We start from the raw sequence: 72,089 nt of genomic DNA on the forward strand, positions 1-72,089 counted from the left end.
TGAACTCTGGGCCTGGGCACTGTCCCTCAGCTCTTCAGCTCAAGGCTAGTGCTCTACCGCTTGAGCCACAGCGTCACTTCCGGCTTTTTGCTTATGTGGTGCTGAGGAATCAAACCCAGAGCCTCATGCATGCAAGGCAAGCACTCTACCACTGAGCCACCTTCCCAGCCCTTGTGATAGTTATCTCTTAACCATAGCTCCCAAACCACCTTGAGGATCATCTGATGATCTCCTGATCTTTGTCATGATTCCACTTCCATCTTGGGCCACACACATTTGCAAAGTCAGGTCCCTCTGAAAGAAATCAGCAAAGTGTACGGAACCTTCTCAGTCCTTTGCCCCTGAACCTTGACTTCCTTTTGAAAACCCCTCTGTGTTTTGTATTTTCTAGTTTCTTCTGCTGTCTTTCATGGATGTGTTGTTTTCTGATATATTATGTAACACCAAGTGCCTCCCAAGCCCCTTTCAGGATGTATCATCAGCCAGAATCCCTGTCAATAGCTCCTCTACTCATTGTGGTACACCATCATCTGCTCCTCCTGTCCCTCTAACCTCTCCGGAGTGCTTTTGATCCTGTCATTTCTTCAACACGCCTGAGTAACCAGATCCTGTATTTCCATTTCCAACATATCCTGCCTTGTCCCTGTTACTCCTGTCTTGCCATTCAGGAGATGGTGCACCAATTATCCTATCACCAGAGTAAAGACAAACATCTCCTACCTCAGGTTATTGTGTCCATCAACCTATTTTCTTCCATATCCTTCCATCTGTATGAACTGTTGGAGCTAGAAGCTGCCTTTAAACTTGCCCAGTGTGGTTTAACTCCAGTGAATAGTGGTAGGAGAGACGATTAACTTGCTCCTAGCTCTTCAGAACTCGAGACCCAGGTCCTGTCTCAGGCTTCCTGCCTCAGTTTAAGTGATCTTTCTCTGCTCTTCCATCATTGTCTTCTTCTGGTGTGTGATCTGTAGGAAGCACCACATATCAATTTTTAATTTGGTGTCCTTGACATAGAAAGTAGCAACTTATTAATGTAGCAAGTGAAACTGTGCAGGTAGAGGAAGGGTCCACAATAAAGAATCCTCCAAAATCATCCTCTTTTCTCATATTGGCGTGTTCATCCTTTTCTATTGCTTCACTAGCCTAGGCTGGGTTTGAATTCTCCTCCTGCCTCAGCCTCTTGAGTGCTGGGTTGACAGACATATGCTACCATACCCGGCTCAAGCATCAGTTTCTAATCAGATCATATACAAGGTTATTGAAGTGTTCAGTACAATAGCTACCTCTCATTTTTATAGTATTTGGATATCAACCTCAGGTCCTCAATACAATCCCCTTTGCTGTTTGAAAATGGCTATTATTGGACAGGTCATTTTTGTGCACTAATAAATGCCAGGTAGAGTTCTAGGGCACAGTAGAAAGTAAAAGAGATGACACTCCTCTTTAGCATTGATCATACATTCCAGAAATGGGTGATAGGAAATGAGTAAGCAATTAAGACAATTCCAGATGACTCAACATAAAAGGCACATGAAACATTTAGAAAAAAATTCTGAGATAAATGAATGGCCAAACATGTAATATTTCTGACATGGTGATAAACTGAGACCTAAGTAACTTTAGCAAACAAAACCAGGAAGAGCAAAAAACACCCCCCAAGCCCCCAAATCAACATGTGTTTATAGAATCATCTCAATCTTTGTGGGTTTTCCAGTTTTCTTTCTCCTAGCCTCATTTTGCTACAAATGGGAAAGAGATTCAGTAAGATCTCAGTCTTTTTAAGATTGGTTTTGTGATCTAATACATGGTCCATCTTAGAGAATGTTTTATGTGTACTGTGACTAATGTACATGAAATTATTGTGGTGTGGGATGACTTTGTGTGCTTGCTGGAGAGAATCAGTTTATTGTTTTCTTGTTTATCTTGTTTGTTTGTCATTGAAAGTGAAGACTCTTGCTGTTACTGTGTGACTATTTCTTCAATTGTGGTAATGTTTGCTTCATCAGTACAGGACTTTTAAGGTTTGGTACATGCATGTTTTTAGTTGTTCTGTGATCTTAGTAAGCTAACACTTCCACCTGTATACAATACCTTTCTTTTTCTCTTATGCTAGTTTGCATTTAAATCTATTTTATCTATTTTAAACGAAAACCTATTTGTACTTGTCTATTATAGTATATCCACTCATGAGTTTTCAGTTATTGCTTGAATAGATAACTGTTTTTCTGTCTTTTCTCTATCAGCTTATGTATGTCCTTAGTTCCAAGGTGTGTTTCTTGTATACAGCATCTACAGCAAATCCTACTTTTGATCCATTTAGTCATTGTTTGCCTTTGGATTGAGAAGTGTAATATAAGAAGGACTTAATTACTTACTGTTTTTTGCCAACCTTTACATCTTTTAGCATTCCTTTTCATTTTCACTGATATTTTTTGTTGCTGTGACAAAATTTTGTTCTCACTTTCTTGTGTATTCTTAAGTATTTTCAATGTAGATACTATGGCATAAAAATATATTAAAGTTACAGAATTTTATATTTTAAACTTAGCTCTTGCAGTAATTTATATTATATTAAAGCTATAGCATTTTTTATTTTAAATTGATAGTGATGTACAAACAGCTCTATTCCTCTCCTCAGTGTGTATGACTAAAACCACAAATTCATATCATGTGTAACTTTTTAAAAATCCTGAGGCTTAAACTTGGTGCTGTCCCTGAACTTTTTTTTTTCTGACAGATAGCACTCAACCACTTGAGCCATGGCTATACTTTTGGCTTTTTTAGTGGTTAATTGGAGATAAGAGTCTCATGGATTTTCCTGCCTGGGCTGGCTTCAAACTACAGTTTTGGGATCTCAGCTTAGAATTACAGACATGAGTCACTGGAGCCTGGATTATCTTAAGTTTCTTAAAAGTCTTACTATTTCCAGAGGACAGATCTACTGGATGTGATATTCTTGGTTCATGGGGCTCCTGTTGTTGCTGTCTTGTCATTGACATGTTTCTGTTTTTGAATGCCTTGCAATCTTTTTGCTAGGATGTAAGCATTTGCAAAATCAACCTCTTCTGGTGTGTGTGTGTGTGTGTGTGTGTGTGTGTGTGTGTGTGTGTGTGTGTGTGTGTGTGTGTGTGTGTGTGTGTGTGTGTGTGTGTGTGTGTGTGTGTGTGTGTGTGTGTGTGTGTGTTTAAATAGCTTCTATCTACCTCCCTATAAGACAAGACCTTTACCAATCAGAGGATTCTATTTCTCAAATCTTTTCTGATCTCTTGGTCCCCCTGGTGTCTAGCTATAGAATAGCAGCTGTAATGTGCTATGTGCAGTGTTCAGTTCCTTCATGTGCTGATGTAGGTCAGTCTATGTACCAAGTCAGGTAGGGCAGAAACCTGTTCCTTGAGCAGCTGCTAGAAAAGTTCTATAGTGTCCCACTCTCAATTCTATCACAAAGGAGGAGCCCAGTAGTGGGAGATTTCCTCTTATTTTTTTTTATGTACTATCTTGGGTCCTGGGTGGGGAATGATCATAGAGGGCACAATGCTATAATGTATTTTTTTATTTTCTTGTTAGAATGCCTTTATGGTTTATAATGGCGTGGGTTATGCAGCTTCTCAGCTGGTTTCTAGAGGTCTCTTAGAGAAGTTTACCCCTGTGTATTGAGTTAAATAGTATCTATATGGAAAAAGGAAGTTTGAGTTCCCTAGTTTGCCTTCTTACTGACATCACTATCTTTCTCTCTCATGGCTTTTTAATTTTTTTATTAGCAGTCCAAAATATCTGTATCTGCCAATATTCCTGGCACAGTGTCCCTAGTAATTGATAGATTCAATGCGATCCCCATCAAAATTCCAATGACATTAGAGAACTAGAAAAACATATCAAAATGTATATTAAAAGACAGAAGACCCTAGGTAGCCAAAGCAATGCTGAGCAAAATTGGATGCATCACAGTATCATAATATGTGGGTTCTAACTGTACTATAGGGACATAATAACAAAATCAATATGGTAGTCATACAGATGCAAATATAGAAACATAGGCCATGTAAGTAGAAGATCCAGAAATAGATCCACATAATTACTACCATCCAGTTATTGACAAAGTTGCAAAAACTTTCTCTGGAAAAATTGTAGCCTCTTTAGTAAGTGCTGTTCAGAAATATTCCCATATAAATAGATTAAAATTATATTCCTGTCTATCATCTTGTGTAAAACTCAACCCAAAATGGACCCAAGACCCTCTTAAAGGACCTGAAACTATGAAACTATTACAAAAAGGTAGGGGCATCAAGGTGTAGACAGAGGCAATGACTTTCTGAAAAGTACTTCAGTATCTCAGGAAGCAATAGCAAGAATTGACAAATGGAATTACCTCAAATTCATAGGCTTCTGCCCTACAAACACCTAACAGAGTAAAGAGATGGCCTAAGAATGTGAGAACATCTTTGCCAGCTATTCATCTGATGTGGGTTAGGTAGAGCTCAAAATTTAAACACTAGAGAGCAAATCATCTAATCAATAAATGGAAATAATGAACAGAAGAGACATTTTCAAATGCACAAGTAGAAATTGCCAATAAATATATGAAAAAATAGTCAAGGTCTTTAGCTATCAGGGAAATGGTAAACAAGACTACACTAAAGTTGCATCTCATCCTAGTCAGAATGACTACAACAAAACAACCAAAACCCAACAAATAACTATGAGAGCCTCCAGATCCCAGCCTTCCACACAGCTGATCTCACAGGCATGCACCTCTCATGCCCAGCCATCATTTGGTTTTTGAGAAGATGAAAAGGGAAGTGTGGTCTTGGGGCATAGCTCAAGTGCTAGGGTGACTGCTTTATAATCCTAAGGTCCCAAGTTCAAACCCTAATACCATCAAGTTGAAACAAAAGCCAAAGCAAAAACCAAACAACCCCCACAAAACAATCAAAGGAAAAGTGTAGAGAAAGTACATGTTTTTCAAAAATTCTTCTGGGACAATTATATAGGAAAAATTAACCTATATCTCACTTTGTAAGACAGTTGACTAAAAAGGATCATAGATCTAAATAAAAAGCCAAACATTATGAAATATCTAGAAGAAATAGTTTGTTGTGCAAATACTCTTGAAAAGCAGAATCATAAAAGTAAAAAGTGAAATGAATTGGATTGCATTAAAAAAATGTTTTCAGCTACCAGGGACAGGCTTTTGCCTATAACCATAGCTCTTTGGCAAGCTAAGAAAAGGAGGATCATGGCTCACAAGACCCTTTCTCAGTACACCTACAGTGGGGTGCATCAACCTAGACTATGACGAAGAGCGAGATTGGGAAGATTACAGACACAGGCCAGCCTGTGTAGAGGTCTGGAAGATTCTATTGCCACAGAAGGCTAGCTAGTTGAGCTGGAGAGCTCTTGTCATTCCAGTAACAATGGGAAGCTAAAAGTAGGTGGGTCAAGGCTCAGGTTCATGCCCAGGTGGGAAATGAGACTCTTTCTTAAAATTAACCAAAAACAGAGTTGGAGGCATGATTTAAGTGGAAGAGTATCAGCCTAGCAAATACAAGACCTGGTTCCCCAAAGGAAGTGACAACAATGCATGACAAGAAATGTACTCATTACCTTACTCATGTAACTTTACATGAGTAAAATAAATACAAATAAAATAAAATACAATTTAAAAAAAAAGATCTGGTTCGTAACCTCAGTACTGAGAAAAAAAAAACAACAAAAATTTCACCAAAGAATATTTAAATATGTCAATCAAACACATGAACAATAGGTTCAGTGTTCTTAGTCATTAAAGAAACAAAAATTAAAACCATGATAAGATATCACTACTTAAATACTGGCATGACAAAAATGCTGCTGTTGCCAGCACCAGAGGCTCACATTTGTAATCCTAGCTACTCAGCAGGCTGAGATCTCAAGATTTGTTCAAAGCCAGCCTGGGCAGGAAAATCCATGAGACTCGTGTCCAATTAATCATCAAAAGTCTGGAAGTGCCGCTGTGGCTTTCATATGGTAGAGGGCTAGCCTTGAGCACAAAACTCAGGGACAGTGCTCAGGACTTCAGTTCAAGCTCCAGGGCCAGTACACACATACAAAAAGAAAAAGCTATGTTGGAAATGAACTTTACAACTTTGGGGGATGGGGAGGAGTGAGGGAGGTGGGGAAGGAAGGGATAGTAGGAGAAAAACAAAGGAGCGGGTAACAATGCTCTACAAGAAATGTACTCATCAGCTTACTGATATAACTGTAACCCCTCTGTACAACATCCTTTTCTTTTTTTTTTTTTTTTGGTCCGGTTGTGGGGCCTGAACTCTGGGCCTGGGCGCTGTCCCTCAGCTCTTCAGCTCAAGGCTAGCGCTCTACCACTTGAGCCACAGTGCCACTTCCGGCTTTTTTCTTTTTGCTTATGTGGTGCTGAGGAATCGAACCCAGGGCCTCACGCATGCAAGGCAAGCGCTCTACCACTGAGCCACCTTGCCAGCCCCACAACATCCTTATAAGAAAATAAAATTAAAAAGACACGCAAAAGAAAAAGCAACTGATATGGATGCAAAATGACTAAAACACTCTTAAGTCAGGCTCAGAGAGACAAAGGGTACATATTTTCTCCCATATGGAAATTTTATCTAAATTATAAACATATGAAAACATATATAGAGTCATATGCATATTTACACAAACAAATTGACTAAAGTATTGGTATATGCAGGGGAGGAGTCTGATGGCATAACCCCTTTGAAAAACTAACTCAGAGTTAAACAAATTAAATACCAGGTAGCTGAAACATATTTCATCTGAGGTTGGTGGGACTTAACAAGAGTGGGAAGATGAACCGAGAGAGGAAGGGTAGGCAAATGCAGTCATAATATCCAATGTACCTATGTGAAAACAGAATCAGAAATAGGTAGGGTTGGAGAGATGGGGGAGAATGATGGAAGGGATGACATTGATCAAGATGCATTCTATTCATAAATTGACAAATGGAATGTAGACTTCCCTTTGTGCTACTATTTAAGGATAATAAAACAAAGTTTAAAAATATTTAGTAGTTTTCACCTTAAAAATCACCTTGCTTCACCTTGAAATGTATCTTTCAAGAGTTATCCATCTTTTATCCTGTTCCTCTTCTTTCCATTTTACTCACTTTCTTTCTTGGTTTCCTGCTTTGTTTTTTCCACTCTGTCTATCCTGTCATTGCTATGTATACTAAATAATTCATGACCATGATCACACAATATCTCTTGTCCTGCACTATGAATTCTAGCACCTTATCTTCGGCAATTATAATAATCCATTTTAAAAAATTGCTCAGTAATGGTTAAGAGTGTGTGAATAAGAAAAAAATACTTTTGGAAGAAAAATATACACTTTCTCCTGAAACTTATGTAGCTATCATGAAAATTGCTTAAGGAGTGACAAGATATATTATGTAGGCCTAGAAATTATTTGCCAATGTATTTTTAATTTGTCATTACTGTGATTTTTCACAAGGACTTCATAAAAATTAATTTATGTGATAACAAAGTTGTTCTACGACATGCAATAAGAAACATACTTAATTCAAATTTGGTTAGTGCCAAATGTTATTGCAACAATATTTTCTACAGAAAGTTATGAGAATAATAAGAGAATCACCCACTTCTCTCAGGGGATTTTCTTAAAAGAAAAATATAAATAAGCAAAACAACTTATTTTTAATGTGAATAAAAAGAATGTTGTTGAAGCTTATGTAAGAAGAACTGAGGGAATCATGTAACACTGCTAGAAAGAAACAAGATTAATATTTGAGAGGTACATTTGTCAGGGTTTGTTTTTTCCTAATTTTTTTTTTTTTGGTCAGTCGTGGGGCCTGAACTCTGGGCCTGCGCACTGTTCCTCAGGTCTTCAGCTCAAGGCAAATGCTCCACCACTTGAGCCATAGCGCCACTTCTGGCCTTTCCTGCTTATATGGCACAGAGACATCGAATCCAGGGCCTCATGCATGCAAGGCAAGCACTCTACCACTGAGCCACCTTCCCAGCCCCTCTTTTTTCCTATTTTATACAAATAGATTTTACTATCAACAGTGGATTCTACTATTACATGAATTGTTCAAAAAAAATAACCAGCAATGTATATAGGAAAAGGAAGAATGTAATTTATTGTAGTTTTTATTTTCTGTGCCTGCTAGGAATGTGATACCCTACCTGTGTCACACCGCAGACTTTTTGCACTTTAGTTTTTTTTTTTTTTTGGATACCTCTTGCATTTTTGCCTAACTGGCCTGCCTCACATTGTAACCCTTCTACCTGTTTCTTCAATGTAGTTTGGATGACAAGCACATACCTCTATGCCAGGCTTTTATTTTGAGATGGGGATTCAGTAACTTTTTGCTTGACCTTACCTTGAACTGTGGTGCTTCAGACCTCTGCCTCCTGTGTAGATGGGGTTACAGGTGTTAGTCATTGTGCTTGGCCCATGTAGTTGCCTTTTAAGGTGATAAACATGTTGGTTTGGGAGAGATCCTTGTTATATAGTGATAAGATGGGTGGCCTGGAAGAAAATTATCAATGTTGACCTTCAAGATAAAGATTAGTAACATACTGTGTGTGTGTATGTGTGTGTGTGTGTGTGTGTGTGTGTGTAAGAGGGAAACATGAGAAAAGCAAGAACTCATATAGGAAATTAACTAAAAATATTGAGTAAAGTTACTGTCAAATTTAAAAAGTAACTATACTCTGGACAGGATAGCAGGAAAGAGTGAATATAAATATTATATATATATATATATATATATATATATATATATATATATATATTTGTCATTCATGGGGCCTGAACTCTGGACCTGGATGCTGTCCCTCAGCTCTTCAGCTCAAAGCTAACACTCTACCACTTGAGCCACAGTGCTATTTCCAGCTTTTTCTGTTTATGTGGTGCTGAGGGCCTCATGCATGTAAGGCAAACACTCTACCACTGAGCCACTTTTCCAGCCAATATAGACATATTTTAATAAGCATCTTGAGGGAATTGAGAGAGATCAGGTCAAATCATCACAAAATGCTTTGAAAGAGAAGGAAAAGATTGCTTTTTTCCCCTATAGAAAGTGTTAGAAGGATTCCATTAAGGGATTCAGGAATGTGGGGAACTTTTGCCATCGCTTTAGATAAGAAGAAGTTCTCTGGGGGTGTTTTTCCTGCTTTCTGTGTGAGAAACAGGAAGCATTTCTCCTTTTTTCCCCTCTTCTCTCTTGTTATACTTCACATTATTTTATTATACCAAATGGTTTTTTGTTTTTTTCCTTTCATGCAATTGTTTCTAACATATTTATAAGATGATTTCTTGTTGCTTTATATGTCCCTCCCCCACGGTATAACCCATGCTTTCACTGTATTTGATGTTGGTATAATTTGTAGAGGGGAAGGGAAAAAACAACTCATTTAACTAGGGATACAGGTGGACCCATTGCAACAATGAGATGTATAAGTCATGATGTCGAAAAACAAACTTTACAACTTTGGTGGGGGGTGGGGGGAGGACCAGGTGGAGGAAGGGGTGGAGTATGGGAAGGGATGGGAAGGGGAAACAAAGAGGAGGCAACAATGCTTGATAAGAAATGTACTCATTATCTTGCCCATGTAATTGTAACTCCTTTGTACGGTATTCTCACACACAGCAAAAAAAAAAACTATTGAAGGAATGATTCTGAGATACAAACAAATTTTGACCTAATAAACCTAATAGGTGAAAAGACTACATTATTATTATTGTTATTATTATTATTATTATTACTATTGTCTACCAGGTAGACAGTCGACAGATGAACAAGTGAACTTAGCATATCATCCTCATTTTGTATGAGCATTTCTTCTTTACCTAGTCATGGTGCTCTTCAGGGTCCAGAAGTGTGGAACAAAGTTAGGGGAGTGAGGATTCCCTGGTCTGTCTTTTTTGAATTTTATATGATTCTTTCCTGTAATTCTTACAAAGACACTATACCAACAGTCTGTGCCAGTTCAAAAAATGTGATCCTCTCTGCCTTCTAATCAATAATGATGATAATGCTCACTTCACGGGAAAATTACATTTATGCTATATAAGTATTATAATGACAATCATATAATAGTTACAGTAAATAATATTACTGATAAAGCTCAGAATTCATGTCAGATATTAATTATTCTTGCTGCTGATGTATTATTCATAAAGCAGGCAGAGAGAGTAGCTTTTGAGTTAGATATTCTGGAATAGTCACTGCTCCTTGATTGATCAAGGCATTGATTAATGACTTCCAAAGGGCTACTTGCTTTCTTTTAACCCCAGGAGTGGCTTAATACCATACTTTGGTTGAAATTGAAGACTGAAAAACACAAATGGAACATGAAAAGAAATCACTCACTAGAAAGTTATTTCAACTTTGAGATCTCATTTGAATGGGAAAAATGAGAGACATTTTTCCTTGAGTTTCTCTTCCCCCTATTAGTTGTGCTGTACTAGAGAAAAATAAAGGCGACTATCATTTGTTTGGGTCATTAAAATGGTGAAATGGATAAGATGGTCATCCAAAAAAGTGAATGAGCTGTAACTAGCCTCTGGAATTTCCCTCCCTCTCAAACATGCATGTGTGTGTGAGAGTGCATGTGCATGCGTGCACACACACACACACACACACACACACACACACACACACACACACACACACACTTTATCCCTCAATATTATCTCATTTTCCTGACCTGAGGAGTTGGGATAATTTAACAACCCTGGAGAGATCTCTCCAGTCCTGTAAGCCCCAGGGAATAACTGCAATTAATCTGAGTGGTTCAGTACAGGGGAGAATATTGGAGGGGGTTCCGTATATAAAAATCATCATGGTGTAGTGCCAGTGGTTTTGCCAGGTGAACCCTAGATTGCTTCAGAATCATCTTCTAGCTAGGGCTCCTTTCAGAAGCCAGGTATGTTTTACACCAAAATAAGAAGATAAAGTTGGCCAGAGACAGAATAATTTAAGGGAATTTAAGAAAACTTCCTTTCTCTGTGCCCCTTTATCTTTTCTTATCTTCTGTTCCCCAACCCAAGTACGCCATGTTTTATGTCTGGTTTTCTTTCTCACTCACCTATACTTTAAGTCACCTAGCTTCATTAATTTATCTGCACAAAGGTTTAAGAGTGGGAAAGATATCTGATTATCTATGTTGAAGGTATTGGTTTCTGAAGGTAGGGAATTCCTAGTTATTGAAATTAATACAGGTAGATGGCAAGTGTCACCTATGAAATATTGTGTGTATATTTCTATGTGTCTCTCTTGATCAGACATTTAAAATAAAAACATCTTTCATCTACAACATCAAATGATTTGAGTCTGGGGATTCCCATTCCAGAGAGAGATATTCATAACTTTGTTATCAAGTGAGGAGTGGTTGGTCAAATCTCTATTAGGAGGAGGGCTTTGACTTCTATTTTATGTCTTTCCTGACCATCATTTGTCCTGAAATGGTGGAGAATAAAATTCTTATTTTAGCACCTGTCCCAATTTTATTCCATTTTTCCTAATGTTCTAGAATGCCTAGAGGTTTCCTATGACTTCCATCAAGTAAAAGTTGATTTTAAGTTTCTGTGTTTGCTGTTGCTCACAAGAGGTTGTATCATTAAAAAATGACATCTACTTCTTCAATCTAGGATATATAATGAGATCATGGATTTGCAGGAGCCTAGGGGCTAGATGCAGAACACATCCGTGACTTTCCTGGCTATAAGCAAGACAGTTGAGGTTTAGGGCAAGCTAAAATAGCCAAAGCCAGAGCTTGAGAATCTAAGAAACTTCCAGAGGATAGACTAGTTCTTGTAACAAGGTAAATAGCAAAATGTGAGGACTCCTGTCAAGAAGGGTTTTGTCTAAGAAGCTGCAATCTGACTGCTTTCTCTAATTGAGTCTACAGCAATCATTGTTCTCACCAAGGTTATGCAGGGTTTTTTTTCTCCTCATTTATTTTACTCCTATCAACGTTTTTTTTTTTTTTTGTCTCATGGAGAATTGTTTTCATTGTATAGGCTTTAGGAATTTGTGAGTATAGTGTGAAGCATATCATTTTTTTAACCTCTGCTTTTGTTTGAATTTGTTTTCATTTTAAAATTTATTTTCTTATCTCTCCTCTTCTCCTTGTTTCATCCCCATCACCTCTTAAATATTTTTCACCGTTTCTGTAATATAATTATCTGAAAAATTTAATAAGCATTTTCTTCCTCAAAATTCACTGAAATACAGAAAACTAAAACATTTGATTGGAAATAAAAATGGTCAATTGACATTCAGAAGAGCAATGGAAAAAAAAGGTTATTGCTATAGAAATAGATAAAATGTCTCTGTTAGAGAATCTTAATGAAATATTTTTCAAAAACAGTATTTTAGTAGATTTAAGAAAAAGCAGAACTCTTTCAAAGGCAGTCTTTTAGGGGATTTAAAAAACAGTTTTTTGATTCATTATGGGATCATGTTGGATAGGGAGAGATGTATTGGCCAGAAGTGGGATGCTTAAAAGCTAAAGAGCAGGTTATGAAGTATTTTTCTTTTTGAAAATGACAAAGGAGAGAAATTAAATGTGATTCTTCATGATAGTGGACAATATTTCAGTTTCTACTTTTACTTATTGAAAAGCACTCTGGCACAAAATTTCAAACTCACAAATCAAGAGACAAATAAACAAAGCAAAACAAAAAAAATCAATTATCAATATTGAAAATCTATGAAGAACAAATTTTTTTTATTCCAAATGATTATATTAAGCTCCCATTTCTTTTTTTTTAAATTTATTTTATTTGTGAACATACTGTACAGAGGGGTTACAATTACATGGGCAGGATAATGCGTACATTTCTTACCAAGCATTGCAGCCTCCTCCTTTGTTTACCCTTCACATCCCTTCCCAGTCTCCCCCCTCCCCCCATCCCAATCCTTCTCCTTCCCCCCCCCCCCCCCGTTCTCCCCCCTTCCCCCCCCCCCCGCACCGACGTTGTAAAGCTCGTTTTGGACATGACAACTTGTACTTCTCATTGTTGCAACAGGTCCACCTGTATCCTTAAACAACTGGTTTTTCCCCATCTCCTCCAGAAGTTATACTGACATCAAATATAGTGAAATCAGGGGTTATACTGTGGGGGAGGGACATACAAAGCAACAAAGAGATAATCTTATAAATGCATTAGAAACACATGCATGAAAGAGAAAAATATTAAAATACATATCTAAGGGTTCATTTTCCTGACATCACATTATCTGACCTTTTCTGCTTGACTCATACATCTACTAGATATTGCAAATAAGGGAAACCATGGGACTTATGTTTCTTTGGGCCTGGCTTACTTCACTTAATATAATTTTTTCCAAGTTTTTCCATTTCCTAACAAATTGGGCAATGTCATTCTTTCTGATGGAGGCATAGAATTCCATTGTGTATATATACCACATTTTTTGATCTATTCATCTACTGAGGGGCATCTGGGTTGGTTCCATATCTTAGGTATGGTAAATAATGCTGCAATAAACATAGTTGTGCTGGTAGCTTTAGTGTGGTCTTGTTTGTAAACATTTGGGTAAATGCCCAAAAGTGGGATTGCTGGGTCATAGGGGAGTTCTATGTGAAGTCTTTTGAGGAACCTCCATACTGCTTTCCAAAGTGGTTGAACAAGTTTACATTCCCACCAACAATGAAGTAAGGTTCCTTTCTGTCCACATCCCCTCCAGCATCTGTTGTTGTTAGAGTTCTTGATTTTTGCCATTCTAACTGGAGTGAGGTGATATCTCAATGTTGTTTTGATTTGCATTTCTTTTATGGCTAGGGATGTTGAACATTTCTTCATGTGTCTATTGGCCATCCTTCTTTCTTCTTCAGAGAAGTTTCTCTTTAAGTCTTTCGCCCACTTATTTATTGGGCAGTTGTTTCTTTGAGGATTTGTTGTTGGGGGGTTTAATTTTTTGAGTTCCAAGTATATTTTAGATATGTAAGCTCCCATTTCTTGTCTGGTCTCTTATGCTTGTATCCTTACAGTTACCTAGGGATAGCTGCTATGATCAACTGTGTATTATTCATATAGATACTGAACATGGGAACTGGTGCTTGAGTATATTGTACACATAAATGGACATGTTAAGTTGAAATTGTTTTTTCCAACTATTTGAAGCTTAAAAAATAAATAAGATGTGTGGACTTAGAGCCTATGCTCTTAACATTTCATTGCTTCTTAGTCAATTTGATTCTTTTTTTTGTGAAAATACAGTTCAGAGGGTTTACAATTACATGGGCAAGGTAATGAGTGCATTTCTCATCAAGCATTGTTGCCTCCTCCTTTGTTTCCCCTTCCCATTTCTTCACCCCTCCCACCCCCCCTCGTCAAAGTTGTAAAGTTCATTTTCGACTGATAAAGGGATAAGGATAAGGTAACTCAAATGTCTTAAGATGAGAGCTTTTAAAATCACATATCTCTGTCTGGCAGTCTTACCAGGACTCTGTTAAAGGCTCTTTGGAGAGAACAGAGTTGATATCTCTGGCAATAGAAACATGTCTTTCAGATATTTATGAAGGACTGGAGACATCCCTCAACCAAAGTATAGCATGATTAATGTTAATAGGAGATTGCAAGATAATCTTGAAAATACCTTTAGGTGAAACCTGGTATCTTAGCTCAAAGAATGAGTTACTGTAGTGAAATTTTTCATTGCTTTCCTACATATGATTTACTCCTCAAGGATAAATGGCTCCCAAGTTCAATATACTAGTATCCCACTAATTTAGAAATGACAAATTCCTTTTATTTCATAGCTATTTGTATTCTCTTTAAGTCAAGTACAAAAGAGTTGTTATTCACTCTTGGGCATTTATCCAAAAGATTACAGTAGAGCTACCATTGTCTTTGCAGCATATTCACTATATTCATCATAGCCAAAGTATGGAATTAGCCAGGATGCCTCTCAATGGATGCATGGATCAAGAAAAATGTGGTATATATTCACAATGGAATTTTACTCATCCATTAGAAAGGATCATACTGTATCATTTGAAAAGAAATGGAATGACCTGGAAAAAATTATGTGAACTGATGTAAGTCAGGTCCAAAGAGACAAAGATTGAATGATTTTTTCTCATATGTGGAAGATAGAATTCATAGACATATAAGGGAATATATCAGGTGGTATGCAAGCATACACAAATGTATTACCTGAAATACAGATCCAGGGGAGAAGTCAAATGGTGTAATTCATTAGAAAGGCTGAATCAAAATCCAACCAAGTAAACACCAGAAAACCAGTGCTTGGAATGGATTAAAGTGGGGTCCAGGGGAGAAGAATGGTGGGAGAATTAAATAAAAAATTCCATGCTTATTCTACAAAATAAGAAAAGTGAGGGAAGGGATGGGTTAGGAGAGATGGATGAGAATGTTGAAAGTTATGACATAGATCAAGACACATTGTATTCGTAAGCTGCACTGTTGAATCACAAAACTTTCTTTATTTTAAATGATCACTGTGGCCGTCTTTGATGGCTGCGTTGAGAATGCTTCTGAGGCCACATCCGAGGCTCAGCACAATAAAGGAGGGCTGAGCTCAGAGGGAAAGCACAGACATGTGAACTGAGCATTTTCATCTGCTCTTTTAACAAGTCTGAGCAGAAGTGGGACTGGCGGCAGTGACATCTGATGTTGCTGCTATTTGAATTTTACTGACTTGCTTATCTGCCCTCAGCCTCTAATTCAACATCTCATAGGATACTAACTAGGAAGTGGGAAGAAAGGAAAGGGGAGAATGAAGACTTCACCTTATAGGTGGACACTGCCATGTGGGCTTTAGACAGAATGTGACTGGTTTGTACTTGAATGGGTCATTCCTCCCCACCTCCCTCCCTCCAGCTATTAGAAACTTCCTTAACAGAGTATACTTGGACTGCTCATTTCAGGGACTCAATCTTCTCTTACATTCTCCTATCTCCCTTCCCCCTGCACACACACATGCACACACACATACTCACATGCACACACATATGCATATACACATACTCACATACACACACACATGCATATACACACATATGGGAAATAAAATGAGTCTATTCCCAGAGAGGTCAGGTTGTAATACACCACTAAAGTCTGTCATTGTGATTTTAGGAAGTCACTCCTCTGGACCCCACAAGCTCTCTCCTCATGCCCATATCCCATCGGCTCCATGGCAAGTAACCACACACATTTTCAACACCTTTACTTTGTCTTAACTGGAATTCCAGGGCTCGAGGAAAAGTATTACTGGATGGCATTTCCTCTGGGCGCTATTTACGTCATTGCTCTTTTTGGCAATGGCATCATTATTTCGACCATCAAGTCTGAATCGTCCTTGCACATCCCCATGTACTACTTTCTGTGCATGCTGGCATTTGCAGACATGGGACTTACGCTTTGCACACTGCCCTCTATGTTAGGCATATTCTGGTTTAACTACAAGTTCATTGCCTTTGATGCCTGCCTTGTTCAGATGTACTTCATCCACACCTTCTCGGCCATTGAGTCAGGTGTGCTGGTGGCCATGGCCATCGACCGGGTAGTGGCAATCTGGAATCCCCTAAGGTACAACACCATCTTAACCAACCAGGTGGTCTGCAAAGCAGGGATAGTTATCTTGTCCAGGGCGGTCTGTGTGGTCTTCCCTGTGCCTTTCCTGATCAAAAGGCTCCCCTTTTACCGCTCCAACATCCTCTCCCACTCCTTCTGCCTCCACCAAGACGTCATGCACCTTGCTTGTGCCAGCACCCGCGTCAACAGCCTGTACGGTCTCATCGCTGTCATCTTCACCAAAGGCTCTGACTCCCTCTCCATCCTCTTGTCCTACGTGTTCATACTGAGGACGGTGATGGCTATTGCTTCTGGGGAGGGCCGGCTGAAGGCGCTCAACACCTGTGTTTGCCACATCTGTGCTGTACTCATCTTCTACGTGCCACTGATCGGAGTGTCTGTCATCCATCGCTTTGGAAAGCACCTGTCACCACTGACTCATGCCCTTATGGCGAATGCCTACCTTCTTGTCCCCCCAGTGCTAAACCCCATTGTTTATACTGTGAAGACTAAGGAGATACGGAAGAAGCTTGTCCAGATGTTTGTTCAAACCAAAGTTTCTGCAGAAGGGTAGACTCTTCCATTTTTGAGGCAGGATGAGTCTCTTCAGTGATGGCAAATTAAAATGGGAAATAAAGTTTATTTTTTAAAAGTGCTGTGTGCAATTTAAAATAAGAAAAGACAAATTTCTCTGCTCACAAAAGACACTTCCCCGTGTGCCAAATTGTCTTTTGTTTGGTATAGTAATGGTGGGATCTATAAGAAGTATTTTTCCCTTGTCAACCTAAATTGAAGATTGCATAGAACAGTTGAGCAAGGAAATGTTACTAATGACATTAAAATAACTCCTTTGTCAGAAATAAGACAGGGGTTTTTACTTCTTTCAACTACAGTTAATTAATTAGTTGACTATTAATGGATTAATTTAACAGTTAGGTTCCAAGGCTATTTCTTGAGACTGACTTGGCCAAAGATTTTTATTCTATTATGCAGGTTTCATTTCTATGTCGGAAGTTAACTTCCTTTTTTTTTTTTCAAAAGCATTCTAGGCAATGCTCTCTCACCAAGGTAGGCTTTTAGCTCCATGTATTCCTCAGGAGCAGTTGAACAATCTTCATTAGCCAAAAGTTTTAGATGCGAATATTTTTTTGTGATAAATCCCTATTTGCGCAGAGCTTTTGGAGACATGTAGGACATTTTCTCGCAGCCTTAATACATTTTCCTAAAAATTCTCAGAAGCATGTACAAATTCTCACAAAACCTCTTGCCAGAAGAGGAGAATTATAAGGCATGGTCTTAAGATCAACATAGGTCTTTTTTTTCTCTATCTTAAAATTATAGTAGGCACTCTCTTTTTCTCTCTGATGTTGGACTAAAAAATCTCACGATCCCAAGAATTAATCTTTGCTGAGAAGTTCTTATTAATTAAAAAAATTAAGATATACCAACTGGAAGGTTGGAAATGAAACCATTTCTTCTCACATTTAGTATTCTTCCTCAATTACATGACCTCCTCTCAATGGTCATAAGATGAAACGTTGGCAGGAGGATTTACAGAGGTCACAGAGGGACCAGGGGAGAGGAGAATGTGTTGAATGTGTGAGGGGAAGTGCTGGAGGCAGGTGATAAAACTAGAGGAACGTTCAAGAAAAAATATTTTATTTGTTAATAGGAGAAAAAGCCTTTGTTTTGAAGGCATCAATTTCATGTAACAGTGGAACCAAAGTCAAACTGCAGGAGATAAAGAAGGGATTGTGCATCCAGATGGAACTCATGTGCCATGTGCTGATAGAAAAATTCAGGATTCTGATATTATCAGCTGATAGCTCATTAGAGAATGAGGGCATTTGGAAAGGTATCTGCAGGAATTTCCCCCTGTCATCATAGCTCATGTGAAACTTTAATACTCTCTATGATTGAGTGGCTTTTAATCTTACTATAGAATGAATGATGGTTATGATCTATAGCTATTAATCTATACAAGCAAAATAAAAAAGGGCCTGCTGTAAATTATTTCCATTTTATATTTATTCAAATATTAGATCTAGACACTATTGTACTAATATAGTTTACATATGAGAGCCCATGAAATAGTATTTTTTGAAGGATCAGATAAACTTAAATACAAACAAAGGTCTTTTGTGTTCTCCCTCCTGGGCAAGTGGATTACAGTGAGTTCTTTTGAGTGTGTGTTTTTCAGACAGCATCAACAATGAGGCCTTGAGCTCCTAGCATATGCATTTCCATTCTGAGCAAGCCAAAAGTGTCAATCTTTCCAGCTCCTCTTCCTCTTTCTCCTTTTCTTCCTGCTGCTGCTGCTGCTGCTGCTGCTTCTCCTCCTCCCCTTCTCTTTTTCTCCCTTTCTCCCTCCTCTTCTTCTTTCTTTTCCTCCTTTTGCTTCTTCTCCACTATCCTGCTCTTTGATCCCTTCCTTCTCCTATTGGTACTAAGGTTTGAACCCAATGCTCACACAGACATTCTTTCACTTGAGCTACATCTCTAGCTTTTTTCTTTTTCTTTTTTAACTTTAGCTATTTTTTTCATGTAAAATCTTGTGTTTTTGCCTGGGCTGGCCTCATATTGCAGTTTTCCTACATATGTGTTCTGTGTTGCTGAGACCACAGGCTCATGTGATGAGTTGATAACCAGCTTGTGGGTTGAGAATGGATCTTCTTTTCCTTCCTTCCTTCCTTCCTTCCTTCCTCCCTCCCTTCCTTCCTTCCTTCCTCCCTCCCTCCCTTCCTTCCTTCCTTCCTTCCTTCCTTCCTTCCTTCCTTCCTTCCTTCCTTCCTTCCTTCTTTCCTTTCTTCTTTCTGTCCTTCCTTCCTTCCTTCCTTTCTTTATTCCTTCCTTCCTTCCTTCCCTCCTTCCTTCCTTCCTTCTTTCCTCCTTCTCTCCCTCCCTGCCTGCCTGCCTTCCTACTTGCTTGCTTGTTGCTTCCTTCCTTCCTTCCTTACTCCCTTCCTTCCTTCCTTCCTTCCTTCCTTCCTTCCTTCCTTCTTTCCTTTCTTCTTTCTGTCCTTCCTTCCTTCCTTCCTTTCTTTATTCCTTCCTTCCTTCCTTCCCTCCTTCCTTCCTTCCTTCTTTCCTCCTTCCCTCCCTCCCTGCCTGCCTGCCTTCCTACTTGCTTGCTTGTTGCTTCCTTCCTTCCTTCCTTCCTTCCTTCCTTCCTTCCTTCCTTCCTTCCTTCCTTCCTTCCTTCCTTTCTCTTTCTTTCTTCCTTCCTTCCTTCCTTCCTTCCTTCCTTCCTTCCTTCCTTCCTTCCTTCCTTTCTTTCTTTCTTTCTTTCTTTCTTTCTTTCTTTCTTTCTTTCTTTCTTTCTTTCTTTCTTTCTTTCTTTCCTTCTTTCTTTTGTTCTTTTTGCTTCATACCTGGTGTTTAAACTCAGGGCCTGTGCACTGTCCCTAAGCTTTTTTTTCCCCTCAAGGCTAGTGCTCTATCACTTGAGTCACAACTCTACTCCCCACTTTTTGCTGGTTAATTGGAGATAAGAGTTTCATGGACTTTGATTCTTTGTGGCTTCAAACTGCAATATTCAAATACCAACCTCCAGAGCATCTAGGATTGCAGGCATGAGCCACCAGTGCCAGGATGGGATCACCTTAACTTTTTAGCCAAATAGGCCTCTAAGTGAGATCTTCATGATCTCTGCTCACAAGTAGTTGGGATTATAGACATGTACCACCAAGTTCACTCTTTTTTAAAAAGAGAGATGGAAATGTTTACTTCAGTGTTCAGTATTATGAAAATGAAAAATTGGAAAGACCTATTGATTCTTAATCTTACATTATCATTTGATATTTTTCATCTTAGCAAATTGAACCTTGCTCAAGGTTTCAACAACAGTAATTTCAATCTTACTCTTCATGCATCTGGATCTCAGAATGCCTTGGATCTGTCTTCTCACTGAATTTGTTGGGAAGTCTAGGAAATGCTAAACTGTGTCTTAATTTACATCTTTCAGCATCAGTAGCTCTAAATTAGAATATAGCAATGCCATTTAGACATTGTGTGACTTGGAGCAGTGTAGTTCATGCTCTGAATTTCATTTCATATCAGTATAAATGTCAGTATGACGTATTTTTTAAGGTGGTTGGGGTAATTCAATGAGACAATGTATAGAAAACACTAACATTATTACTTAGCACCAAGTTCAATGATATACTTCAGTGAAATATTACTTGCCTTGTGATCATCTATATGTATGTTTCTTTATAGAGAAATTTTGTAGGAATTGAGTAGAAAATGGTTTAATTTTCTCTATATTCCCAGATGTAGTATAGTAAATGACATTTCTTACTGTTATGTACATATTCATTCAATGAATGAATAATCCTCCAGTAAATTGTTTCTCTGACATTTAACACAATGATTAAAGTAGACATTGGCATCAATACAAAAAAACATATGGCATGCATCCTGGTCATCTTCACATGTGTGTACCCCACATTCACAAATCTTCCTTTTGTTGAGAATCTTTGCTTGCTTTCCATGAAGCCTAGAAGTAATATTAGTCTGTAAAATTTTTACCATATCCTCTAACATGCAACAAAATTGGCATCACTCAATATGGATTAAAGAGTTAGGAATTCTGAACTAAACACAGGGCAGGTAAAACAAAGTAGAACAATTGTGAATTAGTCACTGAAATGAATATGTATGTATTAGGAACCACATATGTATCTGGTTTCATTTCATCATAGGGATCTTTTACCCCGATAAATATCTAGATATAAAGGTAAATATTTTTTGAGTCTATAAGTTTTCTTTTCTGTCTTTAAAAATAAAATATTGTCATGTATATCTAGGCCTTCAGTAGTGTTATAACACTCACTGTTTCTATCCTGCTGTAATTTTTGTTTAATTTATTACTAAGAAAATATTATGCAAGTCTTTCTATTTCTTAACAAATGGGATGGTGTCATTTTTTCTGATGGAAGCATATAGTTGTGCTGGTAGCTTTAGTATGGCCTTGTTGTGTTCATAGGGTAAATGCCCAGAAGTGGGATTGCTAGGTTATAGGGAAACTCTATGTGTAGTCTTTTAAAGAACCTCCATAGTGCTTTCCAGATTGGTTGAACAAGTTTACACTCCCAACAGTGCAGTAGGGTTCCCTTTTGGCCACATCTCCTCCACCATCTGTTGTTATTAGATTTCTTGATTATAGCCATTCTAACTGGGGTAAGGGGCAATCTCAATGTTGTTTTGATTTGCATTTCTTTTATGGCCAGAGAAGTTGAGCATTTCTTCATATGTCTATTGGCCATTCTTATTTCCTCTTCAGAGAAATTTCTTTTTAAGTAGTTAGCTCACTTACTTGTTTGTAAACTTCTCTTTAAGTAGTTATTCAACTTGGTTGTTTCATTTAAGATTTAAGTGAAGTAAGCCAGACTCAAAGAAATATAGGTCCCATGGTTTCCCTTATTTGCAATAATTACTATATGTCTAGGATAATCTTATCAGATGAGCAGAAAAGCTCAAAAGCTATGTACATATGACAATAGAAGATGATGCTAAGTAAAATGAACTCCAAGATATGAACACAAGAGGTTTTTCTTTGTTGTGGTTGTTTTTAATGTACTATATGATTTTTTAAAAATTTCATTTGCATGTTATTTCCTTCTATGGTATATTCCCTGTTGTCACTATATTTGATTTTGGTACCCTGCATCTTGTATATACATTTATCTAATTTGGAGTGGGGAAGGGGAATAACAAAATGCTGAAACAAGGACACAGGATGACCCATTGCAACAATGATACCCATAAGACACTATGTTGGAAATGAACTTTACAACTTCCAGGGAGTGGGGAGTGGGGGAGATGGGAAAGGGAAGGGATAGTAGAGAAAAACAAAGGAGGGAGTAGCAATATTTGATAAGACATGTACTCATTATTTTACTCATGTAACTGTAATCCCTCTGTACAGCATCCTTACAATAAAATAAAATTAAAAAAGAAAATATTATGCAATATTATCTATCTAAACAATCTATTATTACATAATCTCATCTCCATCTTCCAAGAAAAAATATGTTAGTCAAATGAGATTTCTGTGACACCCTATCTCAAAATGCATAAGTTCCAAAATGAGTAAGTACAGAGCAAGAATGTCCTGAGTTGTATCTATGCAAGCCTGGCCCGCTCCTACATATTTCTAGATGTGCAAAATCTGATTGCACTACAGTAATTGATGAAAGTAGATATGTGAATCATATATATAATTCCACTTCACTAGGCCCTGTTCTTCCTCCCCTGGAACACTTGGAAGATCCGTCTTCGTATCTGCTTATTTTTCATGCTATAGACAATCGGGTTTAGCACAGGGGGAAGGAGCAGGTAGATATTGGCCATGAGCATGTGTATTACTGGTGATAGATGTTTACCAAACCTGTGGATCATGGTGGCACCAATGAAAGGAATGTAGAAGAGGAGCACAGCACAGATGTGAGAGAGGCAAGTGTTGAGGGCTTTGAGCCTCTGTGCTCTGGAGGCAATACTCAGCACTGTCTTCAAGATGAGCATGTAAGAAAAGAGAATGAGGAGGGCATCTAGCCCCAAAGTCAGGATGACACGGGTGCTGGCACAGACTAGCCGCATCATATCTTGGTGAAGACAATACGAATGCGATAAGACATTGGCATGACAGAAGGGCAGCCGCTTTATAAGGAAGGGCACAGGGAAAACCACACAGACAGCTCGGGTGAGGACAGCGATTCCAATCCTTCCAATAATGTGGTGGATAAGGATGGAAGTATAATGCAGTGGGTCTCAGATAGCCACAAATCTGTCAAAGGCCATGGACACCAGGACTCCAGAATCTACTAAGCCAAATACATGGATGAAGAACATCTGTGTAACACATGCATCAAAAGCAATGTTAGGAACATTGAACCAGAAGACACTGAGCATGGAGGGCAAGGTGGACATGGAGAGACTAACATCTGTCAGAGCCAAGATACAGAGGAAGTAGTACATAGGCTCATGGAGACACTGATTCACCTTGACAACTGCTAGGATGATACCATTTCCCAGGAGAGTCAGTGAGTAGAGAAATCCCAGGGGAAAGGCCAACCACCTGTTCTTGTCAGGCATTCCTAGAATACCCGTCAGAATGAAACCATGGTGATAGGCGTGTGATATATTCAGGCTCAGCATGGTATTCTCCCCAAGGTGTTAGGCTGGACTCTCACATTTAATTTGAAGCTCCCGAATAAAAAATATAGTCTTACATGAGAAAAGTGAAATGACTGGATAGAACAGCAGAGGGAAATTAGGTTAAAAGTTTATGTCTAGATGATATACATCACTTTGTCGACTGATCTACGTCACTTTGTCCTTATGGTTCCTATACTGATTACATGTTCTAACTTCTCTTAGTTTTCATTAGTTCATCTAAAAAGAAAATGGAAACAAGATTATACATTCAATGTTCACACAACAGAGAAATTGATTTCCTTCTCCTTTGATGATTCACAAGGTTTGGCAGAAAAGAAGCTATAGCAAGGATTCAATAATCTAGAATTTTAGCTAAAGGAATAATACTTTTTAAAGTCATTAAAATCACACTGCCATCACCACACACATACCTACATACAATTATACTAACATTATAAGTTCACATGCATACAGATCTGCATGCATGTGTAAAAATAAAACCTATGTGTAAAAATAAAACAAATGTATTTGTTCCATGCTATTTATAGTAAGTGAATATAAATGCGTATATGAATGTAAGTGGTAAAAGTTTTCAAATTAACATTAAATCTTCACACATGTCAAAAATATAAAATTTTCCTTAATTTTTATGTTTTTCAATCATGGGGCTTGAACTCTGGGCCTGGGCACTGTCCCAGAGCACTTCAGCTCAAGGCAAGGATTCTACCATTTGAGTCCTAACAGCACTTCTGGTTTTCTGGTGGTTAATTGGAGATAAAGAGTCTCATGGAGGCTGGGCGCTGGTGGCTCACGCCTGTAATCCTAGCTACTCAGGAGGCTGAGATCTGAGGATCGCAGTTCAAAGCCAGCCTGGGCAGGAAAGACCGTGAGACTCCTATCTCCAATAAACCACCAGAAAACTGGAAGTGGCGCTGTAGCTCAAGTGGGAGAGCGCTGGCCTTGAGCTGAAGAGCTGAGGGACAGCGCCCAGGCCCAGAGTTCAAGCCCCACGACCGACAAAAAAAAAAAAAAAAAAAAAGAGTCTCATGGACTTTCCTGCCCAGGCTGGCTGTGAACCACAATCCTCAGATCTCAGCCTCCTGAGTAGCTAGGATTACAAGCATGAGCCACTGGTGCCTGGCTCCCTTAACTTAATTTTAAGATTTCAAACAGCCAAGAGTAAAATTTCCTAGACCACATACATAAAACCAGGTATAACACATGCAGGAATAGACTACTGACACATATTTAATTTTGAGAGTCTTCTATGACACCAGAAATTTGACACTCATTCTTGAAAACTCTTTATTCCTCAAATCAACACTTAAGAAATAATGGTAAGAAGCATTGTACTTATAATCTGACATATGGAATTGTAGCCCCTTTGTACAACTACTTAATAATAACAATAAAAAAGAAATTACCAAACTAACCTTTCTTTCTATTCTCATAGCTTTCAGTTGGTAAACACATAAATTCAAAGCATTATCAATGCTATTTTTAACATTCTACTTATTTCTAATATTTTTTAACATTTTAATATATTTTAAGATTTTTAACATTTGACTTACAAATTTATTAACAAGTAATGTAGCATGTATCTTTTAGGATACGTAACTAATGTTTCAAAACAGTGGTGCTCTAATATGGTGTTCTAATATGGTGTTTATAACTAAGTTAAAATCAATTTTTAATTGAAAACACTACTTTATTTATTTTATTATCTTTACGTAGTTGTGCAAAGCACTTGCCATTTAACAAAGCAGTTTATGAGTATAGTGCATCTTGCTCAATGTCACCTCTTTCAACATATTTGCCCATCCTTCCCTATCACCCCTTCCCTCACCTTCTTCATTTTGTAGGATATACGGTGAATCCTTAACTGCCTTCTTCCCTTCTTCTCCTCTTCTGTCTCCCCCTTTCCCTGTAACCTCACCCTTTTCCAACTGTTTCTGATATTTATAAAATCAATTTTTGTTTTTACTGAAAATCTTAGGCAGTCATCCCAAGGCAAAGTTCTTTAAGGCCTTACAAGTCCTTATCTTAGCTTTAATCTTTACATCTATGCCAAGGATTTATTTTCTATTTTGGCCTCTTAGATTCAGACATATTTGTAGTCTTTTTAACAAAATACTTATGAAGACATATACATGCACTATAATTACTATATTGGCAAGTCTCCTATAAAATGATTACAGAATATTTCTTTTTATATTATAGGATTGCCAAATGAATTAAAAATTACACCTCTTAAGAAATACACTATGGGGGCTGGGAAGTTGGCTCACTGGTAGAGTGCTTGCCTTGCATGCAGGAGGTCTTGGGTTGGATTTATCAACACCACTTAAGCAGAAAAAAGCCAGAAGTGGTGTTGTGGCTCAAGTGGTAGGGCACTAGCCTTGAGCTGAAGAGCTGAGGGACAAGGCCCAGGCCCAGAGTTCAGGCCCCACGCCTGATAAGAAAAAAAAAAGAAAAGAAAAGAAAAAGAAAAGAAAAAAAAAAAGAAAGAAAAGAAATACATCATGGAATGGAATGGATGCACAAATAAATTTTAAAAAGCAGTGTTTTTTTAAGAGATGCAAAAAGTCCAGTGGTATTGAAGATAAAAATATCTGATGTTTAACAAGAGAAAGGAACTTCTATGATGAAAACTGCTCCCCAGGACCCCGAAGAATGTATGTTTACCAGTGACCCATAGAAAGCATTTTCATGAACATGAGAGGGACCATGCATCTCTACTATCACACAGTAAGGTTAGGAAAAGACAAGAAAATAGAAGCAGTTTTTGTACTTCTCAAAAGAAACAAAAATGTCTTTATTTGGATCTAACTGTACAAATTTACTAAGTAGCATTAAAAGAACATTTGATCTTAGTAACTAATTACATTAAAATGACTCCTACGTCAGAAATAAGACAGAGGTTTTTACTTCTTTCAACTACAGTTAATCAATTAGTTAACTATTAATGAATTAATTTAACAGTTAGGTTCCAGGACTATTTCTTGAGACTGACTTGGCCAAAGATTTTTATTCTCTTCTGCAGGTTTCATTTCTATGTCGGAAGTTAACTTCCTTTTTTTTTTTTTTTCAAAAGCATTCTAGGCAATGCTCTCTCACCAAGGTTGGCTTTTAGCCCCATGTGAGACTATATTTTTTATTCGGGAGCTTCAAACTAAATGTGAGAGTCCAGCCTAACACCTTGGGGAGAATACCATGCTGAGCCTGAATATATCACACACCTATCACCATGGTTTCATTCTGACGGGTATTCCAGGAATGCCTGACAAGAACAGGTGGTTGGCCTTTCCCCTGGGATTTCTCTACTCACTGACTCTCCTGGGAAATGGTATCATCCTAGCAGTTGTCAAGGTGGGTCAGAGTCTCCATGAGCCTATGCACTACTTCCTCTGTATCTTGGCTTTCAGAAACAAATTAGTGAATCAGGAGTCTTTCACTTGGTAAACACATAAATCCAAAGCATTATCAATAGCACAAAGCATATTTTAACATTCTACTTATAAATGTATTAATTTATTAACAACCATTTAAGACTTAGGTAGTGCCAGCACTGTTCTGATACAAAGAAGAGCATCATTGAATCTCTTTATAAGGTTGAATATGGTAGAGTTTTCTATGAAGAATTTAGATACACACACAGAGCTCGAAGGATTTGATTCTGTGAAACTATGAAATTCAGGTACTGTGACAATACTACAAAGTCAAAACATGAATAACAAATCTGAACTAAGTAACTTGCAGTGTGATAGACAAATGTCTCATAATCTTAACTGATAAAGGGCATGTAAAATGTGAAAGAAAGAAATCATTCTAAATCCAATAGAAAAATACATTAAGAAGATAAACACCAATAAGCACCTGAAAAGATGTTCACCATCTCTTGCAGCATAAAAATGCAAGGCAAAACAGAATGATACCATTTTATAACCTCTTCATTTCCTGAAATTGTGGTATGTGGTAGATTTCCAGCCTGAGGAGCAGAGGTGAGGGGAAAAAAATCCTTTTATGAAATGTGGCACGAGCTACTGCTTCTACAGAATATCAATTTAGCAATGTTTCCACTTATTTACTTGTTCATTCATTCATTTTCTTGTTATTCATTTATTTACCTTTTAATTTTTAATCAGTTTTAATTGCTTGTACAAAGGAGTTTTATGGTGATATGTCTAATGCATATAATGTAATTTTATCAAATTTATCCCATCTATATTATTCTTTCTTAACTACCCTCCCTTCTCCTTCTTTTTTCTTTTTAACAGTCTTTGGTCAGCTTCAAGTGCTGATATCACACATGTATACCTAATATACTTCTGTAATATTCATTCTTGTCATCCACTCCTTTCTACCTCCTCCTACCCATCCAAGAACTTTTGCTGGATAATGACAGAAGGATCCTAACATACCATCATTGTACAAATGTATTCAGTAAAACAAAATAAATAATAAATCAATAAAAATAATTAAATTAAATATTAAATATGAATAAATAATAAATTAATAAAACAAGACTAAGTTATTGCTCACCAATCACACATGCACATCAGAATCATTTGGGAAGTTATAAAATACAAAGCTAGATCTGAGCTTACCTGAAGTGAATGCAGACATTTGGAGATGAAAGCCACTTATCTGCATGAAGTTAGATCATGTGTCTGCTGTTTAGGTTGTGTTCTATGGTTTGTTGGATGGTGAAGGAATTAGAAACAGGAAGAAACTGCAGGAAATACACATTTCCCTGTTTGAAAGTTTTAGGCTTGGAGGAAATGGTAAACATTGCCCTTCCAGCCAATGGAAGATCTTGGGAAGCTATTTGCATCTATGATCCTATCACATGTAAACCCTGGCTTTAGAAGTATTTTTGATCTAGCTGGGTGCAGGTGGCTCAGGCCTGTAATCCTAGTTACTCAGGAGGCTGAGATCTGAGGATTGCGGTTCAAAGCCAGCACTGGCAGGAAATTCCATGAAACTCTTATCTCCAATTAACCACCAGAAACAGGAAGTGATGCTGTGGCTCAAGTGGTAGAATCCTCGCCTTAAGCTGAAGAGCTCAAGGATAGCGCCCAGCTCCAAAGTTCAAGCCCCATGACTGAAAAAAAAAATTGTGTGTGTGTGTGTGTGTGTTCTTGATCTGACAATTTCCAATTGTTTTTATGATGATAAATGTGTCAAAATAAATTTGATGTATGTCTGCCGGGCGCCGGTGGCTCACACCTATAATCCTAGCTACTAAGGAGGCTGAGATCTGAGGATCATGGTTCAAAGCCAGCCCGGGCAGAAAAGTCTGTGAGACTCTTATCTCCAATTAACCACTAGAAAACCGGAAGTGGTGCTGTGACTCAAGCGGTAAAGCACTTGCCTTGAGCTGAAGAGCTCAGGGATAGCGCCCAGGCCCAGAGTTCAAGACCCACAACCAACCCTTCCCCCCCAAAACAACACAAAACTTGATGTATGCCTTTCTAAACATGAGTGGTTTCTATTAAGAGAGCCAAAAGGGAAATCAGAACATGGATATTCTGTAAAATGGTATAGCTATAAAAATAAAAAGACTAAAATAAGACTAAAGAAGTGTACATGAAGCAAATACAGATACAGAAATCAGCCTGTTTCAAAGCTGAGTGAAGCAGAAATAAAATATAGAATAAGAATCACAATTTAAGGCCTCAGAGAACTGCAGTAATTCTTTGCCTATCTTGCGTAAAACTGGCTTTGATAGGCATCTTTTGGCAGTGACTATCTGCTTTCCAATTTCTTACATATATATGTCACAAACTTACCACAGTCTTCAGTTTGTGCCTTTTACTCTGAATCCTTCTTCCAAATATCTCTCTGCTTCTTCCTCTGATGAACAGTCCTTTGCTTCTAAAACACCTGTCTCTCAGTTCCCATTCTCTGCTCTGGTTTGCCTGTATGTTTTGATAGTCTGTCTTGTGTGTTTTGTCTAGCCAGTCCAGTATCTTACCTGACTCTCAACAGAAATAGAAGTGCTTTTCTACCTGCTATTCAGTCAAATATGTATGTGTCTGGCTCATGGACCTGACTTTCAAATAGCAGCTCAAAATGAAGCTAGCCCTGCTGGAAGGAGACTCTTGGGGTTAATACAAGTTGTAATGATTAGAACTCCCAGAATGCTTCCCAATGAGACTGAAGTACATGTACACCATTTCTTTGTCCCTGCCTTTTAATTATTTTGTCTTTATAATACTTAAAGTTCTTGATTAGCAGAGATTAACAATATATAGTAATATGGTTTGTTTAGTATAGTACTTCAATCTATGTACATGGCATGCACTAATCAAATAAGAGTAATGCACACTCTTATAATTGGAGACTTTAGGAACCTCTCTTTCAGATTTTCATGAATCATTAGCTGTGACCATCCCATTGTGATGTGGTATACAAGTTAACCCTCTATATGTTTTGTTGCCTCTTATCTAACCTATACCCTTTCTCCTTCCCATGTTTTCTTACCACTGTTGCATTCAGTTAACATGATTTTACTTTCTTATATGAGAATATATGAAAAAAATAGTGTAATATTTGTTTCAATTTTATGTTTTGTATTTCTGCCCATTATGCTGCAAATCAAAGAGTTTAATTCTTTTTTTTAAATTTAATTTTATTTTATTTGTGAACATACTGTACAGAGGAGTTACAATTACGTGGGCAGGATAATGCGTATATTTCTTACCAAGCATTGCAGCCTCCTCCTTTGTTTACCCTTCACATCCCTTCCCAGTCTCCCCCCTCCCCCCCATCCTAATCCTTCTCCTTCCCCCCCCTTCTCCCCCCTCCCCCCCCCCCACACCGACGTTGTAAAGCTCGTTTTGGACATGACAACTTGTACTTCTCATTGTTGCAACAGGTCCACCTGTATCCTTAAACAACTGGTTTTTCCCCATCTCCTCCACAAGTTATACTGACATCAAATATAGTGAAAGCAGGGGTTATACTGTGGGGGAGGGATATACAAAGCAACAAAGAGATAATCTTATAAATGCGTTAGAAACACATGCATGAAAGAAAAAAACATTAAAATACACATCTAAGGGTTCATTTTCCTGACATCACATTATCTGACCTTTTCCGCTTGACTCATACATATACTAGATATTACAAATAAGGGAAACCTTGGGACCTATGTTTCTTTCTTTTTTTTTTTTTTTTGTCGGTCGTGGGGCTTGAACTCTGGGCTTGGGCGCTGTCCCTCAGCTCTTCAGCTCAAGGCGAGCGCTCTACCACTTGAGCTACAGCGCCACTTCCAGGGACCTATGTTTCTTTGGGCCTGGCTTACTTCACTTAATATAATTTTTTCCAAGTTTTTCCATTTCCTAACAAATGGGGCAATGTCATTCTTTCTGATGGAGGCATAGAATTCCATTGTGTATATATACCACATTTTCTTGATCCATTCATCTACTGAGGGGCATCTGGGTTGCTTCCATATCTTAGCTATGGTAAATAATGCTGCAATAAACATAGTTGTGCTGGTAGCTTTAGTGTGGTCTTGTTTGTATACATTTGGGTAAATGCCCAAAAGTGGGATTACTGGGTCATAGGGGAGTTCTATGTGAAGTCTTTTGAGGAACCTCCATACTGCTTTCCAAAGTGGTTGAACAAGTTTACATTCCCACCAACAATGAAGTAAGGTTCCTTTCTGTCCACATCCCCTCCAGCATCTGTTGTTGTTAGAGTTCTTGATTTTTGCCATTCTAACTGGAGTGAGGTGATATCTCAATGTTGTTTTGATTTGCATTTCTTTTATGGCTAGGGATGTTGAACATTTCTTCATGTGTCTATTGGCCATCCTTCTTTCTTCTTCAGAGAAGCTTCTCTTTAAGTCTTTCGCCCACTTATTTATTGGGCAGTTGTTTCTTTGAGGATTTGTTGTTGGGGGGTTTAATTTTTTGAGTTCCAAGTATATTTTAGATATGAGACCCTTGTCCGTTGTATGGCTAGTAAAGATCTTCTCCCAATCCATGGGCTTTCTATTGATCTTGCTAGCTATGTCATTTGCCCTGCAGAAGCTCTGCAACTTTATGCAACCCCATTTGTCAAAGAGTTTAATTCTTATTTAGGATTGAATAACTTCCTTGTGTGTATAGACCATATTTCCATTATGCAATCTGTGTTAGACAATAGAGTTATTCAATATTTTAACATAACAATGATGCTTTTGTTTCTTTTGGCTCTATACCCAGGAGTGACATAGCTGGATCATATGGAAATTCCTTTTTTACTTTTTTTGAGAACTATCCATACTAATTTCCATAGTGAATACACCATTTTACATCCCAACCAATAGTGGATCAGTTCTTTTTCTTTTATCTTTTTAAATATTATTTTATTGTAAAGATGATGTACATATGGGTTACAGTTACGTGAGTAAGGCAATGAGTCCATTTCTTGTCACACATCATTACCCCCTCCTTTACTTTTTTCTTACTATCCCTTTCCTCGCCCACTTTTTCTCCCCCTCTTAGTTCTTTTTCTGAATATTGTTTTGTTCCTTTTCCTTTGCTGATAATAGCTTATATCTTCAATATATATAGTCTCATTAGTGTGGCTGATTGAATCCTGGGAAAAGCATTTGTCATGAGTAAAACATAGAAGGTAAATACCAGGATTATTATTATTCTTTTTAGTTTTTGGAGGTAGTGATGTCTGATGTCTAGCCCTCTTTAGGCAAGTGTTCTACCACCGGAGGCATGCCTCAAATTCTTTTTATCTTTTGTTATTTTTTTCAAATAAAGTTCTTTTTCCCCCCATGGCTGGCTTGGGCTAATATCTTCCCATTTATTCTTTCACTGGAGGTGGGGCAACAAACACATGGCCAGCATTTCATTGGGTGAAACTTGACTTTCACAAAACTTTTTTCTTTTTATAAATTTTTATTTATTTTTTATTGTGAAAATACTGTACAGAGGGGTTACAATTACATGGGCAAGATAATGAGTACATTTCTTATCAAACATTGTAGCCTCCTCCTTTGTTTCCCCTTCCCATCCCTTCCCATCCTCCCTCCATCCCCCACCCAATCTTCCCTGCCTCCCCACCCCCACCAAAGATGTAAAGTTCGTTTTCGACATAACAACTTGTACTTCTCATTGTTGCAACAGGTCCACCTGTATCCTTATTTAAACAACTTGTTTTTCCCTTCCCCTCCACAAATTATACCAACATCAAATACAGTGAAAGCAGGGGTTATACTGTGGGGGAGGGACATACAAAGCAACAAAGAAATAATCTTATAAATGCGTTAGAAATAATCGTATGAAAGAAAAAAAACATTTGAATACATATCTTATATGGAGGTTCCACAAAAGACTCCACAGAGAGCTCCCCCTGACCCAGCAATCCCACTTTTGGGCATTTACCCAAATGTTTACAAACAAGACCACACTAAAGCTACCAGCACAACTATGTTTATTGCAGCATTATTTACCATAGCTAAGATATGGAAGCAACCCAGATGCCCCTCAGTAGATGAATGGATCAAGAAAATGTGGTATATATACATAATGGAATTCTATGCCTCCATCAGAAAGAATGACATTGCCCCATTTGTTAGGAAATGGAAAGACTTGGAAACAATTATATTAAGTGAAGTAAGCCAAGCCCAAAGAAACATAGGTCCCATGGTTTCCCTTATTTGCAATATCTAGTATATGTCTGAGTTAAGCAGAAAAGGTCAGATAAGGTGATGTTAGGGAAATGAACCCTAAGATATGTAATCACAAAACTTTTTTCCTGGCTGATCTTGAACCACAATCCTCCTTATCTCAATTTCCTGAGTAGTTATAATCACACACAAGCCTCCACTTTCCTGCTAACACTAGGAGTATTAATTAAATGTCAGCTGTGATGGATTTTGATCAAAATAAGGCTCAGATCTGATATGATCATGCAATTAAGAATCAAGCAACCTATAAAATAGAATGAGAATAGTACATTGAAGATGTATTTCTTTAAGATGATAAAGCATTTTGTAATAAACTACTATTACTGTGTAGAGTAGTGTATTTATTAACAGTAAGGGCTTTGGAATACAATTGAGGTAAGCTTAAAAGGTTCAGGCCCTGAGTTCAAGCCTCAGGACTGGCAAAGGAAAAGAATAGATCATGGCTTCTTAGGAAGGGAGCCTATGTAAGAAGAGGGACATGGGATACATATTAGAAGCAGAAGGACAGAGGGATTCATCTTTCTGTCCTGTCCTAATTCATCTCTGACACTGAGGGAACTTCTTGGCTGGCAATCTGTAGTCCAAGGCAGGGCAAAGAGGAATGGATTTAGTTATCCAACACAGGCTGTTTCTTGCAGAGAGCTATTACTGACAGCCTCCAGGGCCAGGGCTCTGCCCCAGGCCCTGATGGATGGCATTTGTTTCAGCCCAGAAGCAGTATGTGAAACTGTGTCTCAGCTGCTGAAGAGGAACACACGCATATGGGTCCCATCACTCTTGTTCCAACTAGTACATTTAAATAATCAAGATTACTTACTGTTGTCTGGTGACTCTAGGAGGCTACTTATAAAGCCCCCACCTTCGAGTGGTTTAGTCCCTTCTGTACGATGAGGCTGAAGAGAAATTTGTGGTGATTCCTGCTGATGTGACTAGGTAAGAAGAATGCCTACTTGGGAAGGGAATGGAAGGGGAAGAAAGAAGGAATGGTAGGAGATGATAGGAAGGAGAATAAGCAAGGAACTAATGTGAGAGATGAGTAAGATGCCTGAAGAAATGGAGGCATACGTAATATATTCTGGAAGTATTGAGCTAGGACAATAGAAGACTGGAGGGGAAAGAATGGAGAAAGAAAGGAGGGAATAGAGTTCAGAATTCTCTTACTATGGCCATAAATTTCCTGTGTGCAGTTGATATTATTGGTTTTTCTCTTGATACTTATCTTGTTGTGCTAGCTAGCATTGGTATATGAAAAGTGTGATGTGCATGCTTTAAATTTCATGGAACTATTCTAAGCAGAAGAATAAATGATGGATATCATCTCCACTTTATTATGAAGAATCAAAGAAAATGTTCAAGAGCTAAATGGTACAAAGGCTTAGGATCAGAGGAATTTTTCAGTTTAACTTTTCTTAGAGTTGTCAGGGTAAGTTCTGGATTGTGGAAGCAGTAGCATTCAGTGTTGACAAATGAACACAAGGTAGTTGTTGGTAAGAGGGTGAGTTTCTATCATTATTGATGTCAGAGGTAGTGATGTTGATTCTCAAATCACTTGGGTAAAATTAGGTGGCTCTTACCCAAGTCATTTTATCTAGTCTATATGTGTATGAGCAGAAGTTAACTTCTGCCTGGCCATTCAAATGGAAACTTGTACTTGTAGAAGGAAAACACTAGTCCATAATTTTTTTCTGGAAGGTGGGCAATATAGGGAAAACTTCAATAAACACGGGCAATGAAGTTTGTCCTCTACATTGCTTCAAAATGTATGGGAAGCCTCTACACTTCCTTCTGTCTATGTATGTCCATCTCGGATGACAAAGTTCTCAACATCAAAATAAGCCATTTGTTTCTCTCCTATCTATGTCACAATATCTAGTGTCATAGTTTGTCTTTTATAAATGCTATTTAAAGAACAGAACATGACTGATGCCTGCTTCATAGATATCTTATCTCTTGACTATACTTGCACTCTATAACTTCCTTCTAAATACACCACTTGTGATGTAAAAATACGTGTACTTCATGCATATCTTCAACCACCTTTGGATCCAACACATTTTCTTTAGAAAGCTGTGAGTACACCTTATTTCTCATTAATATAACTTCTCTGAATCATATTTATTTAAAATAGAATATATTTTATTTTTAAAGAAGGAAATCACAACATCCAATGGTATATATAGATTGTCCCCCTAAACTTGGCTTCTTTGATGTTTTGAATTTTGGTAAAATATAGTAGACTTTCAGAGTTTGGATTTGAATTTTTAATCTGGATCTACTATTTTTAGATATGATACTTAACCTTGCTCATGTCCTATCTTTAAAACAGGAAAAAATATCCACCTCAAAATTTTCTTGGGATTATATAAAGTAGATATAAGGAATATTTATGACTGAATTGACAAGCTTGATTATTATCTCTTTTCTCTCATTGCATTCTGTTTATTCCCCTGGTTGACAAGTGATTCTCTTTGTATAATCTCTTGGAGAGCATTTTTCCCTATGGTTCACCCTTCCTCAAAACTTCCAGGCTCAATCTCTGTGTTTTTCATCTATTCTTTATTATTTCTCTACTCCCTATAAGTTACACATTTCATATAAGTTTAATTGTGGTTTTTAATTAAGTGCCAAACAGTGTGCTTCATCTGGAGAAAAACTAAAGACCAATAGCGTATTTCCTTTATTTTTTGTGGTGGGGGGGGTCCAGTCGTGGGGCCTGAACTCTGGCCTTGGGTGCTGTCCCTCAGCTCTTCAGCTCAAGGCAAGCGCTCTACCACTGAGCCACCTTCCCAACCCCAATAGCATGTTTCTTATTCCCAAAGTGCTGGCCTTCTAGTGGGAGAAAATAACATCCAGGGAGAATAGGTATTACCAAAAGCACATGTACATTATCATTGGATGAATAGGGCAATTTCTGAGCATTTGTGTTTAGCAGCCCAGAAGAATGACCCAGAGTTCTCAGTAGTCCTGCTTTGTCTTGTCTTCTCTCATTTTGTCATGTAGTGATCATCTCCAATTAAAGTCCCTCCCTGCCTTGGCTCCTTTAGTCTTCCAGTCTCACTATGTTGACAGAATTTGGAAGCAAAAGTGTCCTTTACTCCCTTCTGTTTCCATGGTCTTGACCATGTAACTAGAATCAGAGCTGCCATTAAAAGCCCAAGTATTTTGTTTAATTCACATGTTTGAAATCATTATCTCATTTGCACCTGTTTTCTTGATTGTGTAAATTCCCAATTAAATCCTGGACATATATATTAACTTACATAGTATAGCAGAAAAAGTTGCTTGTGGGTGGGGGAGCGGGGAGGATTGGGAGGGGAGGTAGAGGGAGGATGGGAAGGGATGGGAAGGGGAAACAAAGGAGGAGGCTACAATGCTTGATAAAAAATGTACTCATTATCTTGCCCATGTAATTGTAACCCCTCTGTACAGTATTTTCACAATAAAAATATAAAAGGAAAAAAAAGTAACTTGTAATCCTTACTGGAGTAAAACTGATTATAGATATCACTATCGTGGATTTGTATAGAAAACTGTTAACACTCTCATATTTATCTTTATAAAATACAAAGATGCTCTACCAATAGTGAATGTCTTGTAACTCCTCCATTAGCTGTGCTGAATGCTTAGACCCTTGGAGGAAGAAAATCACGAGCTGGCCATATGCGCTGAGTAACCAAGCTAGATGCATCATTCCTTATGTCCTTTGCTGGTGACTATGTGGCCTAAGTAAAACTTATTCTGATTGTTGTTGACCAACAGTCAAAAAGCAAGTCCTGAAAAATATTGAGATAGTCGTCTTAATTATAGGCCCTGTTTTTCTGCCTTCCTAGGGAGCTACATAGGTTGTGTTGTTATTGTTTTTCTCTTATCACTGTTTCCATGCTATCGTTCTATGGAATGTTTTTGTAGCCATTGAGCTATCTGACATCAGCAGCCTGCTAATCCCTTAGTTACTCACTTCTTTCAATCCCTGTTTTCACTCCATTCATAAATTTCCCAAAGTCATTTAATGAGAGTACCTCTCCTGCTTTTCACCAGCTCCTCAGGTGAAAAGATCACTTACAAGTGATCTTAAATCCCCCCCAATTTAGACAGACAAGCCCTGATAAGAGAATTTCATTCAGCTAACTAGAATAAGTCCACACATTGGCACAATTCATTTACCATCAAGAGAAGAGCAAGCAGAAAGGAGGATCTTTTTCTAGAATCCTTCTGATGGGAAGGTAAAATGGAGTAGGCATCCCAGCCACATCACACTGTTGCCAACAATGTCTCCAGCAAATCATTGAACTGTTGCCATGACTAACAAATGATTAGAACCAAGATAGAAGCATATGTGTGGAGACATTTGTCAGGGCTTCTCTGTTGGGCCAACATGAGGAAACCTGTAGTCATGTATTCCAAAATAATATTTAGAGATCTAGAGAGGATTCTATGAGCTGTATAATCATAATGAGGGAGCTCAAATTAATGCTGCAGACATTCATGGAGGCCTAAAAACAAAATCTCCAAAGTATAAGATAGATAAAGAACTAAAACATATGTATTTCAGTAAATTAGGAAAACAAAAATAGAGAGCACAGTGAATCTTAGCCGAGCCTAGCATATGTATGGTATAGGAATAACAGAATTATTGGAGTTATTTTAATATAGGAAATGAAATAAAGAACTCAGAGACTGATCTAAGTCTTAGAAAAGGAGACTGTAAGAAATTATTTGGGTGCAAAGATTACTTTGAACACAATATCCCAGACCAGATTTCAACAAGAGTACCACAAGTGCCCAGAATTACACCTATGTTCTTCATTATTTTAGGAAGAACTTAATACATATATCCATTAGGTTGTAGTTGCAACTGTTTTTGCTTTATTGGTGTTTGGATACATGTATGACTCAAGTATAAAAGCATTTCTTATTCAGATCAATGTTATTCTGGAAAATAAGGTGGTAATGAGCTTATGGGAGATGGATAGTTTGTGTGTGAGCTTTCTGTCACTGTGACAAAAATACCCAAGGAAAACAACTTAAACAGAGGAAAGGATAGTTTTGGTTTATGTTTCCAGTCCCTAGTTATTGGATTAGTTGCTTTGGCCTGTAGTGAAGTACAGAATGGCACAAGTTTGAGACAGTACAAAGTTGCTCATCTCATGGAAATTTGGGGAAAAATAAACCCAGAAAGATACTAGAAGGGGTGGGAACAAAAATACCCTTCAAAGTTATTTTCCTCCAATTAGCTCTCACCTCCTAAAATTTACAACAGCTTATTATGAATGGATCCATTGATGAGATCAGAGTCCTTATGATCTCTTCACTTTCCAAAGACTCATTTCTGAACACTGCTGGATTGGGATTCAAAATTTTAGCACATGAGCTATGGAGAACCATATAAGATGGAAAGTATAATGGATGGTTATAATCTGGAAAGAGTAGAGGTAAGAAAATGAGGGTAGGTTCTCACAAGATCACTCCAAGACTCTGTAGACCTCTGTAGGTATTTTCATAGCAATAATTAAAAAAAGAAGGATCTAGTGACAGATATTATCGTTATTCTGTTTCTTCTCAGGAGGTGCCGGGTACTCACCATGTTGATTTTCAATAACACCACATCCTCCTCCTCCTCCTCCGGCTTCCTCCTCACTGCCTACCCTGGGCTGGAACTGGCTCACACCTGGATCTCCATTCCTGTCTTTTGCCTCTACACCATTGCCCTGGTGGGAAACAGCATGATCATGCTCGTGGTTATCACTGAGCGCAGTCTTCACAAGCCCATGTACTATTTCCTCTCCATGCTCTCGGCCGTGGATCTCTGTCTGACCGTCACGACTCTTCCTACAGTGCTCGGGGTTCTCTGGTTCCATGCCAGGGAGATCAGCATAAAAGCGTGTCGAATTCAAATGTTCTTCGTGCATGGCTTCTCCTTCCTGGAGTCCTCCGTGCTGGTAGCCATGGCCTTTGACCGCTACATGGCCATCTGTAACCCACTGAATTATGCCATTGTCCTCACAGACATGATGAGCCTGGTGACTGGACTCACCATCCTCATACGACAAGTCGTTTTCATGTTTCCCTGCGTTTTGGCTGTGAGCACTGTGTCTTTCCAGGGCGGCAAAGAGCTCTCCCATCCATTTTGCTACTACCCAGACCTGGTCAAATTTACCTATACCAACCCCTGGGTCAAAAACTTTTGGGGAATGTTTCTGCAGTTCTACCTGAATGGCACTGATTTACTGTTCATTCTCTTCTCCTATATCCTGATCCTCCGCACGGTTCTGAGCATCGTGGCGCCTAAGAAGCAAAAGAAAGCGCTCAGCACGTGTGTCTGCCACATCTGCGCGGTGACGGTCTTCTACGTGCCCATGATCAGCCTGTCTTTAGCCCACCGTCTGTTCACCTCCACTCCCAGGGTGATCTGCAGTGTTCTGGCCAATATGTACCTGCTCTTGCCTCCTGTACTGAACCCCATTATATACAGCTTGAAGACCAAGGTGATCCGCCGGGCCATATGCCAGCTGTTCAAATTCAAGGGTTCACGGGACCCCAATAGGAGGAGCCTTAGAGGAAGGTGGAATTGAATGGAGCAATTTTCTGGTATATAAACTATGGTTAAGTTGTAAAAGACATTTGGAAACAGTGCCATCCGCAGGCATTTTGGTTAGTGACAGGATTATGGGAGGTTGAATGCAAAGAGGTTTTTCTTAAATATCACATTTCAAAACCAACTTGGGTTTGGCCAAGAATTTAAAACAATGACCTGGACTCCTGGGTGTACACATTCAAAGCACAATCAAAATAATTTCGATCTGATGTGACAATTTTTCTGCTTTTGAAATTATTCAGGTCAGAAGGAAATGCCGAGAGTTTTATTTTTCTATTCAACTGAATGAAATTCAATTTTCGCAGGAGCAATGAGGATGGTTCCTTGGGGTAGTAAAAGGGGGAAAAATACACAAGGATGTAAAAGCATGCACATTTGAATTTGTATCTAAAACTTCCAGGAAATCAGTTGGTTTCAGTTCTGTAGAATCATTTCTAGAGGGTGCTGCCTGCATGTGGATGCACTCCTGTGCTGTCTTTAAACCCTTTGATTTATGTAGTGAAGGGATAATCTTACCATTTTTATGGAGCCTCCCAGTCAGTTTTGTATATAAAATAACACATAGCCTTTCATTATTATTTTTTTCATTGCCTGGATGTTCTAATGTTTTATAATTCTCATTCCATAGCTTCTGTGCTGGGCAGGCTTTGGCTGTTAGCTGTCTGTGCATTCTGTTGGCTTATTACAATAGGTTGTACAGTAATGTCTATTCTATTTAGTCAGTTGTTGTGTTTTCACTGTTTTTAATTAGCATACAGTTAGAGTTAACAAAAGCATCATTCCATAGATGCTTAGTGTGCTTTGAACAAATTCACTCTACATTATATTCCTTTGGTCTCACCCCCTTTTCTTTCCCTCTTTTAAGTAGTGTTTCATAATGCTATTTTCATGTGTGTGCACATGTGTGTATGTATGTAACATGCTTATGAATGATTCTCTGTTGGAAAGTTACATATCAAACTTCATTTCCTTTGGAAGCTGTCCTTTATTTATAGTGAACTGGCAGTTTGTCATTCTTTCATGTGAGCTGAAAGTGATCAAATATTACTAAGTGAATATAATTATTTCTTTGTATGTCTCCACCTCTAGAAACTGATTCTTGACATTGTTGTTGCTACTTGAGGATCTAAGATTATGAGTAGTAAGTATGCCTATGTCTTATGCTATCGTCAATCCTTAAACACTGATGCTGTGTTTAGAAATATTACTTAGTTTTTAATGTTGTGATGCATGAATGAATAATGTTGAATAATATTTATATCATACTAGATCTTAGTAATTAACAATGTTAAACATTTCAGTAATATTTGATAAATAGATTTTATATATAATACTCATATTCTGCAATTTCTATAAATATGAATGAATATATATTGAAGGAAGCAAAAATGATTGTCAATCTCATTGAATGTCTGAGATAGATATTGAATGAATCTTGCTGCCCAGGTTGAAGGTCAATCTCTGAGAACTCCATATCTTTGGAAAAAATATTCAAATTTTAAATAATATTTTCTACAGAATAAGAGTAAGTCCTATGTGATAAATACTGGATATATATGTATATATATATATACATATATATATATATATATATACTGTGATTATTTGTTGTTTAATTACAAATTTAGTTCAATTTTAAATTTGTTTTCAAATGCCAGGTGTTGGTGGCTCATGCCTGTAATAATTACTCAGAAAGCTGAGATCTCAGTATCATGGTTCAAAGCTAACCCAGGCAGGAAAGTCTGACTCTTATTTCCAATTAAATGTCCTTCCCTCTCCTCTCCCCCCTCCACCCCCTGCAGCCAAAAAAAGCCATAGTAGAGCTCTAGCTCAAATTGTAGCTTGCTAGCCTTGGATTAAAAAGCTTAGGGACAGGTCCTGAGTTACAGTCCCAGGATTCCTCCCTTCCCTGCCCACACACACACACACACAAAAAACCAAAAAACAAAGTACCAAAAAACAAAACGTTATTCATATAACAAATTGCTTTTTAATGTCTTTCAATAACTTTGCCAAGTTATTTATCTTCTGTTGTTCACTCCTAAGTCTGGCATATTTATTAACATATTTCTGCATCCTTATAACTCACAGAAATTAAAACTCTCAGAAAGCTAATAAACATCATGAAATAAAAAAATAGAATCTACTTTCCTTTTTCACTTTTAATTGTTTTTTTTTGTAAGTAAATCTATTTTTTTATTGTGAAAATACTGTACAGAGGGGTTACAACTAAATGAGCAAGATAATTTCCATAGAAAATTGCAATCATTCCTTGATAATTTGTTTACTTATATTTAGATAAGATTTAAAATTCTGTTAGTACTCAACCCTTAAGTTACTTTAGTTTAGCACTCCACCTCTGACATTTTAAATAGCCTGCCATCTTTCCTACTGTCATTAGCTGACTAATTCGTGTATTTGCATAGTGTTCTTATATTCCTTAAATATGTATCAAGTTTTCAGATCTTCTATAGTGTTTTGAAGTGTGCCTTTTCTATTTGCTTGTTATGCTCATTGATTTGCTAAGTAAAACACATTTTTAGGGCTGTTTAATAAATGCCATTACACAATCCAAAAATTCATATGGAACAATAAAAGACCCCAAATAGCAAAAACGATCCTCAACAGAAAGAACACTGCTGGAGGAATATCAATATCAAATTTCAAACTCTACTATAAAGCCATAGTAATCAAAACAGCTTGGTACTGGCACAAGAACAGACCTCAGGACCAATGGAATAGAACTGAAAACCCAGAAATGAACCTACAGACCTATAGCCATCTAATCTTCGATAAGGGAGCTAAAAAAATAGAATGGAAGAAAGACAGTCTCTTCAGTAAATGGTGCTGGCAAAATTAGTTAACTACTTGTAGAAAACTAAAGCTAGGTCCTTATATATCACCCTGCACCAGAATCAACTCCAAATGGATCAAAGACCTCGGAGTCAAAGCAGACCCTCTGGAAACATTACAGGATGGAATAGGAGACACCCTAGGTCTCCTTGGCACAGGCTGAAATTTTCTTAATAGAGACCCAGAAGCACAACAAATCAAAGAAAGGTTGGACAAATGGATTTGCATGAAATTGCAGAGCTTCTGCATGGCAAAGGACATAGCTAGCAAGATCAATAGAAAGCCCACGGATTGGGAGAAGATCTTCACTAGCCATACAACGGACAAGGGTCTCATGTCTAAAATATACCTGGAACTCAAAAAATTAAGTCCCCCAACAACAACAAGTCTTCAAAGAAACAAGTGCCCAATAAATAAGTGGGCTAAAGACTTAAAGAGAAACGTGTCTGAAGAGGAAAGAAGGATGGCCAATAGACACATGAAGAAATGCTCAACCTCCCTATTCCATAAAAGAAATGCAAATCAAAACAACATTGAGATACCACCTCACTCCAGTTAGAATCAAGAACTCTAATAACAACAGATGCTGGAGGGGATGTGGACAGAAGGGAACCTTACTGCATTGTTGGTGGGAGTGTAAACTTGTTCAACCACTTTGGAAAGCAGTATGGAGGTTCCTCAGAAGACTCCACATAGAGGTCCCCTATGACCCAGCAATCCCACTTTTGGGCATTTACCCAAATGTTCACAAACAAGACCACTCTAAAGCTACCAGCATGACTATGTTTATTGCAGCATTATTTACTATAGCTAAGATATGGAACCAACCCAGATGCCCCTCAGTAGATGAATGGATCAAGAAAATGTGGTATATATACACAATGGAATTCTATGCCTCCATCAGAAAGAATGACATTGCCCCATTTGTGAGGAAATGGAAGCCAGGCCCAAAGAAACATAGGTCCCATGGTTTCCCTTATTTGCAATATCTAGTATATGTCTGAGTCAAGCCGAAAAGGTCAAATAAGGTGATGTTAGGGAAATGAACCCTAAGATATGTATTCAAATTTTTTTTCTTTCATGCAATTGTTTCTAACACATTTATAAGATTATGTCTTTGTTGCTTTGTATGTCCCTCCCCCACAGTATAACCCTTGCTTTCACTGTATTTGATGTCAGTATAATTTGTGGAGGGGAAGGGGAAAAACAAATCGTTTAAATAGGGATATAAGTGGACCCATTGCAACAATGAGATGCACAAGTCATTATGTGGAAAACGAACTTTACAACTTTGGTCGGGGGGGAGGATTAGAGGAGGGGGGGGAGGATGGGAAGGGATGGGAAGGGGAAACAAAGGAGGAGGCTACAATGCTTGATAAGAAATGTACTCATTATCTTGCCCATGTAATTGTAACCCCTCTGTACAGTATTTTCACAATAAAAAAAATAAATGCCATTACATATTGAACTTTATCCTAGTTGCTGTTATTTTTGTCTTATATTCTCTAGCATCTACCCATAATTCCATTTTAGAATTTTTTTTAAATTCTCAAAGAAACAGTATTGTAACCTTGATAAAAAATGTATGGAAGCTATATTATAACTAAAGGAAAGAAATAGACAATATTTCAGATTCCTTTTTTTGATCCAGAAACATTTGTGTCAGCTTATGGTTTAAATAATTCCTGTCAGGTACAAATCTGAACTTCTAAATTTATAACAAACACAAAAAGGGGTATAAACATTATTTCTTGTTTCTTTTGTGACAATGAGGTTTTTTTTTGTGGTTTAACAGAATAGGAACCTTTCCTATAGGTATCTTTATTGACCTAAAATGGATAATTATTCCTCACTGACTTCATAAATGGGTTTTATGCTATTTGCCTTAGATGATGTCTTATATATTTTTTTCTGAACTGCAAATGGTTGTGTATTGGGTATTCCAATTTAATAGTCTAAATGTCCAATGCTTCTTGATCTGGGTTGCCCTTTCCACCATTTTCCTTCCACACTCAATTTGCATTTCTTACTTTCTTTATCACATTTCTACATCTAGTATTCTGCTGTATTTCCCCCCTAATCCTTTATCTTTAATCCACCCATTCCCATACCCCTCCACTTTAAAATCTCATTTCAACTTCCTGATATTCATTTGTTAAACTATTAATTGTTCAAAAGTTTTACTCAACGTTGTTTCACTTCTGTAAATGCTATTCTTGATTCAAATAGATTATATAAGTTATGCATTTTATATATAATACACAGATGCCTCTGTGTGTGCATATATGGGAGATTGTGTTTTGTGCCCAAGATCTTCATATTATGTCATTTTACTTCGTTTTCTAAACATCTCTATGAGACAGATAATATAATTCTTATGAAAAAAGAGAACTTGTAAGGGATTGAACTGGGCTTCAGATCCAGGTTTATCTTCATTCCCCTGCCCAATGCCAAGTATCACACTATATGGCTTCCTTTCCAAGTAGATATTACTCTTAGGAATAACTGGTTTCTCTGTTGCTTAGCCCTAAGTTATTCTCACCATCTCACCTACCCTCTCTTCTGAGCCTGTGTCCATTTTCTCTGATGCTACATAACAGGTTGAAACTGTTATCCCTGGACTGACTTTTGGCTGCTGAGATATTTCCCTTCCTGTCCTTTGCTTAGACAGATAAATTTGATCCTTCTAGGCATGGACTCCTTTATTTCCCAATCTCTACAACACATAGACTTCTGAGTCTAGATGCTTAGATGAGGTGAACAGTGTCAGGGTCAAGAATGGCTAAATTGAGTTTATACCTTTTTAATTTCCATATTATTTCCCTGAATTTAAAGTATACTCTTGCCCAGAAACAGCTCAAAGATATGTTGCTTCCATTTCTAATTATATTCAATGTTTGCTGCCCCTCCCATATTACTTATTAACATTACTTAGTAGTACAGAAGCTTTTACTTTCATGTTCAATATGTCTCGATCCGATTCACTCTTCCATCATCCCTCCTCAACTCTTCCATTTTCCAAAATAAATCTCAACCACCTTCAACTATTCCATTTTCACACATGTACACAAGCTATTTTAATCCTATTTACCGTTTTTCACTGTCTCCATTGACTCTGTCCCATCCTAGTTTAAGCAGTGATGATGATGCACTTCTCAGCCTTTTATGAGTTGGTTGTATATAATTTTGATTCTTCTCAAAATTAAGAAAATAATTTTACAAATAAAGCAATGAAGTTTGTTGAAATTGGTTTGGGAAGTAGGAAAGGATAGATGAGAAAGGTAAGGGAAGGGTGAGTCTACTTGAGGTACATTGTATACATATGTGGGCATGCTAACATGAAATCCACTTGTATAACTTATTGATGTTGATAAAAATGTGGAAAAGTGTTTAAAAAGAACATAATTTTAGAACAACTTGATTATTTAATATCTAATCCTAGAAATGCCTTTAGTTTAATAGAACAATTTTGTAGGGGAAGGAAAGTGGCCAATGTGTTTTAAGTAAGTAAACAAGTATTTAATTTTACTCCTAGGTAACTGGAAGCCAGTTTACAACATTTGACTTAGAGTTAAGGAAATGGAAACATTTTGAAATTATTTTGTGTCTTTCTGGTGAGGGCTGTTCCAGGTGTGTTTAGACTTACAGCACTTCTGCAACGTGGGAAACAGACAGAGGCTGCTGGAGAAAGCCCCACCTTCAACAAATGCACACGTTAGAAGCTGCCTTATAATGAAATAATTCTATCCTCTAGATTTTTTTTTCTTTACATTTTGTCACCAGCTCCTGTTGGAGGATCTGGTTCCCAAAGAGTTAATGCAAAGTCCCAGGCCCAACCCTTTCTTTATTAACTTACTAGGACATCCCAGGAGAATGAACTCCTCAGAGGTCTATACTCCTGAGGAAAACAGAAGTCGATACATTAACACAAAGTGGGGTCAATACACAGTTCTTGTTCTTATCTTTCAGGAAACCAAGTGTCTGGTTTTGGTAAGTGTGAGGAGCTAAAAGATCCTATTGGCAACCTTAAACCAACCCTTTGTTAAATGGCTTGTGTCCAAATAAATGACTACTAGGGAAGAATAGGAAGTGAGTTCAGTGAATGTGTGTGTTTGTGTGTGTGTGTGTGTGTGTGTGTGTGTGATCACTTGTCTCTGTGGGTAGCTGATAGTAGAATTTGAACATTAAATAATTACTAGGTTATTTTATCAATACAATAACATTTGTAAAGTCTCATTTACTTGATAATAAAATGATGTTTTAGTACCAACAAAGAAGAGAAAATGTCCTCTTAGTCTAAGACTTGATGCTTAGAAGGAGTAGCCAAGGAAATGTTCTCCAAGTATTTTTTTTTTTAAATGTTGGTCGTGGGGCCTGAACTCTGGGCCTGGGCACTGTCCCTCAGCTCTTCAGCTCAAGCTAGCGCTCTACCACTTGAGCCATAGTCCCACTTCTGGCCTTTTCTGCTTATGTGGTGCTGAGGAATGGAACCCAGGGCCTCAGGCATGCAAGGCAAGCGCTCTACCACTGAGCCACCTTCTCAGTCCCGCCAGGTATTTTTTTTAAAGTAGCCAGTGGTGTTTGCTCATTGTCTTCAATATGTTAAAGACCATACCAGACTGTCTAAAAGAACTCTGAAGGAGATATTATTCTTTACAGTCTTCAACAGAAGAGGAAACAGCTATGTGGGGTTTTGGTTCATATAGGGTAAGTTGCCAAGCTGAGTTTACCCACAGATATTTGTTCATTAGGCTAAGGGATGATTTCTTACCTTAAATGTCAGAATTCTGAGATCTGGACAATGTTTAATCAGAAGACTCTTCTCCTTAATGTGTTCTTCTGGTACATATTTTATCTACTATCTTAGATTTCCTCCCATGTCTCTTAATATTTCTTTATCTACATATTCTCAATCACATGGCTGATATGAAGAGTTCTAGTTAGATAGATTATTTAAATAATCTATTTTGTATGTTTTTTATGGATAAGAACATCTATTTTTCATGATATAAAATACCATCTATTATGTTAATATTTGTTGATTTAAATTATTTTGGGCTATTTTTTTTTCTGAAGCATAGACATACAGGCCCATAATAGTCTATTGAAGAATGAATTTATGACTGAAAATAAAGTGAAAAGAATGGCATGAATCTAATTTTATTGTTGCCACATTGTTAAAATGTGTTATCAAGGTTGTATTTTGAAAACAAGATATATTAATCTAAGGATGTTTATCATTTGTATTTTTTTTTCGTTGTAGGGCTTGAATTCAGGGCTTGGGCATTGTCCCTGAACTCTTTTGCTCGAGGCTAGCACCCTACCACTTTAAGCCACAGCTCCACCTCCAGTTTTTGAGTGGTCATTTGGAGTCTCATGGTGACTTTTCTGCCTGGGCTGGCTTTGAGCTGCAATCTTCAGATCTTAGCCTCCTGGGTAGCTAATATTACAGGCATAAGCCACTGGCACCTGGCAGTCATTTATCATATTCCAAATTATCCTACAAATGACCACAAAATGCCACCTTAATTGGCATTCAAGCTTTAGTTGAGAAGAGCACAAGGTTTTCCTTCTTTTACATATTCTACTAAAGACTGATGAATTTCACTCTTTCGTAATTTGAAGTTTAAAAACTTATGAGGTGCCGGGCGCTGGTGGCTCATGCCTGTAATCCTAGCTACTCAGGAGGCTGAGATCTGAGGATCACAGTTCATATCCAGCCTGAGCAGGAAAGTTTGTGAGACTCTTATCTCCAATAAACCACTAGAAAACTGGAAGTGGCACGGTGGCTCAAGTGGTAGAGCACTTACAGTGCCCAAGCCCAGAGCTCAAGCCCCACGACCGACAAAAAACAAAACAAAACAAAACCAAAACCAAAACTTATGAGGTGACATTGACATATCCTGAGTGCATTACCCTTCTATGGGCTCTCCCATTATGTTTTGTATTTTGCTATATTTTGCAGTAGAAATTAATTTCATAAATATTTTATGCATCTATTTAGAATGCTTATTAAATAGAGGAAGGATTTATGGTGTCTATTTTAGATATTTGTGTTTTCTGGACATTAATATCACTTATTCCACATTTGGTGATCCAAAATTGTAGTAATAAAATAGAAGACTACATAGCTTGTCTCTGAGAATGTAAATAGCAAACTTGTATTATAGACTGTGTAAGTGAAATCAAGTATTGTTATTTAGAGTTTTAATATTTAAATTTCAAAAGGAAATTAAGTGGTTTGAGCATTTTTCTTAATTTACAATTTCCTTAACTTGTTCATGACATAGATAAATATAAAATAACCCAGTTAGGATCTATAAGATGAAAATGTGTATGACATTACTGTACAGATTCAAACTCTCCCTTGAAATAATAAGAAGAATGAAATGTGACCCAAAATGTTTAACTTAAGTAAGGTAAAGTCACTGCTTTATATCTCTTACATATTTTATTAAAATCTATTAGAATAAATATTAGTATTTTCTGATACTTCTTTGTAATATGGTGAGCATAGGTCTAATTAGTATTTTATTAATACCTAATCGATATTTTATTAATACCAACAGCTTAATACTCATATTAATTTTATAGATTATAAATGATATTTAGATAGATGAGATAACTTAAAACAAATAGGTGGCAAATATATTAGACCACAACTTATTATGTTTATTTTCATATATTTCTTGAAGGAATACATATTTACATGAATCATACTCATGAATATTATATACATAAGAGCCTATTTTCTAAGTTTAATATATGAAATAGTTCATAAACTTAACAGTTTAGAATTTGTTTACTAAGTATTTTCAGTGATCTGAGTTAGATAATTGTTTCATTCCATAAATTTTATAAATTTTGTTGTAAAAGCACTCTGGGATCTGCTGAAGACTGCATGGCAAAATTCAGTGAACTAGATTCTGGGTGTCTTTTCATTGAGTCAATACAAACAGTTCTACTTTGACATACTTTACCTGTTTGATGAAAAATGTTGAAAGATGCATATTTAGCATGCATTGTTAAAGTGAACTTGTCATGTGGGAGAATTTACAATATTTAAGACCTTATGATAAATTTGGAAGAATGTAATTGTTTCATATACCAAATATACTTCTTCAGACTACGTATGAAAGAACATTCTATCCCCACAAGATTGCATTTTATTCAAAAGTATGACTGGATTTTGTTCATGTGATTTCAGAGCTGGCTTTAAATCTCAGATTCCCCACTCATGTCTGTTCTTAACAACTCTGAAGTGAAGTATTTTCTTCTGACTGGGATCCCAGGACTAGAGCATGCCCATATATGGATCTCCATTCCCATCTGCTTCACGTACCTGGTTGCCATCCTGGGCAACTGTACCATTCTCTTTATCTTAAAGACAGAACCTTCACTTCATGAGCCCATGTATTATTTCCTTGCCATGTTGGCTGCCTCTGACCTGGGACTGTCTTTCTCTTCCCTTCCTACCATGCTGAGAATCTTCTTGCTCAATGCCGTGACAATTTCCCCTGATGCTTGCTTTGTTCAAGAGTTTTTCATTCATGGATTCACTGTGATGGAATCTTCTGTGCTTCTAATTATGTCTTTGGACCGCTTTCTCGCCATCCACAGCCCTCTCAGGTACAGTTCTATTCTAACTAGCAGCAGAGTGGCTAAAATTGGAATTATCTTAGCTTTTAGAAGCCTAATTTTAGTGCTTCCATTTCCCTTTACTCTAAGGAGACTAAAGTATTGTGAAAAGAATCTCCTCTCTCATTCATACTGTCTTCATCAGGATATCATGAAGCTGGCCTGTTCTGACAACAAGATTAATTTCATCTATGGCTTCTTTGTTGCTCTTTGTACTATGTTGGACTTTTCACTGATTGTGCTGTCTTATGTGCTCATCTTGAAGACGGTACTCAGCATTGCTTCTCTGGCAGAGAGGCTGAAGGCCCTGAATACCTGTGTCTCCCACATCTGTGCTGTGATTATCTTCTATGTGCCCATCATCACCTTGGCTGCCATGCATCGCTTTGCCAAGCACAAAAGCCCTCTAGTTATTATCCTTATTGCAGATATATTCTTATTGGTGCCACCCCTGATGAACCCCATTGTTTACTGTGTAAAGACTCGCCAAATCCGAGAGAAGGTCTTGGGCAAAGTAGTCAACATCTGCATCAGATAATAATTTGAGTATGTAAGAAATAAATTACCAACTAGGAAATACTTAATGGAACTGTTTTATCTTCAGGGCCATGGTGGTGTTGAACTATCTAGTGAACCATCTAGTGAAGAGCCAGGGTACAAGATTTATATAATAAAGTTGGGAATACAATTTACACAAGATAGAACAAAATAATTGGGCACTCTGACATGATTCATTGAAGTTGAAGGAACATTTTAAGAGGGCTTGAAACAAAACTTATGTGATAGACCAATTAGATCAGAGGCATTTCTTAAAGAATAGAATTTGAGTGAATAGATTATTGTGCAATTAGCATTTATTAAAATTAATGCTACAGTGTGTAATCTCTATGCCATCAAGGAAAGACAAAAATCAAGGAGCATATATTACTTAGGAAGAATGTTCAATTTGTAAAAAAAAAAAACAAATCAAAACAAGAATATCACTTGGCAAATACTGAGTGACATTTTATTGGATAAATCAACTGAATTAGATTTATTCGTATGTAGAAGAGAATTGCAAGTCTAAATTTAGGAGATATTAGAAATCTTATTGAGTCTGTAAAAATATCTAACATGACACATCTAATTTTAATAACAATATGCTATTATAAAACCTTCATATAGTCTGTAATCCTAGCTACTTAAGAAGCTGAGATCTGAGGATCAAGGTTCAAAGCCAGCCCAGGCAGGAAAGTCTGTGAGACTCTTATTTCCAATTAACTACCAGAAAACTGGAAGTGGCTCTGTGGCTCAAGTGGTAGAGCACTCGCCTTGAGCTGAAGAGTTGAGGGACAGGGCCCAGGCCCATACTTCAAGTCCCACAACTGGCTGGAACAAAACAAACAAACAAACAAAAAACCCCAGCATATAATTTATAAAAAAGTCACAGATTCTGCTAAGTAACTAAGAAACTAATTTTAAACAATATGATTTTCCTACTTAGTCATTTTTTTGTGATAGTGTTTTTCCTGGGCATTTAAAATAAAGTGAAGCTGCTTTAATACATTTTCAAATAAAATTGTATAAAAAGACATTCTCAATAAATTTTATCTATATCTTATCTATCAATCTATCATGTCTTATTTCCTATTAGTCAATATTGACTTTTCTGTATCACCTTACCTAACAGCATTCTGTCTTACATTTCTGCAGAGAAATATAAATGCAGCATCATCCTATTAAACTTATACCTAAATCTTTGGATATTGTGTGTGTGTGTTTCCAGCAAGCATGTATTTGTTTTGTACTTTTACATAGCAAAGTCCCATGTATTCACAAAAAACAATTTAAGAACACAGTCCTTTGTTAGGCTTTGCATTATGTTCTTACGGTGTCTGGACAACTATCACTGAAAGACAGTAAACAATCAGCACCTCTTGTCACCCAGACACCTTCTACTTTGAGGCTTAGCTCAACAACTCCTTTAGAAATATAGGCCACTCTTTCCCTTCAGGGTTATTTCTAGGTTCCTTTATCCATTTGCCAAATGTTCTCCATGGTGACAATTAAACATCCAGATGATTTTCTGAATGTACTGTCTCTCCCTCATCTCTGTCTCAGCATTGAATATGTTATTCTAGATTAAAATACATTTTTACCTACTCTCCCCTACCACATGTCTCTGAGATATCTCAAATAATTTTATTAAGATAGGCTTTCTACTTGAAAAGCTATTCCTCATCAGATGATATTTTTAAACAGCATTTAAACTGCCTTTTCCTCTGGATAATTCAAATAACAACTTATCTTCAAATTTAGGGTTTTAACATTTTTACTTTTATTCTGGTTTGCATTTGTATTGGTCTTGTAGTAGAATTTACCTGCCCCTTCTCTCTCTCTTTCTTTTTTGTTGGTCATGGGGCTTAAACTGGGTGCTGTCCCTGAGCACTTCAGCTCAAGGCAAGTGCTCAGCCACTTGAGCCACAGTGCTGCTTCTGGTTTTCTGCTGGTTTATTAGAGGTAAGGGTTTCACGGACTTTCCTGCCAGGCCTGGCTTTGAACAGCGATCCTCAGATCTCAGCCTCCGGAATAGCTAGGATTACAGGCATGAGCCACCAGTGCCGGACCCTACCCCTCTATTTCATCTTGACTGTCTGCTAGAAAAAATGGAAAGATGGGAAGTGGAATAATCTGAAAGTTTGCTCACTCATTGGGTTCATATCTTAGCTGAACCTGCTGGATGAAACATATAGTTTCCCCATTTGGCCTTGGCTTCCTGTCAGTACAATGGCTAAGCAGCAAGAGCAAATGTGCAAGATAGACAGGAATACTGAAGATATGTGTACATCACCAGTGAGAAACATGCAATTGTCTATGATCTAACCTTGAGATATTTCTGGGTTTATTTCTACAATATTGACTTCATGGAGGCAGTTACATAGGCCTACTTGGTTATAAGAGAAGAAAAAGTCTATGTCTTGACATGGAATGGTAAGCTTCTGGGACTGTAAATACTTGTACAGAAAACAAGACTAAGAATATCTTTTAAGACATTTTTGGAAAATGTTCTGTATCATAGTACACTAGATCTCTCCTAATCAGCCTTTATAAAGTATGAATGGTGTGAAAGCTGCCATTTGTTCATTCTTGTCTACAGTTGTAAACAAATGCCTCTTCTCTTCCATGTATATCACATCTTATAAAGACAGAAGTGTAAAACCACTCAAAGACAGCCATGTCTCCAAACTTGATCTGGTCAGGAACAAAAAGCATGAGCGACCCGATCTCGGATCTGTTTTGTCTTCACACTATAGACAATGGGGTTCATCACAGGAGGACAAGAAGATACACAAAGCCCATGATCACCTGCACCAGATGGGGTGCCTGCTTCCCAAAGCGGTGGATGACAGACAAGCCAATCATGGGTGTGTAGAAGAGGAGCACAGCACAGATATGGGAAACACAGGTGTTCAGAGCTTTGAGCCTTTCAGCCCTGGAGGCAATAGACAGCACAGTGTTGAGGATGAGGGCATAGGAGCAGAGGATGAGCAGCGAGTCCACACCCACTGTGGATACAATGACGAACATGCCATAGATGCTATTGGCTTTGATATCTGCACAGGCCAGTTTCATCACTTCTTGGTGGAGGCAATAGGAATGGGAGAGAACCGGAGAGCTGCAATATGGGAATCTTTTAAGCATAAAAGGCAATGGGAAAATGAGTGCTACACTACGGGCCAGGGAAGCCAGACCGATTCTGCCAATGACTGTGTGGGTGAGAATGGAAGCGTAGTGCAAGGGACGGCAAATGGCCACAAACCGGTCAAAAGCCATAGACAGGAGCACAGAGGACTCTAGAAAGGACAAGCAGTGAATGAAAAAAAGCTGAGCAAAGCAGGCATCATGACTGATATCTCTTGCTCCCACCCAAAAGATGCCCAGCACTGTGGGAAGGGTGCAAAGGGAAAGCCCCAGGTCAGTGAGAGCCAGCATGGACAGGAAGAGGTACATAGGCTCATGGAGTGAAGGCTCAGTTTTAATGATAAAGAGAATCGTGCAGTTGCCTAGGATGGAAATCAGATACATGAAGCACAAAGGGAAGGAGATCCAGATGTGCAAATGCTCAAGCCCAGGAATGCCACTCAGCAGGAAGGTAGGGGACATGCTGCTGCTGTTTCTTAGGTATCCCAGCATCTTTGTATTTCACGGAGAAGGGATGATTGGGCTTCCTTCCAAAATCTCAAAATTAATTCTGGAAGTGTTAGTGATAGTCCCTAGAAAAACTCTGAAAACACAAAGAAACAAAGATGAGAATCAGGTAGGTAAGTCCATAACCACTCTTCCAACAAACAGCTTATATCAAGTTTTGGACTCAAGTTATTCTCATATCTTTTTTTAAAAAAATACTTGTTTTTGTATTGTAAAGGTGATATGCATAGGAGTTACAGTTACGTAAGTCAGGTATTGAGTACATTAATTTTTTCCCTCTCAACCCCCTTCACCACAAGTTGTATAGTTCATTTGTAACACAGTGTCTAGTAAGTATCACTGCTGAATTGATTCACTCTTTTTTTTTTTATTGTGAACATACTGTACAGAGGGGTTACAATTACATGGGCAAGATAATGAGTACATTTTCCTATCAAGCATTGTTGCCTCCTCTTTTGTTTACCCTTCACATCCCTTCCCAGCTTCCCCCCCCCCACCACCAAAGTTGTAAAGTTCGTTTTCAACATAACGACTTGTACATCTCATTGCTGCAATGGGTCCACCTGTATCCTTATTTAACTGACTTGTTTTTCCCCTTCCCCTCCACAAATTATACCGACATCAAATACAGTGAAAGCAGGGGTTATACTTTGGGGGTGGGACATACAAAGCAACAAAGAAATAATCTTATAAATGCGTTAGAAACAAATGCATGAAAGAAAAAAAACATTTAAATACATTTGATTCACTCTTTGTCCTACCATTTCTGTGCTTTCTCCTTCCCTCCCCAAATCAAATAAACTTATATATAAGACAATGGGTACATAAATCAAACACAATGACAAAAGGGAATAAAAAGAACCAGGAACAATACAATGAAAAACCTCTCATTTCCATTTCTTAGACTTTATTCAATAAGCATTATTTTATATGATTTTATGCACATAGCTATTGGGCCCTGGTGATATTCTCCTAAGAATATCCTCCTTTGGTCTCACTGTGTGAATGCTTAGAGAAATATTATTAATCTTATTATTTTAATGAGGGACAAACACATGATATTGTAAAAATGATTTGCTTAGGTTATGCAACATTTAAGAGTTTACCTGGCTGAGGTGGAAATCCTCAGCGAGATCTTTTACCTTACGCCCTTCTCTGACCTTTGTATTAGTTCTCCACCTCACCCTGTGCACTCTGCAATTTGTTTGGGTGAGGTCTTGATATGTTTGCCACACTTGCATCAGGCTAATTGGCTCAAGAAATGTTCTTTCTTTAGCCTCCTGAGTATGTGGGACTGCCAGGGTATGTATGGAGATTTGGGTATTAGGTTCTGTCAATGGCAAGCATTTGGGAGAGGATCATGTAGGAGAGTGATTCTGTCTCTTGCCAAGTTGGGTCAAGTGGCTATGTGAGGCCACAGCTCTTGTTGGGGATCTTTATTCCATGGCAACTTATCTCCTTAGATTCTAGTAATTTCTGTATTTGCTCCTTCAAGGTAATAAGAGCATGTGTCATGATCTGCTGGACATATTAACTTTACCAGTCTCTAATGAGTAAACCCTCAGTGTACACTCTCCATATATCTTTCTTCTGCTAGGCCTCTTGCTAATGTTTTAGTTTTTCTTTTACTATACATAATTTAGCATTTTCTGTTCCTTGAACCAACTTTCTTCTTTCTTCTATCTTTCTTCCTTCCTTCCTTCCTTCCTTCCTTCCTTCCTTCCTTCCTTTCTTCCTTCCTTCTTCCTTCCTTCCTTCCTTCCTTCCTTCCTTCCTTCCTTTCTTTCTTTCTTTCTTTCTTCCTTCCTTCCTTTCTTCCTTCCTTCCTTCCTTTCTTTCTTTCTTTCTTTCTTTCTTTCTTTCTTTCTTTCTTTCTTTCTTTCTTTCTTTCTTTCTTTCTCTCTTTCTTTCTCTCTCCCACCCTCCCTCCCTCTCTTTCTCTCTCTCTTTCTCCCTCTCTTTCTTTTTCTTTCTTTCTTTCTTTCTCTTTCTTTCTTTCTTTCTCTTTCCTTTCTTTCTTTCTCTTTCCTTTCTTTCTTTCTTTCTTTCTTCTTTCTTTCTTTCTTTCTTTCTTTCTTTCTTTCTTTCTTTCTTTCTTTCTTTCTTTCTTTCTTTCTTTCTTTCTTTCTCTTTCCTTTCTTCTCTCTTTCTCCTACCTTCTTTTTAACTTCATCAACCAAATTACCCCAAGGGCTGTCCTTCTCTTATCTCCTGCTCTGGTCTTACTGACAAAGAAATCTTGCCTGCTCAACATAGCTGGTAAATGCTGTTCACAGAACTACAAGGAGAACTGGAAGGGCTATTACGCTATCCCTAAAGTTACTTTTATTTAGTCAGTAACTGACATGTCGCAGAAATCTAGAATCCAACTGCAACAGAACTGAATAGGAGAATTGAAGCATTATTAGCTATAATCTATCTATCACAAACTGAGTTCATGAGACTCCATAGAACAGGGAGCAATGATTCTGGTAGCTCCCATTCTTCTTAGCTGAAGAAATAAAGGCTGAGGAGACAAGTCCCTGTGCTATGTCAGATGCAACTTAATTTGAATTCCAGAGTTCCAGAGTGGAACTCTCCTTCAAAATCCCTCTAGAATGTTAATACAAGGAGAAGACAAGGCCTTTCTTTCTTTATCTTTGTTAATCCAGTATATATACTATGTCGTGGCATATGGCTCATGTTCAGTTTCTTTCATAAAAGGCAATTTTATTTAGTTAATTATGAATAATTTGGCATATGTTTTATCTTCTTTAAATCTCCACTGATGATCTATCAATAATGGTACACTATACTAGAGTAAATGGAGGGTTAAAGAAAATTATTGCTGTGCTGGGTGCTGGTGCATTATGCCTGTTATCCTGGCTATTCAGGAGGATGAGATCTGAGGATCACAGTTAGAATTCAGCCTTGTCAGGCAAGTCCATGAAACTCTTATTCCAATTAACCACCAAAAAGCCAGAACTGGAAGTGTGGCTCAAATTGTAGAGTGTCAGTCTTGAGCAAAACAGCTAGAGGACAGCACCTAGGCCCTGAGTTCAAGTTCATTTGCCAAAAGAAAAATAAAAGAAATATATTATTCTAAGATCAAGGAGATAGTAAATAGGATTTTAGCTAACAACAAACTTTTCTCAGAGTCTGGGCTCTAAAATGCTGTGGATATTCTGCTCACATAGGTAAGAATTCAGTGACAAATAACAGCAGATAGTATAAAATCAAACTCTGACAAGCCTTTAAAATTCCTGACTAGCTATAAACAGGTGGTAATGGATGTAGTTCCATTGTAGAAGGCTTGCCTTGCATGTGTTTGATTCCCATTAGCAGGGAATAAAACTGATTAGAGAAATAAATATGTACACATTTTTTTCTCCATCTAAATACCAGAGACATTAACTGTTCTTGCCATGAACTCACGTTCCACTTGAAGATTGCATTGGCTCCAAATTCTGCTGCTGCTTGATCATATTATTCACTAAGGTGAATTCAGAAGAGTTGTGATAAACTTGCTTGTTAGGGCCAGATGAGTTCCAATGTGGTGAGTATAACTAAAAACATAAACAAAAACAAAAAACCCTGAAGACAGAAGTTACTTTGGATGTTAAAATGAAGTAGGATGTGAAAATAGAAAGAAATATAATTTTCAGTGAACATCAAGTATTTGCCAGGCACTATACAAGGGACAGTTCAAATGTAATCATATAAGACCTCACAAAAACCTTGCAAGTTATTACCTCTGTTTATAGATGTGAAATGAGAGGCTTCAAGAGTTTGATAATACAACTGAGGACAAACAACCTACAGTGAGAATTCAAATTTAAATCTTTGGACTTTTGCATGTCCATAATAAAAATTTTAAGTAAGATAATTCATTTCAGCAGTTGTTTTAACAAAGTATGAGATAGGTAGAATTTAAATGACAGATATATAAAAAGGTTTGGGTCACTTTGGAAAGCAGTGTGAAGGTTCCTCAAAAGACTCCACATAGAGCTCCCCTATGACCCAGCAATCCCACTTTTGGACATTTACCCAAATGATCACAAACAAGGCCATACTAAAGCTACCAGCACAACTATATTTATTGCAGCATTATTCACCATAGCTAAGACATGGAAACAACCCACATGCCCCTCATTAGATGAATGGATCAAGAAAATATGGTATATATATATATATATATACAATTCTATGCCTCTATCAGAAAGAACAACACTGCCCTATTTGTTAGAAAATGGAAAGACTTGGAAAAAATTATATTAAGTGAAGTAAGCCAGGCCCCAAAAAACATAGGTCCCATGGTTTCCCTTATTTGCAATAACTAGTATATGTCTAGGACAAGCAGAAAAGTTCAAAAGCTATATACATATGACCATATAAGATGGTGCTAAATGAAATGAACCTCAAGACAGAGACACAAGTGGTTTTATCTTTCTTGTTGTTTTGTTGTTGTTTTTAATGTACTTATAATGTACATTTTTTGTTTCTTTTGTATGTTCCTCCCCCATGGTATAAACCCTGTTTTCATTGTATTTTATTCCGGTACCCTGCATCTTGTATATACATTTTTTTAATTTGGGGAGGGGAAGGGAAATAACAAAATGCTTAAATAAGGATATAGCTTGACCCATTATAACAATGAGATGTATAAGATACTACATTAAAAAAGAACTTTACAACTGGTGGAGAGGAGTTAAAGAGATGGGGAGGGAAGGAGTGGTAGGGGAAAAATAAAGGAGGAGGTAACAATGCTGGATAGGAAATGTACTCATTACCGTTCTCATGTAACTGTAACCCCCCTGTACAGTATCTTTACAATAAAAAATACAAAAAGGTTTTAGATTATACCTTTTGTTTGTGTTAAGCTGAAGATAGGCTCTATTTGGAATTACAATTGTGCCTCTCAATGTATAAGAGGTAGGACAGAAGAAGAATCAAAGAGATAAAGATGAGGGTAGTTTGGCAGAGGGAACCTAGAAAAGGAAAATCTAGAATAATAAATTCAGGATTTTCTCAAAATCTTTTTTTTGTTGTTGTTGGTTGTAGGGCTTTGACTCAGGGCCTGGGCACTGTCCCTGAACCTCTTTGTGCTCAAGTCTAGGGCTCTACCACTTGAGCCGCAGTGCAACTTCTGAAGTCAGAATTTTCTTGGGAATGAGTACATATAGTCTTTTTGATCTAGAGATTTTAGTAAGATAGTATTGTAAGTCCTATTATTGAAAGCTTGTCCAAGTATTAATTTTCTTTTTGTAAAACCCAAATAATGGGCTGATTTTTCAATTTATTATTCCCTTTGGTCATGAGCATTACCAGTAGAAAATACTCTGTCCAGCAGAAGTAAAATACACATTCTTCTCAAGCACACATTCCACATTTTCCAAGGTAGATACATTAGGCTACAAAACAAGTCTTAATAATTTATGAAGTCTGAAGTTGTATCAGTGTATTTTTAGACATGGAAGTATAAAACTAGAATCCCAGAAACAATGGAACTGTTAAAAATATGTACATATTAAGCTGGGCGCTGGTGTCTCACGCCTATAATCCTAGCTACTCAGGAGGCTGAGATCTGAGGATCATGGTTCAAAGCCAGCCCCAGCAAGAAACTCTGTGAGATTCTTCTCTCCAATAAGCCACTCAGAAAACTGGAAGTGGTACTGTGGCTCAAGTGGTAGAGTGCTAGCCTTGAACTGAAGAGCTGGGGAACAGTGCCTAAGCCCAGAGTTTTAGCCCCACAGCTGACCAAAAAAACAAAGAAAAACAAAAACAAAAACAAAAAAGAACTTGTACATATTAAAAATCATACTCCTGAATAACCAGTGTGTTATGAAGTAAATGTTTTCAGACAAAAATAGAAACACAAAATATAGAAACTTATAAAGCTGTAAAAACAAGTAAACTCTATGAAATGAAAATACTTCAAACAACCTAACCTTATACCATAGTGAAAAGCAAAAAAGGAGAACAAATTAACCTTACAGTTAGTTATTAGAAGTAAATAGAGTGTAAAGAAATGAAATAAAGACTAACAAATATCAGCAAAAATAAGTTGTTTTGAAATGATTTCTAATGGGGGAAGATTTCATTGTTCCTGACTAGTACTGAAATAATTGCATAGGGTTGGGTGGGATAAGGGTGTACATTTCTACCCAATTGCTCTGCTTGGAGACTTTTTTTCTGACAGGAGTTCAGTAAGTGCAATGACTTTTGATTCTATTGCTTAGACTACATGATTATTCAAGGAAATATTTTTTTTAATATTATTTTATTTTATTTGAGAACATACTGTACAGAGGGGCTACAATTACATGGGCAGGATAATGCATACATTTCTTACCAAGCATTGCAGCCTCCTCCTTTGTTTACTCAAGGAAATATTTTTATGTGACACACACACACACATTTTTTTTTTTTTAACCAAAGGTTTAGATTGCTTCTGACCCTTCTATATTTTTTCCCTTGTGAAAAAAAAAAAGAGCTCACAAATCTATTAGCCTGTGCCTGGCAAGAAGTGGTAGATGGTGAGCCTGTAATAACCAAATCCATGTCATGTCACCACCTCCCGAGTCCCAGTATTTCTGCTGTTTACCATATAGAATAAACCTCTCTTGACAGTAAATTAAGTCAGCAGATGGTTGTGAGAAAGCATCTTTCTGAGCTAGTGCTAAGAACTGGGATCATGTGAAGTCAGGAAGAACTTGTAACAGCTGGCCTCTTCAGCATGCACCCTTTGTAGCTTTTTATTGTGGCCAAAGCCCCTCATCTCCAACTGCCTACACAAAGCTTTGGGATGAGTGTTTTGGACCTCCTGTTGATTCCACAACGAATTCCAAATTCCTGCCTACTGTATCACGTCATCACATACCTTGTTCCAGAGGCTGCAGACCTCACAGTGAGGCAGAATAATGCTGAAAATAGAGACCAGGATGGGTGTGGACAGACTAGAGAGTGAATATTTAAATCTGTGATTTTATGCAACCACTGAGCCTTGACTGGGCCCCTGGGCCTCATTAACTCAGAATGTAGGGATAAGGGAAAGGGAAGAAAGGAGAGAAACCTTGTGAGCTGTCTGGGTAGGAAGTTCAGGAAGTGCCACGCACCTGTCCCTACTACTGCGCAAAGATATGGAGAAAAATTTCCACATGCTCCTTAACTTCAGGAAAGCAGAATGGATGTTGCTTATATTTTATTTATGTGTGATATAGTGTCTTAACATTTATGCTCTTTGTATGTGACAGTGTGCATGTGGTATTTAAAAAATGTTTTTGGTAGGTAAGCCCAGAGAAATAAGCAAGATGTGGGGGCTGGGAAGGTGGCTCAGTGGTAGAGCACTTGCCTCGCATGCATGAGGCCCTAGGTTCAATTCCTCAGCACCACATAAGCAAAAAGAAAAAATTCATAAGTGGCACTGTGGCTTAAGTGGTAGAGCGCTAGCCTTGAACTGAAGAGCTGAGGGCAGCGTCCAGGCCCAGAGTTCAGGCCCCATGACCGGACCCAAAAAAAACCAAAACAAAACAAGATGTGGTATCACTTCAGGTAGAATCCAAAAAAGTTGATCTTACAGAAGAGAGTAGAATGGTTCTCAGCACAGGCTGGGAATAATGAGGTCCAGAGAAGACTAGTGAGAAAAAAGTCTCTTTGGAATGTGGATAGTTTCTTTGGAATTGTATTTTCTCTTAGAGCCTCAATCGAATAGCCTGGTTGAGTACATTCTGTATACAAGTGTGATGAGACAGTGTTTTACATGTCTTATCTCCAGATGACCTGCATCAGAATCTCATGTGATGCTTGCTAAAATACAGAATATGGTACCTTCACAGATAGTTATTTATGGTTATGTATGTTATTTATGGTCATTATAGAAGTTAGGCATTTTTCTTATGGGATGCTACAACTCTGACTGCAGAATTTTCAATTTCTTTTGTGATAAATTATACATCTTCATGTTTAGCCTACAATCATTCCAAATTACAATTACTAACTAAATTAGTATTTCTACAATTTATTAACTTAGTTAGTTTCATATGGAGGCTTAGTTTGACATGTCTATATATGCATACAACCTAGTTTGACCCCCCCCCCCAGCCACTCTCTCTCAATCCCCTCTTACTTCCCAAATAAATCTCAACAGGCCCCATTGTTCCATTAATGAATTAATTAATTTGTTTGTTTATTTATATTTTATTATCTTTAAATAGTTGTACGAAGGGTGTTCAATTCAATGTGTCAGTCTGTGAGTACAATGTGTCTTGCTCAGTCTCATTCATTTTATCATTCTCACCTTTTCTCTACACAAGTACACAAAGTATTTTGATCATATTTACCCACCTTAATTTTAAGGCTGATCTAAAAATAACATAGATTAGGTAACAAAAAAAGTGTTTGATTTTCATAGTTCTGAAGGTTGGTGAAATCCAAGATGGAGGATTGACAGGTTTGATGTCTTCTGAGGCCTCTTGTCTTTGTAGCTGGTCACCACCTCCTCACCGTCCACACACGGACTTTTCTCTGTGTCCGGCCACACAGGCTTCTCTCCACATATGCTAACTTCCTCTGCTTATAAGAAAGCCAGTTTTATTAGACTTTGGCCCTACCATTTTTAAACTTAATTACTTCTTTAAGACCAAACATATATCCAAGTATGGGTTCATCTTAAGTTCTTGCAAGAAAGGAATTGGGGAGAGGAACAGTTCAACCCATAGGCTACTTAGTCACTTGTAACAAAAAGATACTTTGTATACAATGAAAGGATATCTTTTATTTTTCTCTCCCAGCAATATGTATTTATAGTCTCTAAGACTGAGTTCTCAGAGGAGAAAACTAGTATTAGATATGTTTGGCTAGGTTTGAATCTTAGCCATGACAATTTTTTAGGTAGAAAACAGACTATTTGGGAAAACCATAGTTCACAAAGTCAAAAGTGCACAGTGTTATAAAGTTCATGTTTGGAGGTTTATTAGATTTGTGATCAGCTCCTGGTCAAAAACATCCCTACTGGTGGACTCTAGAAACCATGAGTAATGAAATTCTCATTTGAAGGGAGAGAAGTTACTCCCTAGTGTTTTAAGGACATTATGATTACTGAACAGGGAGAAAGTGTTGAATCTGCAACAATCTCATAGTGATTAAACCACAAAGGAACCAGTGTAAAGGAAGGGTAGAAATCTATTAGTATGTATGTATATATGATCCTACATATTTGAAAGATTTGAGCTTTGTCTTACTAGGTATTCATATCTATATGTGATCTTGTAAAGTTATACAAGTATGATTATTCTTATTGATTTCTTTTTTATTGCCTTCTTCACAGGGAGAAGAGGATCTAAAACTGATTATTGCTTAATCTTCTTATCATGGTGAAATGTTACATATTTGTGTTTCTCTGCCAGTGGATTCATTTTTGGTATCAAGAGGTAGGCTAAAATAATGAAAGGAAAGATTGCTGAGCCAAACTTTTTGCCTTCTCCTGGTTTTAGATAAAGTCCTCCAAGAGGATGCATCTACCTACATGAGAGTATAAAGTCTTGTACTTTGTTGTTATGTGTTCCAATGTATGTGGCAATGCACAGAAATGAATCCATTAAATGGCCAGTTATATTAACTGAAATATGAAATTTGCAGGGAAGAATTAAAACTGTAATTTTCCCAGTCTGACAAAATGAATACCAGGAAACTGGCATTGGAAAGGTGGGGGTGGGTGTCTCAAGATAAGGAGGATAGACAAATAGAGGAAGTGGGGGAAGAATGCAGACATAAAATTCTATGCATGTCTTATGAAATTAAGAAAACTGAGAAAGGGATATGAAAGGTAAACAAAAGAGGAGGCTACAATGCTTGATAAGAAATATACTCAGGCTGGGAAGGTGGCTCAGTGGTAGAGCGCTTGCCTTGCATGCCTGAGGCCCTGGGTTCGATTCCTCAGCACCACATAAGAAAAAAGCCGGAAATGGCACTGTGACTCAAGTGGTAGAGCGCTAGCCTTGAGCTGAAGAGCTGAGGGACAGTGCCCAGGCCCAGAGTTCAGGCCCCATGACCGGACCAAAAAAAAAAAAAAAAGAAATATACTCATTATCTTGCCCATGTAATTGTAACCCCTCTGTACAGTATGTTCACAATAAAAAAAAAGAAAACTGAGAGAATTTGGGTTGGGAGGGAAGGAGAATGAGGAAAGAGGTGATATTGATCAAGATGTGTTGGAGTTATAAACTGGTTTGTTGAATGGGAACTGCTTTGTAACAACTATCTATAAAGATAATAAAAAGATAATTAAAAAGTAAATAAAATCTGCCCTGGTTAATTGGATCATATGTACCAATACAAACAAATATGGCACAGTAAATATATACAGCACAGAAATTTAAAAACATTAAGAAATACCAGCAACTGTCTGTTTATATGTGCGTATGTGTGTGAACATTGCTTGGTATTGCTAAATACAGATGAGAGAAACATCTTGTAAAGAAATAAAACAATGTGCATTTTCTTCTACCATTCCATCTGTGTAATATATAGTGACTAAAGAAAAAAGTGAAATCCTTTCACTAGTTACTGAGATGATGAGTTGATAACCCTTTAATTTCCTCTTTTGAGGATTACCTATGTATATTTTTGTATTGCTTCAATCATATTCGTCTCCTTAATCTAGGTCAACAGCCTCTTTTCTAATTGTCTTTCCACAAACTAGGATATATGCTTCTTTTACTAATATTGTGAGTGTGAATGGCTGGTTGTAAACCAAGAAAAACTGTGATTATAATAATGCAATGAACTAAATTAAAATATACATTTAAAAAGTACAATCAATCCATTGACTAGGGGATGGAAAGATAAAAGTTATGTCATCTTTGGATTTTGTGTTTTAAATAATGATAGGTAATATTTATTGAAGATTGTGTATTTGCAAAAAGCACTGGGTTAGAGATTTACATGAATGTATTCTTCAGAAACAAAGATAAAGAAGGAAGTATTATAATTACCTTTGGGTTTATCCTTCAACTGAGAAAACTGCAGCCAGGCAGGTAACTCTTTCAAAGCCATCTAGGCCCTAGGAAGCATACTTTTATTTTTACTTTTGCTCTCCTTAACAATTGAGAGCATGCTTTTCCCGCTGTAGCACAACTGAAAGCAAAAACAGCTGCGAGCGATCTATGGCAAGCCTCCCTCCATTCACCCTAACCTAATCCTGATGGAAACAGCTCGGTGACTTCACAAATGCAAACTTCTTCAAGATCCTTTGGCGGATTTGCTTGGTCTTGATGCTGTAGACAATGGGGTTCATGAGAGGTGGTACCAGCAGGTACACATAAGACATGAGGAGGTGTACGATGTGGGGCAGATGTTCCCCAAAGCGATGCACGAGGGACAAGCCGATCATGGGGATGTAGAAAAGTAAGACGGCACAGATGTGCGAGACACAGGTGTTGAGCGCCCGCAAGCGCTCTTGTCGGGAAGCTTTGCTCAGCACCGTGTGGAGGATGAGGGCATAGGAGAGGAAGATGAGCAAAGAGTCCACGCCCACCGTGCAGGCCACCACGAAGAGCCCATAGATGTGATTGACAAGGATGCTAGAGCAGGCCAGCTTCATGATCTCTAGGTGTAGACAGTAGGCATGGGCCAGCACATGGGAGCGGCAATACTGGAAGCGCTTCAGGAGGAACGGCAGGGGGAGGATGAGCACGGCGCTTCTTAACAGGGAACTCAGCCCCAGCTTGATAATTCGTGCTGGAGTCAGGATGCTGGAGTAACGCAATGGGTTGCAAATGGCCACATAGCGATCAATGGACATGGACAGTAGAACGGATGATTCCACTAGAGACAAAGTGTGGATGAAGAAGAGCTGAGTGAAGCAGGCTGGGATGCCAATCTCTCTGGCGTCAAACCAGAAAATGCCCATCACGGTGGGCAATGTGGAGAGGCAGAGACCCAAGTCTGTGAGGGCCAGCATGGCCAAAAAATAGTACATGGGTTCGTGTAGGGTGGCATCAGTGCGGATGACATGGAGGATGGTAAGGTTCCCCAAAATCACTGTCAAGTAGATGGAGCAGAAGGGAATAGAGATCCAGCCATGTACATGTTCCAAACCTGGGAAGCCCGTCAGGAAGAAAGTGGCTTTTTGGAGGCTGCTGTTGTAAAGAATGGCCATGGATTTCTAATCTGTTTTCACCAACCTGAGATGCAGAATTGGATCCCAGGGGGTTGCCAAGGTTGAATGCTCAGTGACCTAAACATGCCAGGAGAAATCAGTCAGGAGGGGTCTGCAGGGTGTATAGGAAAGAATTGGGCCCTTTTCTACTAGCTTTTTATTGGGGGGGGATCGCTAGTGAAGCCTGAACTCTGGGCCTGAGCACTGTCCCTCAGCTCTTCAGCTCAAGGCTAGCCCTCTACCATTTGAGCCACAGTGCCACTTCTGACTTTTTCTGCTTATGTGGTGCTGAGGAATTGAATCCAGGGCCTAATGCATGCAAAGCAAACACTCTACCACCGAGCCACCTTCCCAGCCCCCTCTACTAGCTTTTTCAGAGACTGTGAAAGTATTTTGATATTGGATTATTATAGCTCCCCAAATACCCTTAGAGTCACTTATGGTAGAACATCCATTAAAGTTGGTCTCAGATTCAACAGGGTCACCATAGGTAGTGTTGTTTTTTACCCTGAAAAGTTCTCCAACTCAAAGAGTAAAACATTCATAATCTATATTACCAATGTGGGAGAATTGGCACTATACATTACCCTGCATAATTGTCTACTAGGAACAGGTATGTAGAATGTGGTTTCAAATATAGTTGTAATTTGCCTGGGTATGTTGTTTCATTCCAAGGTTAAGAGTCTACAGAGGATACTAGAAAAAGGTTGGTGAATCTTGAAATCTTTGAACTTGAAACACATAATCAGAGTGATGAGTGTTTTCTGAATTTACATAACACTCATGGATGAGGAGGCAAATTGTATTTTTTTCTTTGAACAGATGGATAGAATATTACTTTTGTTGGTTTCACTATTAGTAATAATATACATATGGGATTATATTGAAAGGCAAACAGACAGTAACATGGAAAGACATAAGAAAGCAATCCTGGTTTAAATGAAGCAGGAATATATTAAGAAGCAAAACATTCCATTTACAGAGAATTTTCTTCCAGAAATGTTTATGTAAAAGCTATTTGGTCACTTTAATGAAAAGTAATGAAAGGAATCTCTATATTTCTCCCTGACATTTTGGTGGAGGGCAAAATTCATGCATGAGTTTCATAAATCTAAACCTTAGAACTGAGTAGCCTTGTAAAACAGTTGAGACTTCAGGAAAGAAAGAATTCTAAGACAGGTGGCTTTGAGACTTATTCCTCAAAGATGCCAGGAGAGATGGGTCTGCAAATGAATGGTTAAGCAATTACAGATGAAGATGAAAAAGAAGTGTGCAGAAAAGAAAACTGCTAGAGTGGAAAAAAGACTTTGTTTAGCTTAGAATAAGAACACGATGTCTAGAGACACCTGAGTGATAATCTAAAGTTAGCTATGATTCTGAAGTTTAGATGGTTATGCTTTCTTCTAATACCAGACTTGGACTTTCATTTGCTCTGCCTTCATAGCTAAGTTGCAAAGCATTCTATTGTGTGCTATATATGCAAGTGATCAGTGTATTATTTATCATATTTGTAAAAATTTACAATAGATCAACATATATCATGTTATATAGCTGCTACTTTTCTACACACTAATGTGGAGTGAATCATGTCAACCATGATAGGAATACCTCAGTGCTATCAGACCAGTTCAATTCTTAGAAATACTGTATGGGTGAAAAGTATACCAGTGTTGTCAGATTCAATCTGGTCTTAAGAGAATATTACAGTGGAGTAAACTGTGGGAAAGAGAGGTAAAATGATCTAGGTTACGTTACAGAGCAAGTAAGAGAAGTCTTGAACTTAAAGTTCAAACCTTGACTGTGCTGTATGGAGTCTATGTTATTTGTATCATCTCTTTATACCATATTTCCTATTAGTATTGCATAGAAAATTGGCTGTTATTACCAGATTCCCGTGGTTCACACCTGCAATCCTAGCAACTCAGGAGGCTGAGATATGAATATAGTGGCTCAAAGCCAGCCCAGGCAAGAAACTCCATGAGACTTTTATCTCCAATTAACCACCAGAAAACCAGAAGTGGAACTGTGGATCAACTGGTAGAGCTTTCACCTTGAGCTGAAGAGCTCAGCGACAGTGCCCAGGTCCAGAGTTCAAGCTACATACCCAACAACAACAACAGAAAAAGAAAATTAGCTGTTATAAGAGTTAGCTAATTAACAAGCAGAAATTTAAAAGTGAGAACAAACCTCATGGTTTTCTTAGACCTCTACTATATGAACAACAGTAAGTAAACTGGCATTGGTTAACAGTAAAGAGGAAACATTTCAGGGAATGAGTTAAGTTTGCAATATGTAGAATGCAAGTCAGCAGGAATTCTTGGGGAGAGAATGCAGAGAGAATGTTTGGTTTGGGTTCTCACTTAACTGAGAGCTTGAATTATAAGATAGCTGCCATAAGTTAGGGGAGAATTGCTTACCAATAAAATGACTGGAAACTGTTTAAATAAGGCGAGAGCATAAAATTAGAAAGAAAAAGGAGATAAGAAGTAGAGAATCAGGGAAACAGGAAAACAAAGGATGTAATGTCAATGAAATCAAGTTATTATTATTGATTATAAAAAGATGAAGTAAGTTTCAAGAAGACATTGTGCTTTTTTTGTGTGCTGATACTGGGGCTTCAACTCAGGGCCTGGGCTCTGTCACTTAGCTTTTTCACTCAAGGCTAGTGCTCTACCACTTGAGTCACAGCTCCACGTTTGGCTTTTTGGTAGTTAATTGGAGATAAGATCCCATGGACTTTTCTGTCTGAGCTGGCTTTGAACTGTGATCCTCGGAACTAGGCCTCCTGAGTAGCTAGGATTACAGGCAAAAGCCACTGATGCCCAGTGGTATTTAGTATTATTTGATTTTACTACATAGTTTGACACGCTACACATTTCTGTTCTATATTAGTAGAGAGCTTCAACATTTTAAAGTGCTGTCAGATCCCCTGTAATATTTGGATACAAGTTTAAGATAAGGAAGATAGAGATTTCAATTGTAAATTTAAAGATGTGGACCATGTTCTGAATAATCACAAAAGAGATGGCAGGCAGGGGAGATTAAACAAAAGCATGATCATGACACACAACTATAGAGCTAGGACAATAGCCACAGTGCTCCTGTACCAACTTCATTTGCTATTCAAACTCCTTTGAGCAGTTATAAGGGGATGGCTGGGGCCAAAGGCTCAGTTTGTGGGCATGCTTCCATGGCTGGAGTCATCATCAGACTACCGACTGTTCTTTAGATGATCCTGTGTGCATTACATACCTGCACAATAGCAAAAGGGCTGGGCTGGCATGCTCCAACAAAGACTTCAGGCCAGGTGGTAGCTCAGCTTCAAGAATATTCTCTGTCTAAAATGCAAGATCCTTTTAAGTGTCCAGGAACATCTCTTCAGAGGCTTCTGCTGAGGAAGAGAATTCCCTAAGGGTTTCACAGGATCTTTAATTGAGGACAGAGGCAGGAGGGAAGGCTGGGAGGATAATACAAACCCTATTACCAAAGACTCAAGAAAAAAAGTCAAGTGTTAACTGGAGAAATCTATCCTAGTTCAAAAATCTGTCCCCAATTTTTCAGTTTTGCAAAGTATTAGAGAAAGTTTCATTAAAACAACTGGGCATGGCTGCTACATTGCCACCCTGTACTTCAGGGTTCTGGGGCAGCCTTATCTAAGGGGATCTGTGATACTTGTGCACGGATCACAGAATAAATGTGTGCAGTATTGTAGATCAAAAGAGCTTGGAGTTGGTGGCTCACACCAATGGTACTAGCTATTCAGGAGGCTGAGACTGAGGATCATGGTTTGAAGTCAATTTGGGCAGGAAAGTCGATGAGACTGTCTCCAACTAAGCACCTAAAAAGCTGGAAGGGGAGCTGTGGCTCAAGTGCACAAGAGCAATAGCCTTGAGTAACAACTCAGAGACAGCCCCCAAGTCCTGAGTGCAAGCCCTTGTACTGGCACACACGCACACACACACACACACACACACACACACACACACACACACACACAAGTTATGTGTATACAAGTGATGACTAGCATGCTAGGATTACAAGGAAATGTACATGATATGTAAGAATGAAGAGAGGAAGATTTATGTTCAGTAGAAAGTAAGATCTATCTAGTTTGGAGATGATGAGGGAAGGCTTCAAAATGAAATTGTAATCTTACCAAGGTAAATGATTGAGGAAAATATTAAGGGTCTTCAATAATCTCCTTTCTTCTTATTTATTTTTGAGTTAGTATTCATTTGCAATTTTTTGACTATTGTGAGATTTCCCTACATGCTCACAGGGCATGATGAACAAATTTGTCCCCTCCACCTAACGCTTGTTCCTTCCTCCTCTCTTTTTTTCTTTGAAGAGTGTTGGTAAATCTCATTATGGTGGGGGGAGAGAAAGAGAGAGAAGATTTCATGTATTTATATATGTGTAATATAATTTCATATGTGTGTATGTGATATAATTTCATGTGTGTGTGATATAATTTCAAAGTACCAGCACTGAGGACACTGAAGGAAAAGCCATGATATATATAATCATTTCAAAGATAAGAATGTTTAATAAAAAGAGACAACCCTTTTAGAAGTGAGAAGTCACAGTTCTCTGAAACAATCAGGATGTGATAAGGAAAGAATAAAGCACATGATATAAGTAATTCACAAAATTTTGGTCTCCTAGGCAGGTTATTAAAATGGTAAAGAAATTTTACAGTAGAGAGTAGATCAATGACCCAAGAGACTTTGTTTTTGTTTTAATATTTTTAAATGCGAATAAAGTCACTTAAATGTTTAGGTATCTTGACCACATTTAAAGTTCTACTTTTCAAATCTACTGCTACAACCTTTTTACCATCTTTTAAAATGGGCAGATGAGGGGCTGGGAAGGTGGCTCAGTGGTAGAATGCTTGCCTTGCATGCCTGAGGCCCTGAGTTCAATTCCTCAGCACCACATAAGCAAAAAGAAAAAAGCCGGAAGTGGCGCTGTGGCTCAAGTGGTAGAGCGCTAGCCTTGAGCTGAAGAGCTGAGGGACAGCGCCCAGGCCCAGAGTTCAGGCCCCACGACCATACCAAAAAAAAAAAAAGGGCAGATGAATGAAGAGAGGAAGAGTGGGCAGATACAGCTATTCTATGTTCACATGTGAAAACAGAACTAGATAAATTGAGAGAAGGGGTAACGTTGGAAAAGGTTGGAGAGAATAACAAAAGTGGTGATTTGATCAAGATGTATTTTATTCACAAACTAACTTGTTGAATTGCAAACATTTTGTACTTTAA

At 37.8% G+C, this 72,089-nt stretch overlaps 6 protein-coding genes across 6 annotated transcripts; 3 read left to right on the plus strand and 3 right to left on the minus strand.

Moving 5' to 3' along the window:
* The first annotated feature begins 16,183 nt into the window (after window positions 1–16,183).
* On the plus strand, window positions 16,184–17,137 carry LOC138836198 (olfactory receptor 51H1-like). Its single transcript, XM_070034695.1, has one exon. The coding sequence runs from the start codon at window positions 16,184–16,186 to the stop codon at window positions 17,135–17,137; it is 954 nt and encodes a 317-aa protein (XP_069890796.1).
* A 5,660-nt stretch (window positions 17,138–22,797) lies between these two features.
* On the minus strand, window positions 22,798–23,721 carry LOC138836199 (olfactory receptor 51H1-like). Its single transcript, XM_070034696.1, is given in 1 exon segment — window positions 22,798–23,721. A coding segment is annotated over 1 exon segment (924 nt).
* Window positions 23,722–39,000: 15,279 nt separating this feature from the next.
* Or51t1 (olfactory receptor family 51 subfamily T member 1) lies at window positions 39,001–39,990 on the plus strand. The gene has a single exon (XM_070034697.1). The coding sequence runs from the start codon at window positions 39,001–39,003 to the stop codon at window positions 39,988–39,990; it is 990 nt and encodes a 329-aa protein (XP_069890798.1).
* A 10,113-nt stretch (window positions 39,991–50,103) lies between these two features.
* On the plus strand, window positions 50,104–51,042 carry LOC138836201 (olfactory receptor 51A7). The gene has a single exon (XM_070034698.1). The coding sequence runs from the start codon at window positions 50,104–50,106 to the stop codon at window positions 51,040–51,042; it is 939 nt and encodes a 312-aa protein (XP_069890799.1).
* A 2,768-nt stretch (window positions 51,043–53,810) lies between these two features.
* Window positions 53,811–54,677, minus strand: Or51g2 (olfactory receptor family 51 subfamily G member 2). The gene has a single exon (XM_070034699.1). The coding sequence runs from the start codon at window positions 54,675–54,677 to the stop codon at window positions 53,811–53,813; it is 867 nt and encodes a 288-aa protein (XP_069890800.1).
* Window positions 54,678–65,862: 11,185 nt separating this feature from the next.
* On the minus strand, window positions 65,863–66,828 carry Or51g1 (olfactory receptor family 51 subfamily G member 1). Its single transcript, XM_070034700.1, has one exon. The coding sequence runs from the start codon at window positions 66,826–66,828 to the stop codon at window positions 65,863–65,865; it is 966 nt and encodes a 321-aa protein (XP_069890801.1).
* Between the last annotated feature and the right edge of the window lie 5,261 nt (window positions 66,829–72,089).

This window comes from Dipodomys merriami, unplaced genomic scaffold (assembly GCF_024711535.1).
Source record: "Dipodomys merriami isolate MVZ:Mamm:240054 unplaced genomic scaffold, mDipMer1.0.p SCAF_25, whole genome shotgun sequence".
In the NCBI taxonomy this organism is placed as follows: Eukaryota; Metazoa; Chordata; class Mammalia; order Rodentia; family Heteromyidae; genus Dipodomys; species Dipodomys merriami.

Excerpts from the sequence above, each read along its gene's own strand:
- LOC138836198 (XM_070034695.1), top strand. The coding sequence starts at position 16,184 with ATGGCAAGTAACCACACACATTTTCAACACCTTTACTTTGTCTTAACT.
- Or51t1 (XM_070034697.1), top strand. The coding sequence starts at position 39,001 with ATGTTGATTTTCAATAACACCACATCCTCCTCCTCCTCCTCCGGCTTC.
- Or51g2 (XM_070034699.1), bottom strand. The coding sequence starts at position 54,677 with ATGCTGGGATACCTAAGAAACAGCAGCAGCATGTCCCCTACCTTCCTG.
- Or51g1 (XM_070034700.1), bottom strand. The coding sequence starts at position 66,828 with ATGGCCATTCTTTACAACAGCAGCCTCCAAAAAGCCACTTTCTTCCTG.
- LOC138836201 (XM_070034698.1), top strand. The coding sequence starts at position 50,104 with ATGTCTGTTCTTAACAACTCTGAAGTGAAGTATTTTCTTCTGACTGGG.